Source organism: Schistocerca americana, chromosome 3 (genome assembly GCF_021461395.2).
Source record: "Schistocerca americana isolate TAMUIC-IGC-003095 chromosome 3, iqSchAmer2.1, whole genome shotgun sequence".
Classification (NCBI taxonomy): domain Eukaryota; kingdom Metazoa; phylum Arthropoda; class Insecta; order Orthoptera; family Acrididae; genus Schistocerca; species Schistocerca americana.
The window spans coordinates 404464788-404536876 of NC_060121.1; positions in this window are offsets into that span (position 1 = coordinate 404464788).

The window sequence follows — 72089 nt, forward strand, 5'->3', positions numbered from 1 at the left end:
GTTCATAATCAGTCTTTTTGCGAAGGCTTACCGATATACTGAAATGTAACCGTTACAAATCAGGATATTTAGAGTATCACCCATGACAGTTTTAAAACCTGCTGAGTTCTGTTTTATATTGGCTTCTTCGTCGTGTACATTACGTGAAGCAATTTCGTTCGTTTATTGGTTCAAAATGGCTCTGAGCACTATGGGACTCAACTTCTGAGGTCATCAGTCCCCTAGAACTTAGAACTTCTTAAACCTAATTAACCTAAGGACATCACATACACCCATGCCCGAGGCAGGATTCGAACCTGCGACCAGAGCGGTCGCGCAGTTCCAGACTGTAGCGCCTAGGACCGTTCGGCCACCGCGGCCGTCGTTCGTTTAATGTGCATGTTGTAAACAACACGTATGTTTCAATCATTTCTCTAGGATTATCATTATTGTAATTTTTAGTATCATTATAATGATTACTTTTTGTTTTAAATTAACAAAATACACACGCGAAACGGCAAACTAAATTATAAATAAAGATAAATGTGAAAGTAAAATAACAACTTAAAACATAAAACAAAAGTAAGTAAAATAAACAGTTACAATAATAATGAATGTTTAAATATTTTAATTAGGTATGTTGAAAACACTACGACGCAGAATTCCGTAAAACTTATTGTCCAAAAATGATATTTCAGAAACCATCTTTATTACACACGGAAGTATGTGGCTTGAAAGCATCTGTAATTTGTTTTGTAACAAAAGATTTAATTTTTCAAAATTAATTAATATTGGTGGGGATAGCTTGCAAAATTTGAAATTATCACAAAAGTTGATTATAAAGGTATCAAGAACTTTAACATATCATCCTTTATGTGAAAAACCTTTTTATGTATTATTGTTTCAAAGATGTTTTTTGTAAATCTAGTATGTCAAAGCACCTTTCAGGGTGTGCTTTACCCCTTAAACGTAAAACTGGGGCCATACAAAATGTACATATAGCATTTTCCCCCCTCTATACACTAACCAAGTTACAACAAGATCATTTATTGACACTCGGGAATGTTCCCTTGTAAGTCAAGACTCCTAGAGAGGCGTAATGGGCAATTCACGTAACGAGAACACATCTAATGTATCATGTTCACGTGAAGACGTCGAAACGAGGGTTTCCGCAAGTGCGAGTACGTTAAGGAGCGAATATTTTTCTGCATCTCTTAATGCTGGTCAGCTTTGTTATCCGTCGAGATCCTGAAGAAAGCGCGACTTTTTTCATGGAACCGTGTGCTTTCACTAACTGTAATCAACAGCTCAGGGAAAGAAGAGAACAATGACACAGAGCTCACTAATATATACGGTTAAACGCTAGTATACTATACTACCGACTTGACAGAAAATCCTAGGAAGTTCTGGTCTTACGTTAAATCAGTAAGTGGCTCGAAACAGCATATCCAGACACTACGGGATGATGATGGCATTGAAACAGAGGATGACACGCGTAAAGCTGAAATACTAAACACCTTTTTCCAAAGCTGTTTCACAGAGGAAGACCGCACTGCAGTTCCTTCTCTAAATCCTCGCACAAACGAAAAAATGGCTGACGTCGAAATAAGTGTCCAAGGAATAGAAAAGCAACTGGAATCACTCAATAGAGGAAAGTCCACTGGACCTGACGGGATTCCAATTCGATTCTACACAGAGTACGCGAAAGAACTTGCCCCCCTTCTAACAGCCGTGTACCGCAAGTCTCTAGAGGAACGGAGGGTTCCAAATGATTGGAAAAGAGCACAGATAGTCCCAGTCTTCAAGAAGGATCGTCGAGCAGATGCGCAAAACTATAGACCTATATCTCTTACGTCGATCTCTTGTAGAATTTTAGAACATGTTTTTTGCTCGCGTATCATGTCATTTCTGGAAACCCAGAATCTGCTATGTAGGAATCAACATGGATTCCGGAAACAGCGATCGTGTGAGACCCAACTCGCCTTATTTGTTCATGAGACCCAGAAAATATTAGATACAGGCTCCCAGGTAGATGCTATTTTTCTTGACTTCCGGAAGGCGTTCGATACAGTTCCGCACTGTCGCCTGAAAAACAAAGTAAGAGCCTACGGAATATCAGACCAGCTGTGTGGCTGGATTGAAGAGTTTTTAGCAAACAGAGCACAGCATGTTATTATCAATGGAGAGACGTCTACAGACGTTAAAGTAACCTCTGGCGTGCCACAGGGGAGTGTTATGGGACCATTGCTTTTCACAATATATATAAATGACTTAGTAGATAGTGTCGGAAGTTCCATGCGGCTTTTCGCGGATGATGCTGTAGTATACAGAGAAGTTGCTGCATTAGAAAATTGTAGCGAAATACAGGAAGATCTGCAGCGGATAGGCACTTAGTGCAGGGAGTGGCAACTGACCCTTAACATAGACAAATGTAATGTATTGCGAATACATAGAAAGAAGGATCCTTTATTGTATGATTATATGATAGCGGAACAAACACTGGTAGCAGTTACTTCTGTAAAATATCTGGGAGTATGCGTACGGAACGATTTGAAGTGGAATGATCATACAAAACTAATTGTTGGTATGGCGGGTACCAGGTTGAGATTCATTGGGAGAGTGCTTAGAAAATGTAGTCCATCAACAAAGGAGGTGGCTTACAAAACACTCGTTCGACCTATACTTGAGTATTGCTCATCAGTGTGGGATCCGTACCAGGTCGGGTTGACGGAGGAGATAGAGAAGATCCAAAGAAGAGCGGCGCGTTTCGTCACTGGGTTATTTGGTAACCGTGATAGCGTTACGGAGATGTTTAATAAACTCAAGTGGCAGACTCTGCAAGAGAGGCGCTCTGCATCGCGGTGTAGCTTGCTCGCCAGGTTTCGAGAGGGTGCGTTTCTGGATGAGGTATCGAATATATTGCTTCCCCCTACTTATACTTCCCGAGGAGATCACGAATGTAAAATTAGAGAGATTAGAGCGCGCACGGAGGCTTTCAGACAGTCGTTCTTCCCGCGAACCATACGCGACTGGAACAGGAAAGGGAGGTAATGACAGTGGCACGTAAAGTGCCCTCCGCCACACACCGTTGGGTGGCTTGCGGAGTATCAATGTAGATGTAGATGTAGATGTAGCGTAATGCGGGGAAATTTGCAGTGGTTCGACAATCGGTGAACGTCTGGTGCTTGAACAACTGAGTAAATAAATGTAGCGCCTCGCAGGTAAATAGGTGGAGACGTCAGTTACAGTTCGATGACGCTGTTGGTGACAAGTCAGAATGGAAACAAAAAATTGGAAATGGCATCAATCATAAAATACCAAAGATCAACCATACAGAGCGACCTAAGTAGAATACCCTGAACACGAGCTGTGGGAAAAACAGCCTGAGATTTTCTGGACGACTCTTACAGAAATGTAATTAATACAGGGAATAAATGGTGTAAAAAGCACTCGTTTGGCCGATTTTTAGGAATGCCCTTTATCAGGAATGGTTAATAAAAGAGACATAGAAGGTTCAAAGGAGAACGGCGGGTTTCGGGACAGAATGGTTTGGTGTTCCAAAGATGTTTATCGAATTCCAGTGGTAGTAGACGCTACAAGAGAGGCATTGTTCGTCAGAAAGACGTCTACTGCTAAACTTCCGAGAACATACGTTACAAAAAGAATCGGGGAATATATTAATTCCTTGCACATACGCCTAGCGAAATGAGCACGACGAGAAATTCAGAGGAATTCGCACTCCCATGCAGGATTATCAACAATCATTCTTCTCAATCGCGACTTACGAACGTAACATGTATGGGGAGGGAGTGTAAACAGTTGTACCAACAATACCCTCTGCCACGCACTGTAGGTATCTTTTCAAGTAAAGGTGTAGATGCGGGTGTAAATGAGTTTCAACTTATTAGTGACTCATCTGCATCCTCTAAAATCCAGCAGATAGTCTCGCAGCACGTTGCTGTGGGACTAGCATCTCCGTGAGAATGTGTGCAGCTGAGTCTTAAGGGAATTACATCTTAGGAACGAAGATAGTTGCTGTGACAGTCACATGATTACGACTTCAGTTATTAATTAAACATGTTACGCATTTTAGGGAAGACTTCGACGTTCAGAATCACTGAATATTTTCGAGTTGGTATTACGTTGCAATGAATCACAATAACAGACCGAGGATGTAATATTTCAAACGCTGCCTTGGCATTTCCCTGGCAAAGATAATTATTCTCACGCACTTCGTGACGTAATGTTTCAGGCGCCAGACCTCAGATGTTTTATGCAAACGAGCAGAACAGTGTACTTGAAGCAGTCGACCTCTTTGTGCAGCTGCTGTTTGCTTTCCAAATCACGTTTATTTCGTCTGAAATTTAGGCTGCGCTTAGCAATATCAGTGGTCAACGGTTTGTATTTTTTTTTAATTTCATGAGCATTTATAGATCCCTTGAGGTGTTTTCCCCTTGCTTTTAACTGAATACAAATCTCCTTACTACTTTAGAGATGTGACTACAATGATTCCATTGTTGGTACACTGCACGCTGAATTTTATTTGAACTTGTTTGAGACAGTGAACAGCATTCCACAAGTAATGTAGGCTAACCTATTTCTTTTATTTAAATAACCTTTAGTTAAAATTAGAAAATCACTCGTAGAATATTAACCAAATGAATGAGAGTGCTTCCAATGGCATGTTAATCCAACCAATTATAGAATGTAACAGATGTTGTTTCAGATATCATTCTCATGTATTTTTACTCGTCTTGAATGGAAATTGAAGCCGAAATGGCACCAAAGATATAAGCGCCCAAATGAACTATTAACCGATTATAGAAACGTGCAAGGACGAACAAAAATATCACTGCCGTGGATTGCGTTAGGTCGAAATCTGGGAAGTTGTAATAGTTTCTCTAACTTTAGAATCATGATGTAACAAATAGGCTCTCTAGTCTCCAATGAAACGAATACTGGAACTGTACCGGTCTCTGTAAATATGCGATTTCGTCTGTGATCTGGGATTACACGAGAAGGCCTGAGTAATGTGTCAGTTCATACGAAGAATAACACACTGAAAATTAGATATGAGTGAAAACTGTTGTTGACAGAATATACGGGCTTCCTAAAGCACTTAAAAGCGCTTAGTAGGACTTTACAGAAACAAATGATTAAGAATATATTCTCTCTTATTGGAAAACGCTTGCTTATTGGTGAAAAGTGGACGAGGTTACCAATTAGTTGTACTCATCGAATGGAATAAATCTCCAGGTCATATGACCGTCAAGTAGTCATACATTGGTACGGCTCAATAGACCGTCATTATTACTTTGTTTCATGTTGGTATGAAAGAAAGCAAGGACTTAGCTCTCCGTCAATATAAATATTAACGCAGAATTATGATTTGATCAGCTTAACACTGATGGGAACAGCTATGGTTCGTGGTTTTTTTAAGGAATCATTTTGGTTGATTTCATCGGAAGTCATAAGGGAAATCACAGAACCTCATTCCTCCAATGTCAAGTGGCGCTATTACATGCACAGGGACAGAAAACATGGCATTAAAATGGAATACCGGAAAACCTCTAACCCTGTATCGTTTTAAATTAAAGGGCATAAAACTGTTGCTAGTCTGTAAGGGCACACTCTGTTCTCAACGAATGTTATCGGCGTACGTTTTATTCACTTAAAGGATGATGCTACACATTTGGGTACAGAAAACCGATTTTCCAAATTTTTTATTTCAACTTATAGTATGCATTCTATGTTTGTATAAATTTTGTCTTGATATCAGCATTAGAAATTACGTTAAAATATTAAACTGTTGAACTCTCCACTCGCAGCCACTCCCACCGTTTTAGATATTTGGAAAACGGTGATGGAAATTCTTCCTCTTTAAAAGCTGTAATAGATAATGCACCATACAATACGCCAATAGAAAAGTCGGAATATGTTGGGCACATCCAAACGAGGCCTGGTGCTAGGCTTCGTCGCTTGCTAAAGGAGAAGAAATGCGAAGCACTTGAGTGTGGAAAACAACTAGGAGAAAAAGGCAGGCTTACTCTTAAGTAAATTGATTCTCTTCAGTTATATTATGAGGGAGCTATTGGGAAAAATACAAACGCTTTAGAGGCAATGAGGCGTGCTGTGTGGACAGCTTACTTTCACAAGTTAGCCACTGACCTCAGACCAACACATAATTCGTATCTGAAAGATGACTGGCGTACGTATAACAAAACAAATTAAACCTGTTAACACAAGTGCTCTCCACCAGAAACTGTTATGAATGCAATTAAGCCCATATTTGGGTGTCTAGCAAATCTTGACTCATTGAGGAAGTGTGTTCATGGGTAAGCACAACCTGTGAATGAAAGCCTAATTAAATTAATTTCTGTTAGATATTCAAAAAGGTGTTTTGCAGATAGGTGTCCATGATGCAGCTGTATCTTTCTATGACGGAAATAATGTCAGATTTGAAGTGCTGAAGAGAGTTAGCGTAAATACAGATGCGTTTACTGCCAAAGCATTTTACACTATCGATCAGCGCATCGTCAACAAAGCTGACAGAGCATTGTCTAATTTACAAATTCAGGCCAGACAGTTTAGAAATGGAAAGAACGGAAGCCAGAAGGATGCGGAATATCAATATGGAGCAGAGCATTTTAAAATGCTATCCTATTGGATGTTGAAATATATGAACTCAACATTTAAACTGCTTTTCGTCAGTTCTACATTTTTCACATAATTAGAAACCTATACTCAAAAAATGTATGAAGTGAAGCTATGAAATTTTTAGGAGCTATCCAAAACATGCTGCTGTCCCGTTGGAACAGAGGAAGTATAATACCTTAAATTAAATTCTGATTTGTGTTAACAAAAAATAATTAGTTTTGATTGTACAAAATTCTAAACTTTATAAATAATAAAATTTCAAACGCAAATTAATGAATGGAGTTCAGTGGTCTTGTGATCTCTTCGCATCTTCCAATAAAATTTTCAGACTGATTGTATGATTAGATTGCCAGTTAGTTCTTTTTAAAATATGACAAGTAATTTTTAAAAAATTTATATTTCTGGAAAAACACGAATCCTGGATCTTTTACGATATTTTCATATTAAAATACAGTTCTTAAGCTTCGCACATGTAAACTTTCGGATCTCTACCTTTCTACCTGTGACTGCAAAGATTTTTTAAGGAAATGTCTACAGTTTGCTTAGCATCCCCCCCCCCCCCCCCCCTCTTACATAAAGGAATGTGGCCCGAAATACGATAAGCAATATTCAACCCACACTGGAACTTCACTATTTGGTAATACGGTTTAAAATAATTGAGATTTATAATCAATTCCGATCATTATGCAAAAATATCTCGTCTATGAATGAAAAATAGTCGTGACATTTTGGTAAAATGGATTGGATTATGCCGCTTCATATTAATTTATACCTCGTTGCACACTTTAATTATGATTATTCAGCAATGATGCTAATCTGTATCATGAACTTTATCTACCATGAATTCACTAATAATTTTTCTTATGTAATAACAAACACAGAAACACCACTACAGAGACACACCACAGTAAAGTACGCGAATATGGACGCACGCTACTAATCAACAGATACTCACCAACAAGAAATTAATTATATTTTTCGAAAGATCATGAAACGAAAATATACTTCGCAAACTGTATTAATGACGTCTGTAGAAGCTTCGAATTGAAATTTCATATGTTAGTCAATGTAGCGATGCAATATCGATAGCGCAGTGGTTAGCACACTGGACTCGCATTTGGGAGGACGACGGTTCAAACCCGTCTCCGGCCATCCTGATTTATGTTTTCTATGATTTCCCTAAATCGTTCCAGGTAAATGCCGGGATGGTTCCTTTGAAAGGGCACGGCCGATTTCCTTCCCCATCCTTCCCTAATCCGAGCTTGTGCTCCGTCTCTAATGGACTCGTTGGCGACGGGACGTTAAACGCTAATCTCCTCCTCCTCCAATATCGATGCTTTATAAACCAGATGCAATACTCTAATGAATGGATATTGGACCTAGGTAAATAATCGTCCTAGAATTCACTTTTGAACATATGTAACTACAATTAATGGTTTCATTGGTCCATGTTCGCATAGAATTGCACTGGAAGCATATCACGATGATAATTTTTCTTATGTAATAACAAACACTGAAACACCACTACAGAGACACACCACAGTATATGGCTCAATATTCCCGGTGCTACTGAATCCATTGTGGCATTTCTTTCCCGATTACAAATGCAACTAGCCCTTCATTAGACTTCATTGTAAGTCTAGCTGAGGGCAGAGTTTTCGCTTATAGGCTACATGGTCTGCCACCAGTCTCTACTATTGCATGTGAAACGTTCCCTTTAAACAATTATACAGGACTGTGCTTAAACTGACACACAATATTTTTTTAGCGCAACGCAATCTGACTTTCAACAATCCCTACAAAAAAATGGCCCTGACTAACATTAACCTATACCTTTCACAAATCACTTACCTCACAAAAATCTTCGTTACTCGAACTACTGCAATAAAGCGAGCGCCACTACTGCCAGCTAAATAAAAGATTCAAACTGTGGAAGGCACTAACTACTGATAGGCATAGTTAGCAAATGAAAGATTTTAATAGAGAACAAACAATGTATTTACCTTAATAGTCATAATATATATAGCAGTTCATGACATCTAGTCTTACAAATTTCAAAACTCCGCCATCTCTCTCCCCACATCCACCACTGCTGGCGGCTCACCTCCAACTGCGCAACACTACGTGCTGTTAACAACCAGTTGCCCAACACTACAATGGCAGACAACAATGCAAACTAGCCACAGATTACACACAGCACAGCCAGTGATTTTCATACAGAGCGCTACGTGGCGTTACCAATATAAGAACCTAAACAGCTTACTTACATAGCCCCCATGCTCCCCACAAAAAATTTTCCAAATTGTTTTGGACAGTGGTCAATAATGATTTGATAAAATTTTTCATAATTACAATAACAAAGAAATCAAACGCAGACACTTATTGATACAATGTTGGTCAAAAGCTAAAATTTTCTTACAGTCCATAAAGACAGTCCTGATCGTTCATCACAGTAAAATAGTAGTGTTTTTCTCAAAGTCTGAGCAGTAGAAGAAAATGCACATGGAAGTAGTGGATTTCCATGCAGTCTTGAAGAAGTAGTGTTCTCCTTCCAACAGAAAGACAGTGCTGACTCTTGACATGCAGACAGGTAATGGGCCACAACAGAGCAAACCCACCGCAGAGTCAGTCGCAGTTTTGAAGAATATTGTTAGGTAGGTCATCGCAGAGTAGACCCACTGTAGTCGTGGTAGAGATTACGATGTTGGTGGGCAACCAGAGGTGCAGACCCACTGCAGTCCTTGTAGAGATAATGGTACTGGTGAGTCAGCAAAAGTGTAGACCCACTGTAGTCCTTGTAGAAATAATGGTATTGGTGGGTCATCAAAGATGCAGACCCACTGTAGTCCTTGTAGAGATGGCCAGCAGCCATCTGTTATGACTGTGCAGGTGAACAATCACCATTGAAGAGTCTTGTGGATAATATAGCAAGTCCATAACCACCACTTGTGCACTCACAAAGTTTTTGGAATTGTCCTTAGAACCAGCAATGCTGTTATCCAGTCCCTTGATGAATTATTTGCAAACACTAACAGTCCCTACTTCTCACATATTGTCCATATACTATGACCAACAGTAACGTGTGCAGCGAAATGTAACTTACAGGTTACTTAATTTGATGAACTGGTGTCAATTACAATTTTATAACATAAGAATACAATTACAAAGGTACAAAATACATCATTAAAGAACATAACAATACAGATAAGATTTGTAGTAACACAAACTTTACAAAAGAATAGAAATAAACATATATATCAGTGTTACAGGAATTATGAAAAAATATCAGAATAACTTTTGAAATATCAACTTCACACATGAGCATTAAAACAAAACAGAATAAATAATGTCTAAACATCTTTACAAAGTAAATAACATATTATTAGAAAAAATCTACAACATAACTCTTAGCAGCTAAACACATAAAGACAGGAAAAACGAAAATATACAAGAGTACACAAACACATAGGGGGATAACAGAATGGAAAGGACAGGGTTCGTTTTCAGTGTAACATTTGGTACTGCAGTCCAACCCAAAACTTCATTCCATAGATCTTTCGTCTTATTTCAACATTTGTTTTCACCAAAACATCCTATTCAAGCATGCTTTCTGTATTTATATGTTCACATATTTGTTACCTCATTATTTATTTTCCATTATCTTACATCATTTATTTCCAAGAAAATCCTACCTAAACTTTTTGTCTCTAAACCCTACTTTTTTTGTTCATATCCTCTTTCAAAATACTTTTTTCTTGGCCAAACCATATTATTATAGCTTCTCAATGCATTTCTTCCAATTCATCACAACTCGTTCTCTTATATAGCCTACCCCATTTTAAGCTAACTTAAATCTACTGAGCTCAGATATATATACTAAGGAACGAGGCAATGCAGCAGCACAAAAAATTAACACAAACAGCAATGATAAAAAATACAAAAGGCAAAGCAAGCAGCATAAATTAGAAAAGTAAATGAAATATTACAACTAATATAAGGCAATGTGCAGCAAACAAGAAAAATAAATTTGTAGTAAAACTGGCTTAACAGAGTAATACAAAGTGAAATTTAGTAGCACTATGCCTGGCAAACAGCAGCAGCAAATGCAATGACTTATATCTAAACATGACAAAGCTCCAGCAGAAAAAATAGTACACTAAAGCCAACAATGCAGATAAGGGAACTGTATATTCACATTTTAATATCTATGTCATTAAAGTGGTTCACCACAACTTATTCTACAAAATAAGTTACCAAGTACTTGAAAAGAAAATTATGAATGCAGTTCCTGTGAAGGTAAATGTCTTTTTGTGCTCCCTCATTTTTTTGAAAACAAATTATTATTTACTAGATCTGTAGACAGAAAGTATTTATATTAGTACATCTATAAAATTTTATTTTAACCAACGCTGAAGTGCAGCTAGAAACTAGATATTAAACAAAATGAGTTAATAAATACATAAAGCAAGCCAATTGGCATTTCTCTCAACTAGCAAGACAATAGCCGTGAAATGTTTGTCATCGTTTCATTAGGCATTTTAGTAAATATCATAAATTAAGAGCTCCACAGTATAATCATATGTTTTCAAGTTTGAGCGTGTCGTACTTGCGATGCTTTCTACAAAGGAATGTCAATAGCGAGGATAATGGCTTTCCTTTTTTTTTCTCCACCTGTGCCTCTGAAAGGCACGCACTAATGGCTTTTTTCCAGGCAACTGTCGCCCAGCTGGGTGCCCACGACACATTACGTGCAGGTGGTCACTTAACTTCCTTACCGAAATATTTACAACACCAGTTTCCACTACAGTGGCAGTCTCATATACAAAATTTCACTGGTCGAGAATTTGCGTTGCAAATGTGTAGATACAAAATCTTATGAATATAACAGTGTCCAAAAAATTTTCGCCGGCATTGTGATACATTCACGCATTTATACGCATTTCATAACTCTTAAAGTACGATTCTTGGTTTCCAACATCCTTTTTCACAAGTCCCTAACCACTATTCATTACTCCTTACCTTATTACGCATATACATATTCGTCGACACATCAATCTTGCGACGACACATCAATATTCCATCATAATAAATACATATCATAATAAACACATATCATAATAAACATTCCTCAACAGCATACTACACATTGTCATCGTAAAAATAACATCAAAACACCTCAGTCAACTCTCAAAAACGTCGTAGCTTTCTGCAATAACTTCAAAACCTAAAAAAATTCTCTGCTCATTTAAATAGTGTCATCCACCTCAAATGTACTTTAAATATCATGACCCATACCAAATACATCTTTCAAAGCTCTCATAGTATCACAATGACTCTGACAAATGCAACTAGCCCTTCATTAGACTTCATTGTAAGTCTAGCTGAGGGCAGAGTTTTCGCTTATAGGCTACATGGTCTGCCACCAGTCTCTACTATTGCATGTGAAACGTTCCCTTTAAACAATTATACAGGACTTTGCTTAAACTGACACACAATATTTTTTTAGCGCAACGCAATCTGACTTTCAACAATCCCTACAAAAGAATGGCCCTGACTAACATTAACCTATACCTTTCACAAATCACTTACCTCACAAAAATCTTCGTTACTCGAACTACTGCAATAAAGCGAGCGCCACTACTGCCAGCTAAATAAAAGATTCAAACTATGGAAGGCACTAACTACTGATAGGCATAGTTAGCAAATGAAAGATTTTAATAGAGAACAAACAATGTATTTACCTTAATAGTCATAATATATACAGCAGTTCATGACATCTAGTCTTACAAATTTCAAAACTCCACCATTTCTCTCCCCACATCCACCACTGCTGGCGGCTCACCTCCAACAGCGCAATGCTACGCGCTGTTAAGTTGCCCAACACTACAATGGCAGACAACAACGCAAACTAGCCACAGATTGCACACAGCACAGCCAGTGATTTTCATACAGAGCGCTACGTGGCGTTACCAATATAAGAACCTAAACAGCCTACTTACACATGGTCCAGCTCAGTGACCAAGGGAAAGTGCACAAAGTGAATTGAATGAATATTTTTGGCATCATACTCCTGTTATTCAGAAAATTATCTTTAGTCTGATACGCATCTCCAGTTGATAAAACTGTTATTTCAAAAGTCGTCATAATTAATCTTTAACTATTCGCTATAATACTAAATATCCCCGACGGTCTGAGATCACCTCCGGCTTGCCTAACCAGAGGACTAAGCGCTCGTGGGGACAGGCGAATCTTTGTAGATCCTAATTCGATTAATTCTGCAGTAACTGAAGATGGCGAATACTGGCAGAGGCTAGTGAGCTGTTAGTTTCCAATTCAGGCCACGTCTACTTGAGACGAAGGGGCACGAGAGAACCCACCGTTTTCGCTGAAGTTGCCGTCTCTTCAGCAGTCCCAACCCATGGGCCGTGGCTTCTTACCGTTGCACAGGGGAGCTAACGGTAAGCGCAGTGATGGTTAGGTTGGCTATGCGGCCCTCTTCTTGTCGGCGAAAGCTTACTGTGTCGAGGGTTTTTGACCCGTGTAGTGTACCGTCAGATTTTGCCATCCTGATTCTCAGTAAATTGCACTGTGATTCGAACCCTTCACTCGCATTCTGACAATGCTATGTTCAAATAATGTAAAGGAATGATTTTTTGCCTAGTCATCACGGCAGTGGGTCTGTTTCTGAACTGATTAACTTCTGTCACATCGTTATTTATAAGCTAGTGCCCGAGTAAGTTAACAATTCCATATGTTAAGTTCTGGTTGTGATCAATATAAATGTGTTCAAGTTTCCATAATGACCATTTACATGCATTTCGACTGGCGCTTAACTTGTTTAAGTCTTTGATGCGTGGCTTATTTATCTTGATATGGTACTGTTTGCCACCTCAGGTATTGGTCACACTGACGCAGTTTCAGAGCTTTAGTATGTTAAAATTATATCTCGTTGTGATGTTAAATTAGTTCCATTCAATTTATCTATTAAGTATTGCTCTTGTCTTTGGTGTGTTGCAGGCAAGTTTGTTACATTGTACATTATAATAGCTAAAAAAAAAAATGGCTCTGAGCACTATGGGACTCAATATCTTAGGTCATAAGTCCCCTAGAACTTAGAACTACTTAAACCTAACTAACCTAAAGACATCACACACACCCATGCCCGAGGCAGGATTCGAACCTGCGACCGTAGCAGTCCCGCGGTTCCGGACTGCAGCGCCAGAACCGCTAGACCACCGCGGCCGGCTATAATAGCTAAAATTAAAAGTGGTTGCACGAAGGCTGTTGCTTTTAAAAGTTGCTGCATGTAAGCAGTTGGCTGTTTCTGCATTCAAATCTGGCCTTCACGTTTTGAAATCTGACTTGCCTAAGAGACTGGAGTTTTAATACGAGTTACTTGTAACTGTTGTAATTTATTTTGCCGATTTGGAGGCGTTTTTTTTGTTATATGTTCTGTTAATTCATCTACGTTCGTTTTCTGTGTTCTAAGTTTTTTGTATTCCTGAACTCAAATTTTAGGAGAATTTTAAAAGTTTCTATTTAAATCTAACATTCAACTTTCAATGATCTCTAATCAAAATTTTAAGTCACTTTATTCGTTATTTGCGGATGTTCTGTTAAAGCCACTAAACGGACTTTCATGTTATTGTTTATTTATGGTAAATAAACTGACGTTGAAGGTACATTTCTATTTAAATTATGTCCAGCATCTTACAATTCCACCATCTACCGTAACAGGAACATTATTGTCATTGTTATTACTAATAGAGTTAAGAAATATAGAATAAATTGTTTTTATCTTTAAGAAGCACCCAAACGTTTTAAATTATTCTGTGTGTTAAAATGTCTAGGATTTATTTTTAATATGTAATCACAAATTACCGAGGTTTATGATTTTCAGCTTGTCACAAAGCAAGCAGTTATTTCTCTTTGAGAAATCTAAGCACGTTGGCGTGATTCATTTTTCTATCAGCTGAATATTAATTTCTGAAGTGGTATGATAGACACTTCACTGAGAGACATTCTACTGTTTGAGGTACTATGCACTACAGAGTTATTGATTGGCGACTCCATGGAGTGTCCTGTGCACCACGACCAGATAATGGATATACTTGGAAGGAGAGACAGCACTGGTCGTATATTTTTGTTTTATTAACCGCAAAATCGATTTTCGGTCACTTAGTGACCATCCAACAAGCTTAGAGCGATCACAAACTGTGATCGCTATAAGCTTCTTGACACCAGTGCCTACCAATTTAAATTGTATGTTACAGCACTGCGGATGGTCACTAAGTGACCGAAAATCGATTTTGCGGTTAATAAAACAAAAAAATACGACCAATGCTGTCTCTCCTTCCAAGTATATCCACTTCAGAGTTGCTCCTTCCTCTTCATATTATTTCCTTTTTTTTGTTTTTCACAATAGCTCATAATACTCTACTCTATGCTTCCCTATTTTTATTAATTTTATTTTATTAATTTGCCAGATATCAAGGAGTCTGAAAAGAGTATTTTGTATGTTGTACATATTTCTCTTCTACCCTCAGTTTTTATCTTGTGTGGTATGGAATTTCTCCATTATATTGTAAGCCACTCGAAAAATTTTAGGACTAATGTGTGATATGCGGCACTGTATGTGAACAATTTCCAGTCTAAACAAAAGGTTATCAAGCACTTGTAGTTATGTAAGGAGATTTTCGTGGTAGCAATTGAAGAAAAGAAATGGAGCACGAGTTTTCGCATCGAATCTCCAACATGTTGTTGGAAATAAGTGGTACTAGTCGATTAATTCCCATGAGTATTTCTTTTTTTAAAACGTATTCATTTCATTTTGTGTGAACATTAATTAAACATTGGTTACCTTTCGTTGTTTTAAATACAGTGCTATTCAATTTTTTTCGTTAACCTGCCGTTAATTTAGTAGCTAAAAGTTGTTGGTGATATTGGGTACCTTCTACTTTCGTTCCAGGGTAATGATCCGAGAAAATTTGGTAACCATTGTTTTACACCTTACCTGCTGTCAAATCCCATATTAGACGTTTCAATACCTAGGCAACTGCCGGGAGATTGTGTAGAAGTAACTAAACTGCTGGCCAATAAAATGCAACATCAGAAAATATAGAAAATAACAAAATTTTACTTATTGTATTAACAGAATAGAAGGAATAGAACACGAAATTTTGAAGGGATTCGAGAATAACAGGCTTTGAAGTTCAGGCCACAGAGATGCCACGTTTGGCACCAAAAATAGATGTTACCTGGTAGGGTACCAAGTCGAACTGGACTTGCATTACAAACTGCCACTCCGAAAAGATGTCTGTGCTCTCGTGCGCTAGTTGCATGGGGACACAGAAATCCCGTCAAATCTATATTCGCAAGACAGTTGTGGGGTCCTGAACAATGTGAGCAGCAGTATTGCGGGATGATAAACCACATTCTTGATAGGCCACGATGCTGCCATTTTCGAATGCTGATTCCATGCTGATTCCATGCTGATTCAGCTCTATCAGAGTTCATCTCCAGTAATAGCTAGTGATTAGGGGTGTGCAACTCTGTCAGCAAGTCATGACCAGGTGTTTTCAGTGGGTGAGGGATCTGGACAAGGTTGCAGTCGAATAGTCTTTGTATCGAGGTAGGTCATAACAGTAGGGGCAGTTTGATATCTTGCATTATGCTGTTGAAAGATAACAAGCCAATAGCCTTAACACTTCGGATATGTTACGCCTGCTGTCAAAATTATCGGCTGTGTGGAACAGGTGATGGTGCTGTGTATCCAATGACACCCCACTCCATCACGCCAAGTGCTGGGCCTTTATGATGATCAGTGTTGCAACGTTTATTCTCCAAAAAAATGGTTCAAATGGCTCTAAGCACTATGGGGCTTAACATCTGACGTCATCAGTCCCCAAGACTTAGAACTTCTTAAACCTAACTAACCTAAGGACATCACACACATCCATGCCCGAGGCAGGATTCGAACCTGCGACTGTAGCATCAGCATGATTCCGGACTGAAGCACCTAGAACCACTCGGCTACAGTGGCCGACTGTTCATTCTCCTATGGGCCTCTGCAGATGGATGTGACTACCGAATTGCTGTACACGGAACCAGGACTGGTGTGATAAGATGATGTGGTGCGGCTGCTGTGTCTAGTGTTGTCTTTGAGCTGCACTCCTCACTCTGCTACCGCATCAAGTGAAGCAGCAACAACAGGGGCTTTACTGACAGTCCGCGGTGCTCCAGACATCGTCGCACTGTCCCTGCGTGTACTTGTCTCGCTGAAAGTAAGCCCATTACCTGACTCGTAGTTGATGATGCTATAGAATGCTGCACGGCCACGCGAATACTACGTGTGTCCTCTCGTGCGCTAGTCACGTGGGGCGGTAGAAATACTGCATTGCGATGCTATATTCCCAAGATAATATTGGGATCAAGAACACCACAAGTAGCAGTATCGCTGAACGATACACCCCATTATTGATAGGCAACGTTGCAACCACTGTCGAATTCCGACAACGTTTCTCGTTCGTACATGAGTTATAACATAATCTGCTCACAAACAAACAGCGTTAAAATGTGATTTCTGAGTAAAATACACGGTGTGTAATCTTTCTTTATACAGGGTGAACATTAATAAAACCGAAAAACTGCAGGGACAGATACCTGACTGGAAATGGAGGAAAAACGGTCCCATGAACATGTGTGCGGAAATGGACGGTGTGCGCGCAATGACAAAAAATCGTCCCGGAGCACAGCTCAGAGCTGCGTCGCACCCACGTCACAACAGATGTTCAAAGTGGCCTCCATGGGATTGCAGATGATAGGGATAGTTGGGGTTGTCATGCAGGGTACACATAATTGTTCTTTGGCTTACACCATGTTGGTGGGCTTCTTGCTGGAGCTCGTACTAGGGTTCGTCTCAATATCCTGTAGAACCCCGTCCTCCAAATCTGGTACACGCACGGGCTGCCGCCTACCTGCACGTTAGTCTGTCTGAAAGGATCCATGATCACACTAACTCCCAAAAAGGGCTTGAAATGTTGTGTAATGTTGTTGGTGTCTGTGAGGGTACTTGTTTCAGTACAGCTGTGCTGCCTCTCGACCGTTTCCATTTGGTTGGCCGTACACAGACACCATCTCGCCTTGTTCCCGACATGAATACCGGACCATTTGGCTCCTTGCAGTAGGGTACTCTGTAGGAGTCAGCATGGGTTTCGAAAAAGACGATCGTGTGAAACCCAGCTCGCGCTATTCGTCCACGAGACTCAGAGGGCCATAGACACGGGTTCCCAGGAAGATGCCGACTTTCTTCACTTCCGCAAGGCGTTTCATACAGTTCCCCACAGTCGTTTAATGAACAAAGTAAGAGCATATGGACCATCAGACCAATTGTGTGATTGGATTGAGGAGTTCCTAGATAACAGAACGCAGCATGTGATTCTCAATGGAGAGAAGTCTTCCGAAGTAAGAGTGATTTCAGGTGTGGCGCAGGGGAGTGTCGTAGGACCGTTGCTATTCACAATATACACAAATTACCTTGTGGATAACATCGGAAGTTCACTGAGGCGTTTGCGGATGATGCTGTAGTATAGCGAGAAGTTGTAACAACGGAAAATTGTACTAAAGTGCAGGAGGATCTGCAACGAATTGACGCATGGTACAGGGAATGGCAATTGAATTTCAATGTAGAGAAGTGTAATGTGCTACGAATATATAGAAAGAAAGATCCTTTATCATTTAGCTACAATATAGCAGGTCAGCAACTGGAAGCAGTTAATTCCATAAATTATCTGGGAGTAGGCATTAGGAGTGATTTAAAATGGAGTGACCATATAAAATTAATCATCGGTAAAGCAGATGCCAGACTGAGATTCATTGGAAGAATCCTATGGAAATGCAATCCGAAAACAAAGAAAGTAGGTTACAGTACACTTATTCGCCCACTGCTTGAATACTGCTCACCAGCGTGGGATCCGTACCAGATAGGGTTGATAGAAGAGAGAGAGAAGATCCAACGGAGATCAGCGCGCTTCATTACAGAATCATTTAGTAATCGCGAAAGCGTTACGGAGATGATAGATAAATCCCAGTGGAAGACTGTGCAAGAGAGACGCTCAGTAGCTTGGTACGGGCTTTTGTTGAAGTTTCGAGAACATACCTTCACCGAGGAGTCGAGCAGTATACTGCTCGCTCCTACGTATATCTCGCGAAGAGACCATGAGGATAAAATCAAAGAGATTAGAGCCCACACAGAGGCATACCAACAATCTTTCTTTCCACGAACAATGCGAGACTAGAATAGAAGGGAGAACCGATAGAGGTACTCAAGGTACCCTCCGCCACACACCGTCAGATGGCTTGTTGAGTATGAATGTAGATGTAGATACGTCACTTACACAGCCTGCAGCACACAAGGTACACACGGCACGTGGTCAGAGGAACAGTCATTCGTCAGCGCCATCTACCGTGGCAACGATGCGTTTCAGGACACTTGTTCATATGACCTGTTTTCCCTCGATTTCAAGGCAGGAATCCGTCCCTGTACGTTGTCGGTTTTATGTAAATGTTCATCCTGTGTAATAAATGTAGATAGCGTTACTCCTAAATACTTTAAGACGGTTGGGGTGTAATGCTAATAAATTGTATTTTATACTGTCTCCCTAAATAAAGGCCGGCCGCGGTGGTCTAGCGGTTCTGGCGCTGCAGTCCGGAACCGCGGGACTGCTACGGTCGCAGGTTCGAGTCCTGCCTCGGGCATGGGTGTGTGTGATGTCCTTAGGTTAGTTAGGTTTAAGTAGTTCTAAGTTCTAGGGGACTTATGACCTAAGATGTTGAGTCCCATAGTGCTCAGAGCCATTTGAACCAACCTAAATAAAGAAACTTATTCCTGTCACGGTCGCCACTTTATAATATATTAAAATAATGGAGTAGATGATAATAAAATGTTGAAATGCGTGGCTTTTTAAAATGTATTAAATTAATGAGATTAATTTTTCAGCATGAATGACAAGCACAATAAGCTGAGCTATGCCTGGAAATATTATTCTGCAGGGCGAAGTAGTTTCTTTCTCCGCTGTAGATTTGTGCTTACCATTCTTTACAATGCTACGTTTGGTCGCCGTGTTCACCTTTGAAGTCTTGACCGTGTTCCCATAAAGCTTATCGGATCTTCGTCGTTTTCCATACTACACAGGTGGCCTTCAGCTCTTGTAATTATCGTACTATTTGAAATAACAACTCACACGACCTTTCTGTTAATAAAACAATACTGTATTTTTCTTAACGGTGCACATATGAAATAGATACTCCTCACTTATTCATAGTGACCCCAAAATGGCGGTCTACAATTACTTGCTTAAAATGGCGTGCTTCTCACTCGTTGACTAGCTGAGCGCGAATCCTTCCTTCCTCCTGCTGGTACAAGAAAAACTCCTCTCTTTTTTGACAACTGAAAATCAAAAATACCTGACGGTAGGCATAGGTTCTATGATGGGCTACCGCTTCATCTTTTCTCTTTATCTTTAAAGAAGACGAAAACATAAAAGAAATGCGAAAGGTTTGTCACAATTTCCAAGCACGTGGTGCGCTTAATGCCAGTCTGAGGTTTGTTGCCTGCCGTGTTTGTGGTCTTGCAATGCTAGTGGCCAGCAGAGTAGTTTTGCCGCGGCAGTAGCAGAGCGTGGACGCAGAGCTGGTGAGCTATGGAGTGAGGACGGCCCCGCGCCCCGGCGCTATTCTGTGCCGAGGCGTGGCATCGGCAGCGCGGGGCGGCGCGGCGCGGCGCGGCAATCGCATTCGGCTCGCCGCCTCATTAGGGCGCTCTAATTGCGACGAGGCGCGTGTGTCTGGCCGAGAGCGCGTAATCGCCCTGTCACACATCTGCACGCCGCCCCTCCTCCTCTCTCTACACACGTAATCGCTCCACTGCTCTCGCCAGACCTGCTTAGCCAGGAAGTACGGAATAAGCTCCACACGTAGGCACTGTGTGGTCCACGCTTCTTACCAATGCTCTGGCGATTGATACTTCATTTAGGTTAATGTGGAACCCCTTTACATGTTAAGGATTAAAACACGTTGTAAGTAGGCTGTTTGGGTTTTAATGTTGGTAACGCCACGTAGCGCTCTGTATGAAAATCACTGACTGTGCTGTGGGCAGTCTGTGGCTGGTTGGCGTTGTTGGAATATTCACTATTGTAGTGTTGGGCTGTTGGATGTGTACAGCGCGTAGCGTTGTGCAGTTGGAGGTGATACTAAAATGTAGACTTTCACGGCCGGAAATATCATGTCCATTATAATTATCCGGGCTGTTATGCCGTGGTCGGTTGATGAATTCTGTGTCGATTCCCAACGTTTCGTCTCCGACTGCGGGAGACATCTTCAAGGGGGTCCGTAGCTCGATGGAAGGTCCAACACACCCACTGGCTCGCTACTGACTGCCGCTAAATTCGACATTTCAGAACTGTTTAAGTGTTGTTTGACGACCACATATTTCAAGTGGAATGAACAGTTTTATGAGCAAACGGATGGCGTGGCTATGGGAAGCCCCCTAAGTCCCGTAATTGCAAACATCTTTATGGAGAAATTCGAAGAACAGGCCTTAGGTACTGCCAGCAAAAAACTAAATGTATGGTTCCGATACGTGGATGACACGTTTGTGCTGTGGAGACATGGTAAGGAGGAACTAAGCCGGTTCCACGAACATCTGAACAACATAAACACGAGAATTCAGTTTACAATGGAGGAGGAGGTAGACGGCTAATTACATATCCTCGATGTGCTTGCTTTTAGAAACCAAAATGGTAGTTTGGGCCACTCAGTATACCGCAAACCCATGCACACGAACCGTTATTTGCACCGGGATTCGAACCACCACCCACAACAGAAGCGGGGTGTTATCAAGACGTTAGCGGACAGAGCTAGAAATATTTGTGAACCTGAGTTGCTCGACGCTGAGATGGAACATCTCACAATGCACTAATGAAGAACGGATATTCGTCCGCCGAAATAAAACGTGCGTTGAGGCAGCCACGCAGAAATCATACTGACGTACAGGCTACTGCAAAATCTAAGGTTTTCCTGCCGTTTGTTAAAAATGTAACAGAAAGAATAGGGAGGATCTTGACGAAGCGGAATATTACCGTAATTTACAAGCCCACCAGGAAGATACAGGAATACCTTAAGCCTGCCAAGGACGCTCGCAAACCATTGCAAAAAGCTGGAGTGTATAGGATCCCATGCAGCTGTGGTGATGTTTATGTGGGTACCTCTAAAAGAACTGTTTCTAAACGTTTGGAAGAGCACAAGGGAAATTGTAGAAGAGGAGAAACGGAACGATCAGCTGTTGCGGAGCATGCTTTCCAGCCAGGGAACCACAATATTTGTTTCGAGGAGTCGCAAGTACTAGCGGCCACAAGCGGATATTACGAAAGGCTCTACAGGGAGGCAATCGAAATCGCTAAACACCCAAATAATTTCAACCGAAAGGAGGAGGGCGTGAAATTAAACGGTATATGGATGCCGGTGCTAAAGAAGATGTGTACCACCCTTCCACTACTGGGTGATGGCAACGGCGATCGACGGCGACGGACAGCGGCCAATTGCACTGACGTTTTCAAAACACGTGACGTCACGCCGCGGCGTGGGAGCGCGCGGACACAGAATTTAGCGGCAGTCAGTAGCGAGCCAATGGGTGTGTTGGACCTTCCATCGAGCTACGGACCCCCTTGAAGATGTCTCCCGCAGGCGGAGACGAAACGTTGGGAATCGACAAAGAATTTATCAACCGACCACTGCATAACAGCCCGTATAATTATAATGGACAGTTGGAGGTGAGCCGCCAGCAGTGGTGGATGTGGAGAGAGAGATGCTAGAATTTCGAGAGGTTGCTATAAGCGGACGACCTGGACGTGTGTCCTCCAGAGAAAGGAAATTTGTAATATCCAGGGTGTTACAAAAAGGTACGGCCAAACTTTCAGGAAACATTCCTCACACACAAATAAAGAAAAGATGTTATGGCTCAAATGGCTCTGAGCACTATGGGACTCAACTGCTGTGGTCATAAGTCCCCTAGAACTTAGAACTACTTAAACCTAACTAACCTAAGCACATCACACACATCCATGCCCGAGGCAGGATTCGAACCTGCGACCGTAGCGGTCGTGCGGTTCCAGACTGTAGCGCCTTTAACCGCTCGGCCACTCCGGCCGGCAAAAGATGTTATGTGGGCATGTATCCGGAAACGCTTAATTTCCATGTTAGAGCTCATTTTAGTTTCATCAGTATGTACTGTACTTCCTCGATTCACCGCCAACATGTGTGGGCTGATGAGAATCCGCACGCAATTGTGCAATCACGTCATCAACACAGATTTTCTGTGAACGTTTGGGCAGGCATTGTTGGTGATGTCTTGATTGGGCCCCATGTTCTTCCACCTACGCTCAGTGGAGCACGTTATCATGATTTCATACGGGATACTCTACCTGTGCTGCTAGAGCATGTGCCTTTACAAGTACGACACAACATGTGGTTAATGCACGATGGAGCTCCTGCACATTTCAGTCGAAGTGTTCTTACGCTTCTCAACAACAGATTCGGTGGCCGATGGATTGGTAGAGGCGGACCAATTCCATGGCCTCCACGCTCTCCTGACCTCAACCCTCTTGACTTTCATTTATGCGGGCATTTGAAAGCTCCTGTCTACGCAACCCCGGTACCAAATGTAGAGACTCTTCGTGCTCGTATTGAGGACGGCTGTGATACAATACGCCATTCTCCAGGGTTGCATCAGCGCATCAGGGATTCCATACGACGGAGGGTGGACGCATGTATCCTCGCTAACGGAGGACATTTTGAACATTTCTTGTAACAAAGTGTCACGCTGGTACGTTCTGTTGCTGTGTGTTTCCATTCCATGATTAATGTGATTTGAAGAGAACAAACAATTTATTTACTTTAACAAAAGTCATATATATATATATATATATATATATATATATATGACTTTTGAGCATTGTTAAAGTAAATAAATTGTTTGTTCTCTATCAAAATCTTTCATTTGCTAACTATGCCTATCAGTAGTTAGAGCCTTCAGTAGATAGAATCTTCTATTTAGCTGGCAGTATTGGCGCTCGCTGTATTACAGTATTTCGAGTAACGTAAATTTTTGTGAGGTAAGTGATTCATGAAAAGTATAGGTTACTGTTCGTCAGGGCCACTCTTTTGTGGCGATTGTTGAAAGTCAGATTGCGTTGCTCTAAACGTATTGTGTGTCAGTTTAGTGATGATCAGAATAAGTAAAGAGAGAAATGTCTGAGTACGTTCAGTTTTGCTCAACTGTTTGAAAATCAAATAACATACAAGTTTACCAGCACAGTCATCGTGGAACTACTAAAAGCGGTTGTAATATACTCAGAAGTGCCAAAGAAACTGGTGCAGGCATGCGAATTCAAATACAGAGATATGTAAACAGGCAGAACCGGTGCTGCGGTCGGCAACCCTTATATAAGACAAGAAGTGTCTGGCGCAGTTGCTAGATCGGTTACTGCCGCTACAGTGGCAGGTTATCAAGATTTAAGTGAGTTTGAACGTGGTGTTATAGTTGGCGCACGAGCGGTGGGACACAGCATCTCAGAGGCAGCGATGATGTGGGGATTTTCACGTACGACCAAAATGGTTCAAATGGCTCTGAGCACTATGGGACTTAACTTCTGAGGTCATCAGTCCTCTAGAACTTAGAACTACTTAAACCTAACTAACCTAAGGACGTCACACACATCCATGCCCGAGGCAGGATTCGAACCTGCGACCGTAACGGTCGCGCGGTTCCAGACTGTAGCGCCTAGAACCGCTCGGCCACACCGGCCGGCTACGTACGACCATTTCACGAGTGATTTGTGAATATCAAGAGTCCGGTAAAATATCAAATCTCCAACATCGCTGCGGCCGGAAAAAGATCATGCAAGAACGAGACCGACAACGACTGGACAGAATCGTTCAACGTCTCAATCATTCCGCAGATTGCTGCAGATTTCAAGTGTTAGCGTGCAATCCATTCAACGAAACATCATCGATATGGGCTTTCGTAGCCGAAGTACGACTCGTGTATCATTGATGACTGCACGACACAAAGCTTTACGCGTCGCCTGGACCCGCCAACACCGACATTGGACTGTTGATGACTGTAAATATGTTGCCTGTTCGGACGATTTTTGTTTCGAATTGTATCGAGGGCATGGACGTGTAGGGGTATGGAGACAATCCCATGAATCCATGGACGCTGAATGTCAACAGGGGACTCTTCAGGCTGGTTAAAATGGCTCTGAGCACTATGGGACTTAACATCTGAGGTCATCAGTCCCCTAGAACTGAGAAATACGTAAACCTAACTAACCTAAGGACATCACACACATGCATGCCCGAGGCAGTATTCGAACTAGCGACCGTAGCGGTCGTGCGGTTCCTGACTGAAGCCGGCCGAAGTGGCCGTGCGGTTCTAGTCGCTACAGTGTGCAGCCGCGTGACCGCTACGGTCGCAGGTTCGAATCCTGCCTCGGGCATGGATGTGTGTGTTGTCCTTAGGTTAGTTAGGTTTAAGTAGTTCTAAGTTCTAGGGGACTTATGACCTCAGCAGTTAAGTCCCATAGTGCTCAGAGCTATTTGAACCAACCTGACTGAAGCGCCTACAACCGCTCGGCCACTCCGGCCGGCTTCTTGAACCTGGTGGAGGCTCTGTGATTGTTTGGCGCGTGTGCAGTTGGAGTGATACGGGACCTCTGATACGTCTAGATACCACTTTGACAGTTAACGCGTACGTAAGCATCCTGATTGAACACCTGCATCCATTGTGCATTCTGACGGACTTGGGAATTCAAGCAGGGCAATGCGTCATCCCACACGTCCAGAATTGCTACAGAGTGGCTCCAGGAACACTCTTCTGAATTTAAACACTTCCGATGGCCACCAAAGCCCCCAGACATGAACATTGCTAACGGGGGCCCTACACAATATTAGGCAGGTATACCCGTTTCTTTGGCTCTTCAGTGTATATTTACTCAGAGACAACCAGTATCATTCAAGCGAACATCATCGAGTGACGGGTTTCTTGCCGTCAAATACGTAATAGTTTTCACTTCCAGCACGTATACATTATCTGATAAGAAGAATCCAGACACCCCGATGTAATGCGGACTTGACCACTGAGTGGCTGAGCGCTTCTAGGCGCTACAGTCTAGAACCGCGTGACCGCTACGATCGCAGGTTCGAATCCTGCCTCGGGCATGGATGTGTGTGATGTCCTTAGGTTAGTCAGGTTTAAGTAGTTCTAAGTTCTAGGGGACTGGTGACCTCAGAAGTTAAGTCCCATAGTGCTCAGAGCCATTTGACTTGACCACTAGATATCAAGAGAGAATAACAAACGGACAGTGGGAGAACCGTGTTGTCAGTACAGAAGCAGTAACAGTAGAATTAATATGTCAGGAGAGTTCAGTGATTTCGATCGTGGGCTGCTCACAGAACGTCACCTGAGTAACAGGGATATTAAGCCCCTCCTAAGGATGCTTAAGTCGACTGTTAGGGCCTTACTGTACTGGGATGGCACCGCAGATCTGCTGGCAGAGACACTAGACAGTAGCACGGGACACAGTACAGCCTGGGTCACTGTTTGATCGCTTCCCTCAAATCAACCAACCAACCAGTGAAGCCTGCTGCACCTGAAACCTACCTGAGCGTGGCGGCTATGTTGGCAGGCCTAGCAGCTTGGCGGCGCTGCCTGTAGCATACACTGCGGCCTATGGTCGCTCTCGCACCAGGACGCCAGCAGGCCTGCCAAGGGCTACTGCCGTTCATCCGTACATAATTTTTTCTGCCCACGTGAGTCGTATGGATATTTCTGAGACCGTATGCTTTATCTGCGAAATCGAGATGAGACACTCAATCTCAGAAATGTGCAAAAACCCGAACCGGAAAAAGAGCGTTGGAAATTACGAGAGTCATAAATGAAGCTCAGTTGGAAAAATAAGCCTCTCCACATTACAGTCACGTTGAAACTACATACAATAACGCATTTTCTGGATTCTGGCTAGCTGCAGAACGTGGAAATTATCTGTCCTCAATTTCCTCAGAGCCTCTTACTGATGCTCCACTCCAACCACAACAGCTTTACACCACAGACAAAGCACGTTTACTATCCGGGCTACGTAAGCTTTTCTCGAAATCTACTTCCAGACAGAAATAGCACAGCTACATCTCCTGCTGCAGCAAGTGATTCTAATGGGCCGGATACATCAGAGGTGCTATATTTATTTTAATAAGAAAGAATTGTAAACTTCTCTAAAACATTTCTAGACTGGATTTCAGTTTATAATAACGTACTTGTCATGTAAAAAGTTAAATGCACTTCTGTGTATACTTTGACGGCCGCGGTGGCCGAGCGGTTCTTGGCGCTTCAGTCCGGAACCGCGTGACTGCTACGGTCGCAGGTTCGAATCCTGCCTCGGGCATGGATATGTGTGATATCCTTAGGTTAGTTAGGTTTAAGTAGTTCTAAGTTCTAGGGGACAGATGACCTCAGACGTTAAGTCCCATAGTGCTCAGAGCCATTTTTATGTGTATACAGCTACAACTAAAATTGTAAATATCATTGTAGACAACAAATAATTAGCTACCGAGTTCACAAGTCACGAAAAACTTTCCTTCTGGTGAGATTAATTCCCTTAAAAAAGGGTCCTCTTTCGTCAGCTCATATTGGCAGATCTCCAATACCTCGTAGAATGAACGGAATGACCTTATCAGGATACTTGAAAATTTAGCAGTGTAATTTCTTAAATCATTATAAACCGTGTCAAATAACCCATTAATGTCACGATCAGCAATGAAAGCCTGTGCACAGAACTTCTTTTTCTGCCAACCCTTTTTATTTCGAACTTGCACGCAATATTTGTAGCTGGTCTACTACGCACGAACTGAAAGCATTCCTCTGGCGTCTTATACTGCCAGACCTGAGCGGTGCCAGCAGACCGGTCAGCAGACCTGTCGTAGCGTCCCTTGCGTCATAGGGCCCTTAGTGACGTGGTTGTGAAGTTGAAACGCGAAGGACCAACCACATCCAAAGCAAGCCTAGTCATACCTCATGACATGACGAACAGGGTCCTTCGAACATTCTGGAGAGTGTCACAAATCTCACGAAATCGGCAACGGGAATCACCCGTGAGCTCCAGAGTGCTAACAGCAGTCCACTTAGCACAATGACTGTGAGTAGCGAGTTAAAAACACTGGGGTACAATAGTCTTCGCAATCCATTCTAAGGCTAACGCTAAGCAGAACTCGAGGTGATGTGAAGAGCAACACTACTGGAGTGTCGATGACTGGAAAATAGTGATTTGCAGTGATTTCCCTGGGGCAATCCGATGGAAGATTTTGACTTTGTCGAATGCCTGGAGGACTTCACCTGTCGCCATGTGTCGTGGCAACAGTAAAGCACAAAGTAAATGGTGTTACGATAAAAGTGGTGTTTTTGCGGTTAGGATGTGGCAGACTTACTGCGCTCAACGCCACCAGGTGATATTCTAAAGAACGGTAGGTTGTGGTCCTAATGTTGTGGCTCACATCAGTATATTGCGAACTGGAGATGAGCTGGCGTCTAAAACCGAATGTGGTGATGTAACTGCTCCCTATATTTTTCGTTTCATTTCTGAAGAAGTAGTTAACTTTTAAGGTAACAAATATATTGATGGTGACTTGTTGAGTGTGAAGCGGGAGTCTACTCATATGAAACCAAATGTCCACACAGTATACATGATGAATGTTATGTGCAGACAAAGCATACAAAGCTTTTCAGTAGCCTGCACACAATTCTCTATCATTTTCATCACAAAAAAATAGAACCATAATTAACAAGAACAAACACGTATGTCACTCTGGTTGTAAAATTCATGCCATGCTGCACTATTTTAACTAGAAGATACTATCTTGGAATTCATCCACAATAACAGGGCAAAACGTGTTTCAGTAATTAATTTACGTCTATGTAAGTGTGTACGACTAACTGTCTATGAGGTTTTGGGTTAGGAATTTATTATTCACGAATCTCATTCTCCCAAATAATACGAACATACCAGTTAGGTATTTAACTGTCTAGAAAGGAAGATGTAACGGGATATCCTCTCCCAGCGTTACTTTTCCTCGACAGTAGTTGTCGATACCAGTATTATTTTTCGAATTTTGGACAGGTCAATATTATCTCAGCTGCTTTTCTGAAAACATTCATATAATTTTATACACAATATGTTATATTTCAAGCTAAAATTTATGAAAAGGAATTACTTTATTTGCGATGTTACAATTGATAAGTAGAAGCTCTGAATGTACAGTTAAAATTATTTTTTAGAAACATTTGAAATTACGAATTATTTGCCACACATGAAAATCCTATTATTAATTACGCAATCTAGCACTGTTTACTATATTTATTTCTGGATTTAGTTATGAAATGATAATCGAAATTAATAGAAATTCATTTGTCAAGAAAAATTGTAAGCCCTTTGGAATATGTTTATTACCGCAGAGTGAGGTAGTAGTCTTGATGTGATTGAACGTATTTTTGTATTTTTTGCGAACATTGTAATTTCGGATTTTTTAATGTGAAAAATCAAAAGACTGTATGATATACTAAAATTTGACCAAATATATTAAAGTAACAACAAAAATTCTGCAACAACAAACTTCAAATTTATTTACATCAGTTCAGTCAGGAGGACATAAAATGCGAAAATTTCAGCTTCAAGAATCAGACCCCTAGACAAAAAGAACTGGAGCCAACTCTACGTGACAAGATAAGTAAACTAGAAAGTTATTATAATCTTCGCTCCTCTCAAATTTTTCATAAAATACGTTGCTTATTTTGGACAAGTAGGAAGGAAGGGGAAGATTAAAGGACAGAGGATGAACATCAACAAAAGCAGAACAATGATAACTGCATGTAGTTAGCTTAAACCACGTGATTCTGACAGAATTACATTAGGGAAAGTGAGACTTAAAAAGTAGATAAGGTTTGCTATTTGGACAGCACTATAACTGATGATGGTCAACGTAGAGAGGTTATAAAATGTAGACTGGCAATGGCAAGAAAATCGTTTCTGAAGAAGAGAAATTTCTTAACATCGAATATAGATGTTACGAAGTCTTTTCTGGAAGTAATTGAAGGTGTGTAGCCACAAATGGAAGTGGGACATGGACGATAAATAGTTTAGACAAGAAGAGAATAGAAGCTTTCGAAATGTGGTCTACAGAAGAATGCTGAGAATGAGATGGGTAGATCACGTAACTAATAAGAAAGTACTGAGTAGTATTTATGAAAAAAGTAATGTGTGGCACGACTTGACTAGAAGAAGGGATTGGCTAATGGAGTAAATTCTGAGACATCAAGGGGTCACCAATTTAGTATTGGAGGGAAGTGTGGGGAGTAAAATTCGCAGACGGAGACCAAGAGATAAATACAATAAACAGATTCAGAAGAATGTAAGTTGCCGTAGTTATCTGGAGGTGAAGAGGACTACACAGGATAGAGTAGCATGGAGAGCTGCATCAGTTCAGACTTCGGATCGAAAACCATAACAACAACAACAACTTGTTAGGTATCTACATTTCTGAAGAATGGTCATTTTAGTGTTTATTACTCAGCTGAAGCTGTTGAATTACCAATCACATACCGATTGCTCTCTTGGTTTTTGTCTGCCTTTATGCTCTTAACGTTTGTGAGAATGTGCTGTTTCCTTTTCTTTCGTGTACGCGGCGTTCCCTTCACATTTAAACCGAAATGTTTTATTGCCGTTGCTCAAAGCGAAAAGTAGTTTCAACAACTTACTGAATGAAATTTTGGCATTACATTCCTCCAGCTTTCTCGTAATATGGGCCTGAAACAGAGTATGAAATTCTGCTACATTGTGGTATTCCTTGTGAGTATCGTTGAACTCCATTTTCGATTACACTTTTAACTACTTAACCTTTTATGCACCCGACCCACAAATGGAACGTGATTCTTAAAAATTACTCGATGAGGCTGTGTGTATTCTTAGAACTATATTAAATGATGTTCTACTCTTAGAATGTTTATGATCGTTGCCGAAGAGAACTATTAATGTGCCGATTCATTTTTCATAAGATTGGAGACCCGTAGAAGAAGAAAGTAGATGCATTTGGAATTGAGTGCTGTCAAATAATGTTAAAAATTAAGATGAAGCGAGGAATGAAGGAAAAAAAGTGACTAAAGGTCTAAGAAGGACCCTTACTAGAAGAAAGGACAGGTCTGTGGGGCTCTGTTACGGCCGCCTGGAATGGTTAACCGGCGACTGAAGTAAAGGAGCCAAATGGTACAGACAGACGGAGACTGTAATATTCAAAGCAGGTTATAGTACGTGTTGGGTATAACACTTACATAGATATGAAAACATTACAAAATAGCAAAAGTCACAGCAAACATCAAACGAGTTCAAAGACTGATGACTGATCGATATGTATACAACATTGCAAAATACATTACACATGAAGAGGTGCAAAGACAGAGTAAGTGTTACCTTTGGCGCTGTAATTGTACGTAATTCGAAATGTTAAACAGTAAATAAATATAAAAGGAACAAGCCAGAAAAATATTAATACGTTAACACTAACCACCGAAAAAACAATATATGACAAAACGGAGTTAAGTGCTTCCCTTCTAAAATTCTCTTAATTCTCACACTTCTTCAATTCTTCCAACACTGTCTCTCTTTCATGGTTTTCCTCCATTTTTTGATGTATTTTTTTATTTTTCTCCATTGCCTATATACTCTGCATATTCTGCAGCTTTATTATATGTGCTTGTCCCCTACAGTAAGAGAATTCTTCATACTACTGATATACACGTATAATTTAGCTTTCGTGCTACCTGTTACAATTGTCAAATCTATCATTTACTGTGTTTCTGCGTCACTTTCCATATGTAATACATCTTCCAAATAATGTTCAGTACTCTTGTCTTGCATTAATTTTATTTTATTATGACTATTAAATTGGTTTAAATTGTTAAATACGCTATTAGATTGTTTTGCTGGATTTACATTTACTCCACTGTTGAACATCTCTGTACACACACTCACACACACACACACACACACACACACACTGTTTTTTATGTTTAGTGTTAATAGTTCTGACTGTTTCCTTCATACACTGTTCAATCATATTAATGTGACCTCCAATCAAAAGCCTGAATAATCACCTTTCGCAGTGTGGACTACTGCATGACTTGCAGGAAAATAGTCAATGAGGTTCTAGAATGTACAGAAATGGATATGGAGGCTTGCCAACTCTACTGCTGCAGCCATCTGCGCCAAGTTTCTCGGCTGAGGATCCAGGGCGCAGATAGCCCGGTTGAGGTGGTCCCACAGATTCTCGATTGAGTTTAAATTCGGTGAGCTCGATGGCCAGGATAGTACAGTAATTCACCATTGTGGTACCGAGCGACGTGGCGCAATGGTTAGCACACTGTACTCTCTTTCGGGAGGAAGACGGTTCAATCCCGCTTCCGTCCATCCTGATTTATTTTTCCGTGATTTCCCTAAATCGCTCCAGGCAAATGACGGGATGGCTCCTCTGAAAGGGCACGGCCGACTTCCTGCCCCGTCCTTCCCTAATCCGATGAGAGCGATGACCTCGCTGTTTGATCTCTTCCCACCAAACAAGCCAACCCAACCCAACCCATCTTCGTGCTCTTCGAACCGCGCACGTACCAAGCAAGCTGTGTGACACGTTGCATTGTACTGCTTGTGGATCCCAAAGTGCCGAAGAAAAACTAACTGCATGTAGGAACGGACATTGTCCCCAGGGATAGATGCATATTTGTGTTGATCCATTGTGCCTTCCAGAATGACGACATCACCCAGGGAATGCCCTCCAGATGGACTCTTCCAACGATTGTTGCAGGATGTTTCCTTCCAGGCGCTCCACCCTGTAATCAGCAACGTGCCTCTATCTGACGGAGCACAAAATGTTATTCAACTGAAAAGACCACCTGTCACCAATCAATGGAAGTCCAGCAGCGGTACTGGCGTGCAAATTCCAGCCTTAGTTGCCGGTGAACAGCTGTCAGCATGAGTGCATAAACGGGCGCCTGCTGCAAAGGCCCATCGTACGAGGCAACGTTCGCTGAACGGACACTTCTGGTAGCCCCTCGGTTCACCTGAGCGATCAGTTGTTCAACAGCTGCACTTCTATTCGCCTGTACACATCGCTGCAGCCGTCCTTCACCCCTGTCATCTATGGGCCGTGGAGCGCCACAGTTGCCGCGGCACCGGTTTTGATTACCGCCGTTTTGCCATACAAAATATACTTCAACCACGTAGGCACCCAGGTTGCAGACTTAGCCGTTTCGGAAATGATTCCACCCTTGGCCAAAAAAACTAATGATCATGCCCTTTTAGGCGTCAGATTAATCGTTCCATTTCCACATTATGAGAAGGACTGCACTGTGGCAGCGCGGTCTAAGGCGCTGCAGTCATCGACTGTGCGGCTGGTCCCAACGGAGGTTCGAGTCCTCCCTTGGGAATGGGTGTGTGTGTTGGTTCAAATGGTTCAAATGGCTCTGAGCACTATGGGACAACATCTCAGGTCATCAGCCCCTAGAACTTAGAACTACTTAAACCTAACTAACCTAAGGCTATCACACGCATCCATGCCCGAGGCAGGATTCGAACCTGCGACCGTAGCGGTCGCACGGTTCCAGACTGAAGCGCCTAGAACCGCTCGGCCACCAGCAGCCGGCGTGTGTGTTGGTCCTTAGGATAATTTAGGTTAAGTAGTGTGCAAGCTTAGGGACTGATGTCCTTAGCAGTTAAGTCCCATAAGATTTCACACACATGAGCACATTTTTTTTCCGCAGTCATATACTTTCCAATAACACTGCTGCTACCAAGGGTCTGTGTGTGGTTATTACACGCTGACGTCAAACATAAGTGGTGGTGAAAATAATGTGACTGGTAAGCATATGTAATCACTGTTTACATTGAAATTTTGAACTACGTTACAATCACACTGTCGAGTATGGCCCTTTATGTTTGCATCTCTCTATGCGTAATATATGTTGCTTTATTATTCATCACTATTGTATCCTCTCTAATGATGTTAGTTCAAGCCTGATGGTGGCCTTGAAAGCCGTAAACTGTTTAATGACTGGATTTAATATTGTAGAACATCCACACTCTTGTGGTTTTCGCTTGAAACATATTGTAGGGCACACTGTTGGTATTTTGTTTGACAAATGTGAAATTGACCAAACAATCTTTAACGGAAGAGTAGCTTAACATAAAAATTAAAAAGAAATCTTATGCAATCTTAGCTTCCAATTAAGTCGACAGATCTGTAGAACGGATGAATACGGAAGACATTACAGGCGTGAAATCATAGTTAGACGCGTTTCACAAGGATTTGCTTGCTGAAAGACGTAGAGAGTGCACTCTTCCACGGAGAAACAACGACGCTTTTTAATAAAATTATAAACAGCCGACCAGTTGCAATGGATAAAGAAATTCTTTACCTAGGTTTCGACAAATATAAATTTGTCTTCTTCAGAAGGTAACAATTGCAACTGGTCGGCTGTTTATAATTTTATTACGTGAAACCGTTGCTGTTGTGCAGCTATGTTTAAAATATTGAACGACGCTTCTATTGATATTGGAAACAGTATTCACAAAGCGTGTGAAGGAACCGTGAGAAATCAGCTGGGAGCCACATCCTCATGTGCGGACTATACAGAGAAAAACAAACGGGATAACCTCTTAAATAAATGCTATTTTTCTATGTGACTACAGAAAGAGGTACCTCAAGTTTGCATCAATATATAAGGCTGTCAGAACGTAATCACGGAAAGTTTTTAAGTTTAACGTACTTGTCAAGACGTTGCAACGCTGTCTTTGCGAACTTTGATACATCATGCCTTTGCTAAATGGAGGACCTCAATTCAGTGTAGCCAGGATTTTATGCAGGATTGTGCAAAAAAATTTCGAAAAGACAAGGTAAGAATGAAGATGTACACAGCTGAGAAGCCATAGTTTTAAATTGTGCATCGATTTGTACAGTAACTTAATGAGTGCTCTTTATTGACACAGGTAAAGTGTAAATCACTGTTAACTGTAGATATAGAATTACTATATAGCCTAAACGACAGCTATATCTTCGTGTTGGGAGTCATCTTAATGTACTAAATTTGTCACATTGTAGACTTTTTTTTGCTGTCTTTCTGCAAACCAAACTTCTCTTTAAATCAATTCATGACATATTTGGGCCAGAAACTACTTCATAGTTCACGTTTACCAGAAACTAGCTTCAAGCAGGATTTTAAGTTAATTATCGATCTGGCGCAAACATGAACATGCATCAGGTTATTATCGTCGCATTATCATTTTGAAGTCGTGTATATAATAGAAAATAGATATGTTTCTGACACACTATAGTGCCGGTAAACGAATTTCAGTGCAGTAGGCCTAATTATGGGTAGCAAAAAAAGCTGAAAGGATTGCGGCAAATAACCCTCTTAAGCTTCTAAGTGACAACTACGTGTTCTTTTTCCATTGCTGCATACGTTACCTGGAGTGATCGATTTGTCCACTGCTTCCATTTTTAACTGTCTCTCGTCTGTAGCTTCATTCTCGTTGCATTCCACTGCTGATCCCATTCCATCTCATCTCTACTGCCCAGTTTGGCAGCACCAAGCACCGACATGAGGTTTACTTTCTGCTTCTGTATTTCCAAAAATGTTTGTTAATAATTTAATTTCCTGCCGAAGAGCGAAAAAACTGAAACTAATTGTGTTACTTTAGAAACATAACAGTACTCTATCCTGGAACAGTTGCATTCTATTTTAGGTGTCATTCTGAGATATTTCGCCCTCAAGGTCACAGTTTCAAATATTTTTTTTTTTCTGCGCTGCCAAACGGAGTAGATTCAGCTGACTATCCCGTCCCTCCCTCCTTCCACCCCCCCCCCCCCCGCATTGTCATTAGAATTAACGTGTATCAATCAGAAAATGTCACCGAAACTTAGAATTTAATACCACAAAAGATTTTAACGTGTAAGAAACCATTACGATTTAAATTAACACTTACTTTTCACGAAGTGCAGAAGCTGTTGCCAAGCTTGTTTGAACTCTTGTGTATATCAGTGCCATCCGCAAACTAATGCTTCTTGTTACTATTCAGGGAAACTATAACAGATACAGAAAGCACAATATACAGCTACATACAATAAAATTTCAGCTACATACAGTCAACGCCATTCGTATTCATTTTTGCCAAAGAAGAAAAAGATCCTGCATGCCACGATTGTAAAAACCTGAATCATCTGAGGCTATCCGCCATCTTACAGCTTTGACGGGAGCGTATGAATCTAGAAAATTTTGGTCACGTAGTCTACCTCCCATAGACCCAAGGATACGAAAATCTGAGGGATCTAAATGTGGACTGCATGGCGGATGTCGTAGAACAGCCCAGAGAGATCTGGCAATTTTCACTCTCGCTTAACTGTTGGAGAGGGGTGTCTTGGATTATAGTGTTGGAAATGGAAGTTTGTCTTACCCTCTGGCCTCACACTGGAAACTGGAGTTTCCGGGCTAGTCAGTGTCGTCCGTGGGCTACTGACAGTTGCTTTAGGTCTCAAGACATTCGAAACAACATAGACCATACGTATATCACTAGAATGTACACATCATTTTGCCTGCAAATGGCTGTGTCCTGAGCTACTTTTCTGTTGGAAAACTCTGAAGTTATCATTCCATGGACTGCTTTGAGGCTTCCGGTTTGTGGTGGTAATACCACGTCTCATCTCCGGTGTTACTGTTGTTCAGAAAATTTACATCGTCAGCCACGTATCGGTCCACCAGGTCACGAAAAATTTCAGTTCAATGATTTTTCTGGTCTTGTGTGTCTCACACACTCTTTGCGGCATCCAGAGCCGCATCACATCTTGTACAAGACATAGCAGCCAGCGCTTGACTGTGCACACAATTCATTTTTCGTAATCCGCCAATCTTCTCGGATGAGTTGATCGTCACGCTGTCCATTATGAAGCATGACGGTATCGACGGTGACTTTCTGGTCGTGCATATTCTTCGTACCACTACTCAAGTGTGGTATCCATCCCAAGTGAAGATTCCAATGACGCTTCTATTTTGGACGCATCTGGATGTTAGAGATCTGCTGTGTTCTTCGAAGACTGGAATGCAGCCATGTATACGGTATCACAGGAGAAATGTTCAATATTCAAGGATGTGACAGGAAAGATCGCTGCAGCGGTAAAGAAGTCTGGTAGACACGTGTTCTAAAATGCATACCTTAAGAGCTATGCGCACGTCTTCATCTACGATGCTGTGAAAGACATCTCTTCTGCCGCAAGCTCTTTGGTTTCTATATTTCTGGAGGAGATCGGACCAAAACAAGAAAACAAAAATCCAGTAAATATGGGCTTTAAAGTACATACCTTGAGAGGTATCATCATCTGTTCATCTTCATGCGTTTTGGATGTCATGTTTCCCAGACAATTTTATTTTAAATTTTTGTCCATACTGCCTCCTCCCAAAATATGGAAAGCAGAGAGCTTGTAGCACAAGAGGTTTGTTTCACAGTATTGAAGACGAAGAAGTGCTCGTAGCTGTTAAGATACGAATTTTAGAGATCATGTTTATTAGGCACTCTGCTTCGAATGATCGTTTCTGTGATATCCCAAAATACTGACCATTCTTCTGAGACACCCTATACAGTAGAGGGCGAGCTTCCTGCAACTCAAGCATCACTGAGCAAAAGCTAGCGTCCACAGAGCACTCCACACGGCAAGTTCTATTTTAAGCTTCCACCGTATGTCATTCAAATTATCCCCAACTGAACGTCAACACACCGAAGCCTACACACGACTCCAGTCAGTCAAAATTAACCACAGCATCAGCTTCAGTAACAACAGTACCAACAGTGACTCAAGACAAAACTAGGATCGTGTGTACAGTCGCCAGGAAGAAGAGCCAAACTGGCGATCTAGAAGTGATTGCATTTAGGGATCACTGAGTTCAAGAGTAGACCAGAGTTAAAGTCGGATCAGTGCATGTGAACTTTAAACTATTCCCACGCACTATTTTCATACTAACGTTAATATCTTTAATATTTCTATCAATAAATTACCGTATACTGTTGCTAATGTGTGTTGCCAACTATGTTTGCCATAGCTGTTCCCTAGCCCTATTTGGTCCTATGACAAAGCTGTATAGTTTCTACGTGCAAGCAGGCCATCTCATAACAGCAATCTGAGGGAGGTGGCGGAGTGGTTGGTTACTGGACTCACATTCGGGAAGACGACGGTTCAAATCCGTGTTTCCGTGATTTCCCTAAATCGCTCCTGGAAAATGCCGGGATGGTTCCATTGAAAGGGCACGTCCGATTTTCTTCCCCATCTTTGACACCATCCGAGCTTATTCTAATGACCTCGATGTCGACGGGATGTTAAACCCTATCTTCCTTCCTTTTTTCTCATAACAGGGGTCCTCTCCCTGACACATATTTATGTTGACACCAAGAGCATTCGGCGAAAACAACAAAACCAATTTGAAACGCTCCCCTGTCACTTCTCCATGTCGCAGGTCAACAAAAATATATTACTACACCAACATAATCTAGCTCTAACACGCAAAGTCACCACACGAAAAATATGGGCCATTAGTTTGGGTTCAAATGGCTCTGGCACTATGGGACTTAACATCTGAGGTCATCAGTCCCCTAGTACTTAGAACTACACTACTGGCCATTAAAATTGCTACACCACGAAGATGACGTGCTACAGACGCGAAGTTTAACCGATGGGAAGAAGATGCTGTGATATGCAAATGATTAGCTTTTCAGAGTATTCACACAAGGTTCGCGCCGGTGGCGACACCTACAACGTGCTGACATGAGGAAAGTTTCCAACCGATTTCTCATACACAAACACCAGTTGACCGGCGTTGCCTGGTGAAACGTTGTTGTGATGCCTCGTGTAAAGAGGAGAAATGCGTACCATCGCGTTTCCGACTTTGATAAAGGTCAGATTGTAGCCTATCGCAGTTGCGGTTTATCGTATCGCGACATTGCTGCTCGCCTTGGTCGAGATCCAATGACTGTTAGCAGAATATGGAATCGGTGGGTTCAGGAGGGTAATACGGTACGCCGTGGTGGAACCCAACGGCCTCGTATCACTAGCAGTCGAGATGACAGGCATCTTATCCTCATGGCTGTAACGGATCGTGCAGCCAGATCTCGATCCCTGAGTCAACAGATGGGGACGTTTGCAAGACAACAACCATCTGCGCGAACAGTTCGACGACGTTTGCAGCAGCATGGACTATCAGCTCGGAGACCATGGCTGCGGTTACCCTTGATGCTGCATCACAGAAAGGAGTGCCTGCGATGGCGTACTCAACGACGAACCTGGGTGCAGGAATTTTTTCGGATGAATCCAGGTACTGTTTACAGCATCGTGATGGTCGCATTCGTGTTTGGCGACATCGCGGTGAACGCACATTGGAAGCGTGTATTCGTCATCACCACACTGGCGGAGCACCCGGCGCGATGGTACGGGGTGCCATTGGTTACACGTCTATGTCACCTCTTGTTCACATTAACGTCGCTTTGAACAGTGGACGTTACATTTCAAATGTGTTACGACCCGTGGCTCTACCCTTCATTCGATCCCTGCGATACACTACATTTCAGCAGGATAATGCACGAGTCCACGTTGCAGATCCAGTACGGGCCTTTCTGGATACAGAAAATGTTCGAATGCTGCCGTGGCCAGCACGGTCTCCAGATCTCTCACCAATTGAAGACGTCTGGTCAATGGTGGCTGAGCAACTGGCTCGTCACAATACGCCAGTCACTACTCTTGATGAACTGTGGTATCGTGTTGAAGCAGCGCTGTACACGCCATCCAAGCTCTGTTTGACGCAATGCCCAGGCGTATCAAGGCCGTTATTACGGCCAGAGGTGGTTGTTCTGGGTACTGATTTCTCAGGATCTATGCACCCAAGTTGCGTGAAAATGTAATCACATGTCAGTTCTAGTATAATATATCTGTCCAATGAATACCCGTTTATCATCTACATTTCTTCTTGGTGTAGCAATTTTAATGGCCAGTAGTGTACTTAAACCTAACTAATCCAAGGACATCATACACATGAGTTTTGGACCGACCCTCTTACACCCCTGTAGTGTGGCAAGGCGCAGGGCGTGCGACACCTTTCACCCACCGCTGCCAGTCCTACCGCAATCACAATTTCACCCCGGAAGTCTCGTGAAAGTTACCATTTGGCGGCGCGTTTCACAGTGCTTAGCCACAGTCACAACGATTTTCTGTAAATTTCACCCTCTGAGGCGCATTTATAATCGATATTTCCGCCTATCCCGCTGATATCGGCGCGCCGCGCTCGCCGGGAAATCTGTTGACACTTTCCTCGCGGGCGGCTCGCACCTGAGGCGGCGAAAAACGTGGCCGCCGCGGGATGAGCTCTGCCGACGCCAATCTGCCTAACGCGGCGTGGCGTGCCCTGCGGCTGCGGCGCCGAGCCAGCCACAAGAAGACGCCGGGCCGCCTCTCTCATTCACGGTGACACCGCCGCGGCTGCTCTCTGCTGGCGTCTCTTCTGCGCCCATTACGCCCCGGCCGTGCCCAATGCGCGCTAAACGCGTTCCACTTTCAGACCGATTGGCCTGGCATATTTTCTTAAGAAAACAGTTGTTGTCCTCAGATTGGCATTTAAGGCGCCTCCAATGGCAAGTGCGTTGGACTCAACTTTTTGCCTCACTTCTTACCAGATCAGTACTTTAATGGTTAGTGCCCATGGCTACTGCAGGTCTACATCTACATCTACATCTACATGCTACGCAAGCCGCAGTGATACTCTGTATCACTACTAGACTCCTTCTTTCCTGTTCCACTCGCAGGTGGAGCGAAGGAAAGGCGACTGTTTACGTGCCTCCGTATAACCCCTAATTTTTCGTACCTTACCTTTGAGGTCCTCACACGAAATTTGCATTGGCGGTAGTAGAATCGTTCTGCAGTCAGTTTGAAATACCGATTTCCTAAATGTTCTCAATAGTGTTCCTCGAAAAGAAAGTTGCCTTCTCTGCAGGGATTCCCATTTGAGTTCCCGAACCATCTCCCTAAAACTTACGTGTTATTCAAAAAAATGTTCAAAAGTGTGTGATATCTTATGGGACTTAATTGCTAAGGTCATGCGCCCATAAGCTTATACACTACTTAACCTAAATCATCCTAAGGACAAACACACACAACCATGCCCGAGGGAGGACTCGAACCTCCGCCGGGATCAGCCGATTAGTCCATAAATACAGCCCCCTAGACTGATCGGCTAATCCCGCGCGGCTACGTGTTATTCCAACCTACCAGTAGCAAATGTAGCAGCCCGCCTTTGAACTGATTCGATGTTCTGCTTCAATCCGACCTGATCGTGATGCCAAACACTCGAGCAGTATTCAGGAACAGATCGCACCAGCGTTCTATATGTGGTCTCATTTGCAGATAAGCCACAATTCCTCAGAATTATCCCAATAAAGTCGACCATCCGCCTTCCGTACCACAATCCTCACAGGCTTGTTTCATTTCAGATCGTTTTGCAACGTTACGCGCAGATATTTAAACGGCGTGATTGTGTAAATCACTATACTAGTAATACTGTATACAGATATTACGTGTTTGTTTTTCGTGCTCATCCACATTAACTTACATTTTTCTACATCTAGAACTAGCTGCCAGTCATCACACCAACTATAAATTATGTCTAAGTCATCTTTTATCATGCTACAATCAATCATCTTCGACACCATTCCGTACACCACAGAAACATCAGCAAACAAGCGCAGATTGCTGTTCACTCTATCTGTCACGTCATTTATGTATACAGAGTGTTAGAAAAAGGTACGGCCAAACTTTCAGCAAACATTCCTCACACACAAAGAAAGAAAATATGTTATGTGGACAAGTGTACGGAAACGCTTACTTTCCATGTTAGAGCTCATTTTATTACTTCTCTTCAAATCACATTAATCATGGAATGGAAACACACAGCAACAGAACGTACCAGCGTGACAGCGTGACACTTTGTTACAAGAAATGTTCAAAATGTCCACCCTCCGTCGCATGGAATCCCTGATGCGCTGATGCAACCCTGGAGAATGGCGTATTGTATCACAGCCGTCCACAATACGAGCACGAAGAGTCTCTACATTTGGTACCGGGGTTGCGTAGACAGGAGCTTTCAAATGCCCGCATAAATGAAAGTCAAGAGGGTTGAGGTCAGGAGAACGTGGAGGCCATGGAATTGGTCCGCCTCTACCAATCCATCGGTCACCGAATCTGTTGTTGAGAAGCGTACGAACACTTCGACTGAAATGTGCAGGAGCTCCATCGTGCATGAACCACATGTTGTGTCGTACTTGTAAAGGCACATGTTCTAGCAGCTCAGGTAGAGTATCCCGAATGAAATTATGATAACGTGCTCCATTGGGCGTAGGTGGAAGAACATGGAGCCCAATCAAGACATCACCAACAATGCCTGCCCAAACGTTCACAGAAAATCTGTATTGATGACGTGATTGCACAATTGCGTGCGGATTCTCGTCAGCCCACACATGTTGATTGTGAAAATTTACAATTTGATCACGTTGGAATGAAGCCTCATCCGTAAAGAGAACATTTACTCTGAAATGAGGATTGACATATTGTTGGATGAACCATTCGCAGAAGTGTACCCGTGGAGGCCAATCAGCTGCTGATAGTGCCTGCACTCGCTGTACATGGTACGGAAACAACTGGTTCTCCCGTAGCACTTTCCATACAGTGACGTGGTCAACGTTACCTTGTACAGCAGCAACTTCTCTGACGCTGACATTAGGGTCATCATCAACTACACGAAGAATTGCCTCGTCCATTGCAGGTATCCTCGTCGTTCTAGGTCTTCCCCAGTCGCGAGTCATAGGCTGGAATGTTCCGTGCTCCCTAAGACGCCGATCAATTGCTTCGAACGTCTTCCTGTCGGGACACCTTCGATCTGGAAATGTGTCTCGATACAAACGTACTGCGCCACGGCTATTGCCCCGTGGAACCGCGTGACCGCTACGGTCGCAGGTTCGAATCCTGCCTCGGGCATGGATGTGTGTGATGTCCTTAGGTTAGCTAGGTTTAAGTAGTTCTAAGTTCTCGGGGACTGATGACCTCAGTAGTTAAGTCCCATAGTGCTCAGAGCCATTTTATTGCCCCGTGCTAATCCATACATCAAATGGGCATCTGCCAACTCCGCATTTGTAAACATTGCACTGACTGCAAAACCACGTTCGTGATGAACACTAACCTGTTGATGCTACGTACTGATGTGCTTGATGCTAGTACTGTAGAGCAATGAGTCGCATGTCAACACAAGCACTGAAGTCAACATTAACTTCCTTCAGTTGGGCCAACTGGCGGTGAATCGAGGAAGTAGGCATATAGTACATACTGACGAAACTAAAATGAGCTCTAACATGGAAATTAAGCGTTTCCAGACACATGTCCACATAACATCTTTTCTTTATTTGTGTGAGGAATGTTTCCTGAAAGTTTGGCCGTACCTTTTTGTAACACCCTGTATAGAAAGTAATACGGTCCTATCACACTTCCCTGCCGCGCTCCTGACAATACTCGCCGTTGAGGACAAGGCACTGTGTTTTATTACTTAAGAACCATTAGAGCCATTCACATATCTGAGAACCTATTCCTGATGCTCCTCCCTTCGTTAAGTCTGCAGTGGCGTAATGGGTCCCAGATTAGGTTCCTAATAAGCAACTTAGGTTCTTCTTGGTTGGAGAGATGTGAAACACGATACAGTTGGACTAGTGAAGCCATATGAACAGCAAATTCGTGATCCCGAAACGGTCTCTGTTGCATTAACCATTGCAATTTAAAAAGGCCACATTCAGGGCTTTACTACACAGGATACATACGGTCCCATTATCTCAAGAAGCCAGGGATCGGGAATTTAAAGTAATACAGTTTATCTCCTTTTCGAATGGATACGTCGTGGATTTTGTTGGAAAGATTAATAGGAGTGTATTACGGAAGATAAACATGAAACATAACACTGCTCGCACCCCACTCACACCCGGAACATTCACTTCCCCACAACCAGCAAAAAGCGGTTTAGCTATTGGGCGTAAATTCCGCAGGATATCTTTCTATGGTAACATTTCAAGCAGAATCGCAAATGCTTAAGTTCTAAGGGAATAAATACGGCTTTTTATATTCCTAAAAACAATGGACAGCAGTTCAGGCACAAGGAGGTTGCAACATGGGATAGTGTCAAGTCGTCGGGGGTATATAGTATCGCCTGTGATGACTGTGATGCGTAGTACATAGACCAGACAGGAAGAAGTTTTGAGACCCTCTTTAAGGAGCACATCAGCGACCCAGGCTCAAAATCGGCCGTGGGTGCGCATTTGTGGGAAACGGGTCACCATATGACCGGTTTGCAGAACAATATGCGGGTGTTACACTTGCAAAGTAAGGGCAACACCCATAATGTTTTGGAAGAGGTTGGAATCTTCAGAGTTCTGAAGAAATCCCCTCGCTCCTCGCTTAATGCCTAGGCACAAGGGTCTTTTAGAAAATTTTGATTACTTAAACAGGTGGCCCTACCCCTATAGCTTACTTGTTAGTAGGTGCTGTCCGATATATTTTTATGCGTACTCCGGGCCTTAAGCATTCAGAAGCACTACATTTATTATTCTTATGGTTTTAAATAACTGCCCATTTTTTATATTAGCCGCCTAGTATGGTATTAGACCTTTTTTAAAAAAAATAAACATATGGAATTGTTTTCAAATGTTCAGCGCCCCCCACTCTTCACACCTTGCACACGTCAACCGGTTGTAAGGTATCAGGCAAATACAACACATTCCATGAAAACCCTGACATGATAAGCAAATCCAGTAGTGTGTCACATAGCTCCGAATAAATCGTTACATTAAATTAACCAAAGTAATACGAGTAACGAGTGAGCAAATAGAATACCACAGACTAACACAAGAATGCCTAAATGCATGTCATACCTTCCCACCGTGAGACAAAATTTTCAAATGGCTCTGAGCACTATGGGACTCAACTGCTGTGGTCATAAGTCCCCTAGAACTTAGAACTACTTAAACCTAACTAACCTAAGGACATCACACACATCCATGCCCGAGGCAGGATTCGAACCTGCGACCGTAGCAGTCGCACGGTTCCGGACTGCGCGCCTAGAACCGCGAGACCACCGCGGCCGGCACCGTGAGACAGACGCAGTTTCGAGGGGAGAAACGAGAACAGAAGCCGAGAGCAGAACCGTGTTAAGCGAGAAGGCCCTACGATAAGGGACGGACACCCACGTCGCCAGCTAACCGCTGCGACCACACCACCCGCAAATTTTTAGCATGAGACTCTTTCGCGTCTCTGTTACATTAGTCCCACCCCCCAGCCCATGTTAAAAGATAGAGCCCTCCAGAAGAACAGTATAGATCTTACGAAAACGCTAAAAGGACCACACCAGCTGCAAGTTTTAGCGTGAGACTTTTGCTTCTCTGTTACATTGCAAACTTTAAAAACATTGCCCCACCACGAAAAGTATAACGTTTCTCATTGGATAGACAGAATTTTTGTAGGCGGAGCTTAAGGTTAACATTGAGACCCTGATTGGTCAGTTGAAAACACAGCCAGATAGTTTTTTTTAAACCAACTTCGGTAAATTGTAGTAAGGAGAAGTTAGGAGAGAGTTGCTTCCGAGAGGGCGAGCTGGACGGAGCTGCGCCGGCCGCCGCCCCCTGACGAACACCGACAAGGTAATGAACGCACACGATGCCGGATTTTTGAGCGCATAAGGCTTCACTCAGAACTGCAGAAGTCTCATCTGGTACATCCCCTTTTTGCGTAATACTAGTGTCGATCGTCAGTTAAAGCTCATGGTGTTCACATTTTCCACTTGAAGTAAAAATCTGAAACGCGATGATTTTTCTGTTATATAGTTATTGAGAAGCCACATCAGCCACTGTAATTTACGACAAGTTAGATAAGTAATTAAAGATAATTGAGGGTCACTGTAGACCATTTTGATAGTTTTCTCTTTTGTGAAACTTAATTTAAACCTAGATTATAGATGTGATATGGCACAGGTCATCCTTCGATCCATTGTAGAACTTGGAAACCCATTCAGGGAATATTCGTTCACATTTTTGTTGAACGCAGTTGGTTTTTACCATACTGTATTAAAATATTTCCTTTTATCAATAGTGCAATTTATAAACGATGTTTTGTGAGTAGAATAAAATTTCCAATGGTAAACTGCTTTTTCGACGTTATTTTACCAGCTAACTAAAAATAGGAAAGCCTTGAACCCCTTCCACTAAATTTAGTTAGTATTAAGATTCCTTTACAGGGAGTGCAGTGGAGCTAACGCTGAAATCATTAAGTATTTGGTTATATCATCGCTAGTCTCACTGAACTCTTCTGAATTCTACATGTCATGTGTGGCCTGACGTCTCCTTACCAGCAACAGGTCCCAGGTTCAAACTAGTCAATTCCCTAAAAAACACGCTCAGAGCGTCGTTGCGCGAAAGTGGTAGGGAGACACAATATAGAACAAACAGACACCACGCAGAATGTTTAGACGGTCTCTGGCGATTCTCGCGCCACTGCGTGAGCGCTTTCCGGGTTCCTGCCAGTCAGTCCGTGTCCGCTGCCGCGCGGCTCCTCTCAACTTGCACAGTGTGTTCTGATATGTTTACATGGCCATAATTCCGCTGTTTGTTCAAGCTAATGCTCCGCTCTTCGTCGTTCGTGTTTAGGGGAGTTTCATCAGCATCGTATTGTAAGAGGTATGCGCATATGTGCTGCCTGCAATAGGCAAGGCATAGGAGAGTCTCTGACCAGAGAGCAGTATGTAGTTAGTTGTCGCTTGTCGCTAGTCGGCATTAGTCGACAGTAGTCTTGAGCAGTCTGCAGTAGTCGGCGCGTGTCTGCGCTTGTCTGCAGTCTGCCCTGGTCGGGACTCTGGAGGATGAGTATTATTGTAGAAGGTAAAGAAGCAGCCTTGCGCATATCTAGTAATGTATGTTAACTGTCATCCAATTTCTTTAAAAAAAATGCCCCAATAATAATTTTTATAATATAAAGTAATTTTTTTTTTAAAAAAAGCAATCAGTTCAATTTAAAGAATATATCCAATGCATGATCATTCCTTTCAAGAATCACAAAAATATAGTCCAGCATTGCACGAAGCTGTGCCGAAGATATATTCGCAGTTTTTATTGAGGTAAGAATTTTTGCTTTTTTTATTCAGAGTACAGGGCCGTGGCGCAGCGCTGCTGTCGTCATAAAATTTACCAGGTTACTGAATTTTTTTATTATTTTGGTGTTTAGGAATTTTTTCTGTTTCGAACTTAACATTAAATGAGAAAAAAATTTTGAGGCTACATCAAATGTGAATGCATTTCTGCACGGAGATAATAAATGGGAACCAATTTTGTTCAGAGGTTACATTCAATAAAAAATATTTAAAATTCATTTTAATTAATATTTCCGTGGGGAGGTTACACTTGGTTCATTGAATTAATATTTTTGTGAGGAGGTTACACTTGGCGACATCAGGACAGGTTCGTATTTCTTTGTGAATCTTCTGATAAGTAGTCATATATCTGCTCTTATTTACTTAAACGTAGTTTGCATCTGGCGCAATGCATTTACTAATTTGTTACTCTTTCTTTCACAGATCATCGGCAATTTGTTGCTCTTTGTTGTAATTGTGTTTGTTGCATTTTTGCATTGTCCTTGTTTCATTTTTGTGCTTAATTTTGATTTGTGTAAAAATGCCGCGAAAAACTGTTAACAGTACATCGCGATGTACAACGAGTGAAATAGCCGACTCTAATAATTTGACCGATAATATTTGCGACACTCAATGTCTTATTGATAATCCTCCATTTACTGACAATCAGTGCGTACTGATCACTAGTAATGATTTTAATGCTACTGATGAGAAAACGAATTCAATTGTGTCGTCTGTTAATTTAACGACAATTGATGACGCGGCACGTTCCAGTACAATGAACGCTGCCCAGTTTGACACACCCGGTTTGCAAAATTTACGTAACGAACAGACAAATTTTTCTAACAAAAATGAACAGTGTAATCAGAATACGTCAGATTTATTTAATTCCGGTGTAGTGACCAACAGTGCACATTCGATTAACAAACATTTTCAAAAGTCACAGAATAACCAAATGGTTACACAAAGCGTGAGACATGCAAATACACCATCACACAGTACAGAGAATAGAGTAGATAATATTGGCTTGGATCAAATTATGGCAGTATTGCTACAGTTTAAGAAAGAACAAAACGACCATTTCAAACAACTTAATGAACTAATTAATGAAAGTTTCAAACAGCGGAATGAAAAATTCGACAACCATTACAAACAACTTAATGAACTAATTAATGAGAGTTTCAAACAGTGGAATGAAAAACTAGACAGCAATTCCAAACAGTTGAATGAAAGTTTCAAACTGTCGAATGAAAAACACGACAACCTTGACGAACAGAACAAACAACTTAGTGAACAGATTACAGCCGTTACCATGCAACGTTATGATACTAAAGAACAATTACGTGAAGATACTAAACCTTGTACTACGAACAGTAGTGAAGAAATTAGATCTGTTGCACAAGAATTAGGTAATAGACATCCAGGCACAACAGAATCACTTAGAGATGAAATTAATGCAGTCACTGAACAATGTTCAGAAAACGCAACACAGATACGCGACGAGTTTAATTTAAAGTCACCAGAAGTTTCACGCACTCTGGATACGGAAGTCGATAAGAAATTTGAACAACAGATCACCCAAATTGACGAACGTATTAAAGTGATAGAAATGAAAAATGTTTCAGTCAATAACACGTCACAGCATACGGCACATTCCGAACATTTCTCACACTCACACAGCCAGTATAATTTAGGTAATTTTCAGAGAGTACGTGACTTAGATTCCGACAATCACAGACAAATAGATTCTCATGCAATCCTGAACCTGTTCACAAATTCAGAGACGATAACGTTAATTTCAAGCAAATTTTATCCGTAAAAAAATCTAAGGTATTTAAAAATGACAGAGCACAGGTATACGCATTGAACTGGATACGTCGATTTATTTTTGCACTTTCATCGCCAATGCGTGTAATGTAGAAACTAGAATTAGCATGGATACAGCAATTTGCTTTTGAATTTTCACCGGCATTGCCTGTAACACAGAAAGTAAAACTTATTTGTAGTGCGTAATAGACCTCAGGGGATTTGTTACGCTTTAATGAATATGTGCCGTAGCGTGCACAGGGCCCCGAGCCGTAGTAGTGCTGTTTCATCTTTAGTTTTCTGTACTGCTGCCTTCTCTTCTACTATCCTTTATATCTATTAAAACAGCTCTTTAACTATCGATCTATCTAGGATTAAGAAACGTGTAAAGAAAACCTGATACGACAAGTGACAGTTTTCATTAGACGCTCCAGAAATGACAACCACGAGAACTTTAATAACAGACAAAAATTTAATCATCAGTATGTGTAAGATTATCAGCAATAGGAACCACGTTTTGGTAACAATAGAGGTTTTTCACAATAACAGCATGAAAGCCAACCGGTTAGCATACCTAACCAACAATGTAATGTACAAGGTCAACCAAGCTTTAATGTTTCACCGCCTGCACATATAGCGTCAGCTTCAACAAATAGTAACGCACAGCAACAACGAAATAACTACGTAGAGAAAACACACTATTTCAGCTCCTATCGCAATGCACCATATAGCAATGACTATCATGACAGACGTAAAAATAATGAGCACAATTTTCAGCGTACGTTTAATAACAGTCGGTCTTATCAGCAGCAGAATCATCCACAACAACAGATTATCATGAATGAACCAGACAGTAGATATCATCCCGAACGTAATACGTCAGGAAGAAATAACAGAACAGTTCAAATAGTGGAAATGCCACAGCATCCTCCCGAAAATAATAGCACGTCAGACAGAATTTGACTAGATACAGTACAGGTTGCATCTTCCAGCAACGCAAGCAATACTTTTGACACGCAGAATCTTGTTCACGAAAATGTTATTATTTTTGACGACATCCGACACACACTTTTGCATGAAAGACAGAATCACAAAGTATGTAGACGACATTCTTATTGCAGAAGCTAACTGGTCTGAACACAATCTCATTCTTGAACAACTGTTACGAACTTTTCGTGCACAAGGACTCACAGTTAATCTCAGTAAATCGCACATTGGCGAAACTTCTATAAAATTTCTTGGACATGTAATTTCAGCAGAAGGCATTGCGCCTGACCCGGAAAAACTTCAAGCTTTACGTGACATTACTGTTCCTACGACGAAGAAACAACTACGCAGCTTTTTGGGTTTAATTAACTTTTTTCGTAAATTTATTCATTACTCTGCTTTAGACACCCCTAGATTGTGTCAATTGACAGGTAAAAACACTATTTGGTCCTGGGATAGGCAAGCACATTCTGAATTTGTGAACCTGTAACAAGCTTTGTTGAATGCACCACTTTTATCACATCCAGATCTTACTAGAATTTTTTCCATTGCCACCGACAGTTCTAACACCGCTTTAGGCGTACATATTTTTCAGGAAATTGAAGAAGATGGCACTACAGTAATTAAAAATATAGCCTTTGCGAGTCGCATTCTGTCACCTGCTGAACGCAATTATTCTGTTACAGAACCTGAAACATTATGTGTTGTATGGGCATTTACGAGATTTCAGCATTTTCTTTATGGAAGACATACGACCGTTTACACAGATCATAGAGCTATACAATTTTTACTTTCCGCAAAATTTACACACGATAGATTAAGCAGATGGAAACTTTATTTACGGAATTTAATTTTACAATTGTTCACATTCCCCGTACACAAAGTATTGTAGCAGATGCACTATCCCGTTCTCTCAGCAACAATCAGCAAGACATCGCAACCAACTTCTGCAAAGCAAATTTCAGCGTCATGTACATTCAACAAGTTGCATTTAAAAATTTCATTTCGTCGTCATTACAAGACATAGCACAAGAGCAGAGTAAAGACAACGTGTGGAAAGAAATTAAACACCTTTGGCAAGATAGGAATAATGTTACCATTAGAAACCATTACACTGTACGCAATAACATTGTTTCGTCGCTCTCACCCTGACAGCAACAATTGGTTACTATGCATTCCTGACGAACTTAACAAATTAATCTGGTATACTCATTTAAGTTACGAACATTACGGAGCCAGAAAATGTTTTCTTATACTGAGACAGAACTGTTATTTTACCAACATGGAGAAACGTATTCGACGAGTTTTAGCGTCATGTAAAATCTGCCAGAAAGCTAAGTCAGATACGACTTCACATATTCCTCCATTACATCCCATTGTACCTGTTAAATTGAAACACATGGCCGCTGTAGACATTTTTGGTCCGATTCCCAGAACTAATAGAGGTTTTTTGCTACATTTTTGTCGCTGTTGAGCTCACTTCAAAATTTGTTACCTTCACTCCGTTACGCAAAGCTACTGCTAAAACTGTTTCGAAAGCATTTGTAAAACATTTTTTATTTCATGTAGGGTATGTATTGAAAATAGTTTCCGACAATGGATCACAGTTTCGATCTGCTATATGAACACGTATGTTACGAGCTAGAAACATTTCTCCGATCTATATATCCAGGTACCATGCTTCTTCGAACCCTTGAGAACGACTAATGAAAGAAGTTGGTAAACTGTGTAGAATATACTGCCATAAAAAACATATTGATTGGGACACACACATACTCTCATTCCAGGATGTAATTAATTCCATTCCAAATGAATCTACTATGCTATCTCCGTCTGTTATACTGAAAAATGTTGAACCACCTAACAAAATTAAAGAATTAATAACCTTTCCTACATCTCGTCGACTAAGACACCATGAAATAATTGACATTGCGCTGAACAACATCAAACGTGCCGCAGAGCGCCGGAGAAGACAGCAAAAACAGGTTTGTACACGCCGTGACTTTCACATTGGACAGAAGATATTAGTACGCACACATTATTTATCTAATAGAGGAAAAAGTAGATGTAGTAAATTTGAGCTTCTATATGCAGGTCCATATCGAATTTGCAGCATTCCTCACCCCAATGTAGTACACGTCGAAACTCTGAGAACCAGAAAAACCAAAGGCAATCACCATGTCTCCAACATCAAACCCTTTATTGAATGAACATACTTTATGATTTATCACACTGTAATGCCATTTCCTGATTTTTTTTATGACCACTTATGCAATTATATTCACATGAACACTTACTGATGATTATCGTATTTTTTCTTGGCAAATGCCCGGCAAGGTAAGGTTAGCAGGTCGCTCTTCTTGTCATTACACATCAGACTGTGTACATTTTTCCAGATGAACTTAACATTTTATGACCACTTATGCAATTATATTTATGTGATTACTTACTGATGATTATCGTATTTTTATTGGCAAGTGCCCGGCGAGGTAAGGTTAGCAGGTCGCTCTTCTTGTCGTTACACATCAGACGGTGCACATTTTTCATTTTTCGTGTATGTATGAATGTTTTCCTGTTTGGTTTGTATGCATTATGAAATATTTAAGATGTAACAAACACCAGTTGACTTTGACATTTTGCCTTATGATATCTCAACATCGTGACTATTTTACATTTTTTTTGCTGCTACATTGTGATACTCTGTGTACAATTTTGCATCTGAACACTGTCTATGTTTTTGACATATTACGTTTTCTGTCATGCTATGCTGTATGCTCAATTATGTCACTAGAAACCAGCTTTTATTTAATGGGTATATGATTTAAACGCAAGACATTAATCATTGTTCATCATTTTCAGAAAGAAATAACGTGTAAAAGAAATAAATTATCGGAATTTCACCTTCGAAATGAACGAAAGGAGATGCAATACCTCGTCACGAAGAGTAAATGGATCAGAATTAACAAGCATTAACAAGAATATATTATACACTTCGTATGATAGCAGTCTTAACTAATTTTTTCTTTCAGAATACGAAGCGATTGATGCAGGCTGTCAGACAGAACTACACATCTTAGTTTTAGTGATGAAATATGCTAGAAATAAGGAACTCTATACTATGAATAGTTGTATAATGAAGTGACTTTTTTGCAGATGATAATGAATGATGATGAATAGTGGTGAAGAATATGCTAATATGGAAGTTTTTCTTTATAGGTGATGATAATAATGGAATTATAGTGATATGGATAATGAAGTTTTTCTTTGTAGGTGATGATAGTAATGATAATGAAGTTTTTCTTTGCAGATGAAGTTTATACATTTACTGTTAGTTAAGAAATGCTATGTAGTTATTTAAGTATTTGTTGCAGTTGGTTTTGACAGTATGTCTTATGTCGCATGGTATGATGACTGAAGGTTTTGGAAAGGACAGCTAGAGAACATATATATTTAATACACATTTCATTACCTGTTAATTCGAAGTTCACTACTTTTCAGCATAATATGCGTTCCTTCTTTCAGCTTAATAGTCCATTTTGTACCCATTTGTGTGTGTCATTCATGAATGTGATCACATATACTCTATTTGTTTCATAACCTTGCTACAGCTGACTCATGATGAGTGACGTTACCCATCTTCATTTGCAGCAATAAGTCAAAAGCAAATATTGTTATGCCCAAGCAATTAATTATCGATCCCAACGCAATGCATTGCTAGCACAAAAAAAATGTATTACCAGTCCCAAATAATGCTAACAATTTAAATGAGTTATGAGTAATACTGAATGATGTTTTCCAACCACAGACTTTGAGTAATAGTTACCGAGTGTTACATTTTTTAATATGTCTTATGTCACTTGAATGATGAGTTCTGAGTAATAGTGAATGATATTTTGTAATAATGCATGCATGCTATACACTCTTTAACTCCTGTTTTGAAGGATGACTTCTGATGTTTTGTAACTGGCCAATGACTGCCAATAATTATTTTTAAATATGTCAGATCTCACTTGAATGATGAAAAATGTTTTGTAATATTCAATACTTATTGCCCAACAAATGCCACTGTTTCTTATATCCTAAATTTATACTATGTCACTTTCATGCTATATATATGAATACCAGTAGCTTGATGCTACACTCATTAGCTCCTGTTTTGACTGATGATTTCTGATGTTTTGTAACTGGCCAAGGAGTGCCAATAATTATTTTAAATATGTCATATGTCACTTGAATGATGAATAATGTTTTGTAATATTCAATACTTGCTGGCCAACGAATGCCACTGTTTCTTATATTTTAAATTTGTATTATGTCACTTTTATGCTATATATATGACTACCAGTAGCTTGATGCTACACTCATTAGCTCCTGTTTTGATTGATGACTTCTGATGGTTTGTAACTGGTCAATGAGTGCCAATGTTCTCTGTAAACAGTTGACTTATGAACATTATTCTGTAATACTTCATACATGGTACAGAAATGTTCAATAACTGGGCGATGAGTGCCACGAGTTACTCAAATCAGTTGTTAGACTAGTGTAATTCTCAATGAAGACTAGCATGTGACTTAATGTCCTTCACCTTCTGACCTAATTACCAGAAATTACTGCAATATCCGTTTGTCCTGTCTATCCTCATGATCATGGAGCACTATATTTGGTTTTTGCACTAATTCTACGTTGGTGTACTTTACAAGAACGTGGTGTTGACACGACATGCTGTCCACCACCTTGAGCGATGGAGATGTTATTATGGTCCCACTGTTTGGTGTACCTAATGTACTACCAAAATGATAACATGGAATATTAATACGACATTTCAGTGTCTTGGCTACACTGATTAATACTTCAGGGAAAAGAACTTCAGATTGTCTCACTTGGTGTTTTGCTTCTGTAGAAAGATATGGACTTTCAGTGTAGCTGCGTGCAACCTAATGTGCTACAACCATGATGCAGTCCTTCCCTTTCCTATCCTAGTTCTTGTAAAATAGTAAAATAACTACAGTGCGTGTGCACTTTGTGTCATTTGTTACTATGATTTGTACTCATTGCCTATACATTTTTTGATTTGCTGATATGTTCTGTACTACAGTGCGTGTGCACTTTGTCATTTGTTAATATGTTTTGTACTCATTGCGTACACATTTTGTCATTGCTTGATATGTTCTGTACTCAGTGCATGTGCACTATATTTTATTTCATGTTCTGCACTTATATATATGTATATATTCTGTGATTGTAAACTTAGTTAAGTAAGAAAAATTTGTTGCTCATGGCAAGTCCAATTGACTCACCATCGCTGCCAAATTTTTGCCACCCCAGTGGAGGGTTGTGTAAGAGGTATGCGCTATATGTGCTGCCTGCAATAGGCAAGGCATAGGAGAGTCTCTGACAAGAGAGCAGTATGTAGTTAGTTGTCGCTTGTCGCTAGTCGGCATTAGTCGACAGTAGTCTTGAGCAGTCTGCAGTAGTCGGCGCGTGTCTGCGCTTGTCTGCAGTCTGCTCTGGTAGGGGCTCTGGAGGATGAGTATTATTGTAGAAGGTAAAGAAGCAGCCTTGCGCATATCTAGTAATGTATGTTAACTGTCATCCAATTTCTTTTTAAAAAAATGCCCCAATAATAATTTTTATAATATAAAGTAATTTAAAAAAAGCATTCAGTTCAATTTAAAGAATATATCCAATGCATGATCATTCCTTTCAAGAATCACAAAAATATAGGCCAGCATTGCACGAAGCTGTGCCGAAATTTTTTTTAGGTAAGAGCAGATATATTCGCAGTTTTTATTGAGGTAAGAATTTTTGCTTTTTTTATTCAGAATATAGGGCCATGGCGCAGCGCTGCTGTCGTCATAAAATTTGCCAGGTTACTGAATTTTTTTTATTATTTTTGGGTTTAGGAATTTTTCTGTTTCGAGCTTACATTCAATGAGAAAAGAATTTTGTGGGTACAGTAAATGTGAATGCATTTCTGCACAGAGATCATAAATGGGAACCAATTTTTTCAGAGGTTACAATACTTTAAAAATCATTTAATTATTATTTCCATGGGCAGGTTACACTTGGTTCATTTTCACTTAATTAATATTTTTTGTGGGGAGGTTACAGTATTTTATTTTTATTTTTCAGGTCATTGCCGCTCCCATCATTTAAAACTTTGTTGGAAAAGATTTTTAAATCTACCGCTTTCACCAGATGACGACTTATTGGACGTCAATGGTGGGGAGTGGCTGCAAGGCAATGTTCAACGTTACTATGTTATAAATAGCGTATGTGAGTACTTTCTTGTTTCATTAAAAAAACTGGCTATTTAAAAGTTTAATTTACACATCATAATTGGGGGATCGAATAGTTTATATGAGCTCTTATTATATTATTCCTTTTATACAGATTGCCTGAGGATACATCGATAGTGCGGAATTTTCTTTAAAAAATTAACCAAATAAGTTTGGTATCCAACGTAAAAGTAGCAGCAGGCAAACCCCGTACTACAGGATGTAGTTGCTTACACACAACAACTGCCTTATCACAGCGCAAAATCAGACTTAAGCAAAAATAATGTTGCGAACAAAGTTAGTACAACTAACAATAACTTGTTAAAATCGTATGTTCATAAAAATACAAACTTTCATGTTGACGATGATGTGACAGCGTGACGCTTTCTGAACATTGGTCTGGATCTAACTCAGTGAACGATGATAGATTAATCTAATAGCAGTTCCAGTCAGTGAGTATTTAAGTAACGGCTCTCTTAATAACGCACTTTGCAACGTTCGGCGTTTGTTGTTTCACTGTGCGATGACTACTGCGTAGCGCCAATTGTTCGTAGGCTGCAGGTGCGATGACAACGGCGAGAAGTGAAGGCAAGATGTGCGTCCGCTTAAATCCGCGGTCGTCGGATGAACGTTCGTGTAAAAGTAATGTACACATAATCCAGCCATTAGGCCTTAGGCCTGTTCGACTGGTTGACTGCTGTCCACAAGCCAGCACGAGGAGCGATCTATGGTCATAGGACAATTGATCAGCATGACGCCAGTAAACGAACCCGGATGCTGCCGCTGCTTCTTTATCCAAGAAGCTCCTTATTTGGCCTCGGAGGGCCGAGTAGTCATCGAACCAGACGTCCCTACTCCAGAAAAAAATTGAGGACGTACTGGGAATCAAAACCGACATTTACCTTTTTTAAAAAAATTCTTTTTGTCTATTTGTTTCTTCGTCATCTTGTCTTCATCAGTTCTGAGCAGTTTTCGCATGAAAATCCTCAAATTTTACCGATGAGAATTTCACTCAGTATTTTTTTTTTAATGTAAAAGTTTGGTGGCCAGTCACTGACCGAATACATTGACCTACCGTGCGAGCATCCATCCGCCTATGAAGCGCTACCCAAAAGCCGGCCGGTGTGGCCGAGCGGTTCTAGGCGCTTCAGTCTGGAACCGCGCGACTGCTACGGTCGCAGGTTCGGATCCTGCCTCGGGCATGAATGTGTGTGATGTCCTTAGGTTAGTTAGGTTTAAGTAGTTCTAAGTTCTAGGGGACTGATGACCTCAGATGTTAAGTCCCATAGTGATCAGAGGCATTTGAACCATTTGAATAACCCCAAAACCATTGCTGAGCTGAAAACAGCCTTTCAGGTCATTGACAGCATCGATGTTCCGCCACTTCAGTGGGTCATGCAAAATTTTCGCTATTCGTTTGCGGCACTTCATCGCCAATTATGGCAGGCATATCGAACATGTCATGACCTAACTCCGAATATCTGTAGCCACGTTTGCATGTTGAAATGTTGAATAATGTGTGTGCACGCCATAGTTTGTGTCTAATTTACGTTTTTTCATATAGTTCAATAATTGTCACCCTATATATATATATACACGAAGGGCGTTCAGAAAGTAAGCTCCGATCGGTCGCGAAATGGAAACGACTATGAAAATCCGATAAAGCTTTGCACAGATGTGTTGGGTAGTGTCTCTAGTATAACCCCAGTTAGCATCACGTCGCTCTTCTCATTTCTGAGCTCGCAGTGAGTGCGTAAAGATGTCTAGAAAATAGTGTCTGCCGCCGAGTACGAGGGCCTGGTGAGAAATTTCGCCTGAAGCTATGCAGCTAACATTACATAACTGTCGTGCTGTTTCGTCTTCACGACAATTCTCAGCCGCATTCTGCAGGGGCAATGAAGATGCTCCTGCATCGTTTTCAAATGGAAATGTTAGATTACCCACAATACAGTCCTCAATTGTCTCCCCCTGAGTTTCATCTCTGGTCACATGAACCGCTGTCTTTGAAGACAACATTTTGACACAGACAACGAGGTGTAGGCCAGCGTGGAGAATTGGCGGAAAGCACTGGCGGCTGCCTTCTATGATGAGGCTATTGAAAAGTTGGTACAACGCTATGACAAAAGTCTAAGTCAGAACGGCGACTACGTAGAGAAGTAGCTGAAAGGTGTAGCTAATTGTCACAAGTAAAACATTTCTGATGTTCACTGTGGTTTCAATTTGGCAATCAATCGGAGCTTACTTTCTGAACAGGCCTCGTATATATATATATATATATATATATATATATATATATATATATATATATATGTGTGTGTGTGTGTGTGTGTGTGTGTGTGTGTGTGTGTGTGTGTGTGTGTGTGTGTGTGTGTGTGTGGGTGTGGACAATTATTGTACTGTATGGAAAAAACCTAGTCACAAACTATGGCATGCACAAACTTTATTCAACTTTTCAAAATTTAAACGTCGCTACAGATATTTGGATTTGTGTTATGACATACGATGTGCCTGCCATAATTTGCGATCAAGTGCCGCACACGAATAGCAAAAATTCTGCGTGACCCGCTTAAGTTCGTAATATCCATGCGGTAGATGTCCTCCTGAAAGTCTGTTTTCAGATCAGTAATGGTTTTTGGTTATTGCTGTACACCTTGTCTTTAATACAGCCCAAAATAAAAGAGTCGCACATGTTCAGATCTGGAGAATATGGCGGCCAATCGAGGCCCATGTCAGTAACCTCTAGGTCCGCAAAGTGCACCACCATGACGTCAAACACTTTCCTGATTCTATGGGATCGAGCTACTTCTTGCATGAACCACTTCTTGTAGAAATCAGGGTCACTTTGGCTAACGGGCATGGTTCAAATGGTTCAAATGGCTCTGAGCACTATGGGACTTAACATCTACGGTCATAAGTCCCCTACAACTTAGAACTACTTAAACCTAACTGACCTAAGGACATCACACAACACCCAGTCATCACGAGGCAGAGAAAATAACGGGTATGAAATCATCTTCCGAAACGTTCACGTACCGTTCGGCATCACTGTGCCATCAAGGAATATAGCACCTATTATTCCATGACTGGACATCGCACACCACATTCACCCGTTGATGGTTAAGACACTTCTCGATCACCAAATGCAGATTCTCTGTCCCCAAAATGCGCCAATTTTGCTTATTGGTGAACCCATCCACATGAAAGTGGGCACAACAACAAGGCGCGTGCGCAAATGCACACTAATCCCCATCATGCCACGTGGCCAACCTTGCAGTTTGAACGTCCTAAGCAAGCCTTTCAGAAGTGACGAGGATTTTATTTCATATAGTTCAATAACTGTCACACTATATAATGGTATGTGTGCCAAGAGTTCAATAATTGTCACCATATACACTGAAGAGCCAAAGAACTGCTAGATCTGCCTAATATCACGTAGGGCCCCACCGAGCACTCAGAAGTGCCGCAAAACGACGTGGCATGGACTCGACTAATGTCTGAAGTAGTGCTGGAGGGAACTGACGCCATGAATCCAGCAGGGCTGGCCATAAACCCGTAAGAGTACGAGGGGGGTGGAGATCTCTTCTGAACAGCACGTTGCAAGGCATCCCAGATTTGCTCAATAATATTCATGTCTGAGTAGTTTGGTGGCCAGCGGATGTGTTTAAACTCAGAAGAGTGTTCTTGCAGCCACTCTGTAGCAGTTCTGGACGTTTGGGATTCCGCATTGTCGTGTCAGAATTGCCCAAGTCCGTCGGAATCCACTATGGACATGAACGGATGCAGGTGATCAGATAGGATGCTTACGTATGTAAGCTTGTCAGAGTCGTATCTAGAGGTATCAGGATCCCATATCGCTCCAGATGCACACACTCCACACCATTTCACAGCCTCCACCAACTTGAACAGTCCAATACTGAGATGCAGGATCCATAGATCCATGAGGTTGTCTCCGTACCCGTACATGTCCATCCGCTCGATACAATTTGAAACGAGACTCTTCCGACCAGGGAACATGTTTCCAGTCATCAACAGTCCAATGTCGGTATTGAGACTTAAAACGTAGTGTCTTGCAGTCAACAAGGGTACACGACAGGGCCTTCGGCTCCGAAAGACCAAGTCGATGATGTTTCGTAGAATGGTTCACACGCTGACACTTGCTACACTTGTTGATGGCCCAGCATTGAAATCTGCAGCAGTCTGCGGAAGGGTTGCAGTTCTGTCACGTTGAACGATTCTCTTCGTTGGTCCCGTTCTTACGGGAGATTTTTCCGGCCGTAGTTATGTCGGAGATTTGATGTTTTACCGGATTCCTGATGTTCACGGTACACTCGTGAAATGTCGTACAGGAAAATCCTCCCTTTATCGCTACCTCGAAGATGCTGTGTCCCACTGCTCGTGCACCGACTATAACACCACGATCAAACTCACATAAATGTTGATAACCTGCCACTGTAGCAGCAGTAACCGATCTAACAACTGCTCCAGACACTTGTTGTCTTATAGAGGCGGCGCTTGATGGCTGCGCCGTATTCTGCCTGTTCACATAGCTCTGTATTTGATTGCGCATGCCTATACGAGTTTCTTTGGCGCTTCAGTGTAGCTGTGTACCGCACCTGAGGGTGAAACCACCAGTCACATCTGAAAAGACTCACGCCATACTTGCATCAAGTTTCCACTGGGCTTAAAACTGTACGACTTGTAGCTTTCCTCGTCAACTTCGTTAATTGGTTGTTTATTCATCAACAGATAATTGTGCAGTGATACTGAAGATGTCAGCCAAATAGAACAATGAAACATGGCTCTGAGCACTATGGGACTTAACATCTATGGTCATCAGTCTCCTAGAACTTAGAACTACTTAAACCTAACTAACCTAAGGACATCACACAACACCCAGTCATCACGAGGCAGAGAAAATCCCTGACCCCGCCGGGAATCGAACCCGGGAACCCGCACGACCACGAGCTGCGGACAACAATGAAACATAACTGATAATTAATAGACAGGGAGGAATATACGAAGGGTCTCAAGATGAAAGTTGTACATGTCGTCCGATGCTAAGACCGTTGCACAACGAGAGCAGCGCATTCTTAGAAGAGAGTACATGATATGGGTTTCCTGAATACACATCTCTGTTGGCTACGGATAATAGGTGCGTCACAGTGTAGTGCGGCAACTAGAAACGTACTCTAAAGCTGAAGTACGAAGTTACATACAGATGTAATGTGAAATTCTGGTGACACATATACCCCATGCAATGTCTCATCCGGCCGTAGTGAAATGGTGCCAACAATCTGAGCAAGGCCGCACTGTGTTCGATGACGTTGATCGTGGTGGAAGGCCTCGACATCGATCACAATATCCAGGCAAAAGAGGAACTAGAATGAAATTTTCACTCTACAGCGGAGTGTGCGCTGATATGAAACTTCCTGGCAGATTAAAACTGTGTGCCGGAACGAGACTCGAACTCGGGATCTTTGCCTTTCGCGGAGACGAGGTACTGGCGGAATTAAAGCTGTGAGGACGGGGCGTGAGTCGTGCTTGGGTAGCTCAGGCGGTAGAGCACTTGCCCGCGAAAGGCAAAGGTCCCGAGTTCGAGTCTTGGTCCGGCACACAGTTTTAATCTGCCAGGAAGTTTCAAAAGAGGAACTGATTCGCACCAGTCAGAGATCTTCCACCGATGAGGACGGTCACGCAGTGTTTCTCGAATGGCTCTGTAACACAGGTGCGGATTTCTAACGTCGATGAATCAAAGATTCGTAGAACTTTCCAATCGTTATTTACGGAGACTTGGTGGCTACGTTGAGAATTGGTATCACGCATCTATGGCACTTTGCAGAGTGGTTCAAAGAGTCGGTTTATGGTCGAAGCGACACAAGTGACCGCTTGGTGCGCAGAACTGAGACGGTCGCCAGAGGCGTCCTAGTGCAAAAAATATATTAAATACAGTGTGTTTCGAAGTTAGTGACGAAGTTGATACGAACCACCAGCTGCTTTAATGTAAAATACGAGTATTGTCCTAGTTAGTAAAAATGTATTCAAAACGTAAGATTTTAGGTTAAATCTCCATGTAATTGGACTCAAATTTCATCAAACGACAAAGTTTTCATCTTAGCGTCAATCTTGCGTGTTAGAAGTTCTGTACAATGCTCATTATCTTTCAAAAAGAAACTAAATTGTTATTTTTCTCCCCAATAATATGGTAAGCTTATGAATCCTCCCGACTTTGGTCATATCTGTAAATATGGGCTGAAAAGAGTTTTCCGAAACTAAAGTTCATAAAGACTTGCCGTAAGTCAACACTTTCTCAATAATGATAATTGGACTATCAACTGTGGTCAGTAGTTTTAGATTCTATTGAAAGATTTTGCTCGGTTGAAAGATAGAAAATTTTCAATATAATGTTTACATCGAAGGAATATTTGTTAGCGCACAGCTATTGGTCTTACACATGATTTTATTAATATAATATTTTTCTTGCGAATCAAATACACACATTTTTGTTTTCCTGTTTGTTGAATGCATAGAAATTTTCACCATGTTTATCAGTTTTCAAGTACTTCTATTGCAAATTTTCTAAAATTTAACTACTTCAAATGGTTCAAATGGCTCTGAGCACTATGGGACTCAACTGCTGTGGTCATAAGTCCCCTAGAACTTAGAACTACTTAAACCTAACTAACCTAAGGACAGCACACAACACCCAGCCATCACGAGGTAGAGAAAATCCCTGACCCCGCCGGGAATCGAACCCGGGAACCCGGTCGTGGGAAGCGAGAACGCTACCGCACGACCACGAGATGCGGGCATTTAACTACTTACTTACTGGTGAGTTTTCTTCACACATAATATACAACTTACACAGTTAGTGTCTTATGTTTAACACGTCAGTGTATTATTAGATGTCTTCATGGGGTTGGCATGTTAATCTGCATTTGAAAATGTCGTTGGTGTAGGGTGGCTCATGTCTCCATCCCTCCCATCCCCACTCTCACCCCCGGGACGCAGTTTGTGTACCCCATTTGTGTCAGTCTATTGTCATTCCACCTGAAAGTGTGGGGAAGTTTTCCAAATGTTTGAGAATCAAGAAACTGAGGCTTAACTTGGGTCCCAGCCGGATATGGAACTAACTGCATGTGGCGAACCACCTAAAAACCACATACAGCTCGCCAACACACCGACCCTCGCTGTTAATCCGCGGAAATATTCGTTCCGGGCAGGCACACTTTCTCGACACCCGCAAGAAGGGTGCTGACGCGCACTGCTGTACGGGCGGGTCTCTAAAATTAGACGATATTTTGTGTATTTCTGTCCCTCTTTTCCGACGGAAAGTGAAATAATTTGTAAATTATAGAATTACAAAATTCGATTACTGAACTAAAAAATAACAGAAATTTTATATTTACATTCTAACCACCCAATTTAACAGGTAGCAAATTTTTATTAAAGGTAGAACAATACTGAAAGTTTTTAAGATCTGTGTAATTAATGTAAATTGAAATGAATTGTTTCCTCTTTTTTAATAGTCAGCACTGTAAATAAATTTATATATTTATTAATGTTACAGAGGAACGCCAATGTATCACGTATTTTAAAAGAAAAATAAAGCTAGTTCGACGATCACTAGATTTAGATCTATGGTCTTATAAAAGACCAAGGGGGGGAAGGGAAGGGGGAAGAGAGGGGAAGGGGCGCCAAATGGTTTTACGCTTATGTGGAAAAATGTTCTAGAACCGGCCCTGGTAATGTAGTAGTCGATAGGAGTTACCTGGCCTGTGTTACTGACTTTCTGAAGTACCCTAATCGTTACTGGTAAGGTCTAGTTAATTCTATAACTATTATAACTACTTATTCGCATCTCATAAGCAGTGATTGCGTACATGGCATACACTACATTCATACAACCTTCCGTCGGAAATTAAGACTATAATTACACCCCTACCTCTCCTTTATATTCTTCGTACAATCGACCCATTTGTCTTTCTGGTAGCGTTCTCGCTTCCCGCGCATGGGTTCCCGGGTTCGATTCCAGGCGGGGTCAGGGATTTTCTCTGCCTCGTGATGACTTGGTGTTGTGTGATGTCCTTAGGTTAGTTAGGTTTAAGTAGTTCTAAGTTCTAGGGGCTGATGACCATAGCTGTTAAGTCCCATAGTGCTCAGAGCTATTTTTGTCTTTCTGGAAAAAGAAAAAATAGTCAGCAACATTCCAGAATAAATATGATGTATTCCGGACGATAATCGGAGGATAGTCGAGGAGTTGCACTCACTTTTCTCTTATTGCTCGATCACTGCTGTGACACTTTGAGGCAGAACAGGCGAACCCATGACGAACTGTGCAGTCTTTCTCCCAGTCTGATCTGTCCCTGCCTAAATTCAGCACGATAACAGTTTCTGGGTCAGACTGTAATCGCCACGCCACAGTACCGTAGCACACTGCTAGAGATACAAAAAACCAAAATGGTACAGCCCATCTCCACTCCATCAACTGGTTGCACCTTTGTCTGGGCCCCACCTTGCGGCGTGCTACGATAAATCACAGTGCAGCAGCACTATAGACATATACCTACAAACAAACCAAACATTCATGAAGTAAATTAATTTTCTCCAGATGATAAATGGCGAATACATTTAAATATCCCTCGTAGTGGCAATAACTAAACCTCACCTCGTTTAGAGTGTCCTGATAATGTAGTGTCAGTGAACATGAGGCAGGTGTAGCAAACATAATTACCAAACTATTTACGTGGTGAGGGAAAGACTGGCACAGTATAGGAAGTGAAGCAGGTCAAGAACACTGTCAACTGATTAATGGATAAAAAAATTATTTGCAAGAATACTGATATCAGTTACAATGTAGATAACAACAGAGATTCTGTGAAAGAATATTTGTTTTGGATCACGAATGCTAACCACGAGAAAATCGCGTGTGTGTATTAATTTTTTTCACCCTGATTCCGATCGGAAACTGGCAGAATGACGTATTGCGCCGAATTACGATAGATGTTGTCATTCCACTTTTCTGGACCCACAGAAAAAAGCGAGAGACAGTGTTAGCGCACCTGGTGCCTGAACAGCGAGCGCTTATAAATAAATCAGCGCAGTATCTTTGGCGAGCTCTGCCTCCTCTTCCACGTGGAGTCGCTGGCGCCAGTCTGAGTCTGGCACGTCTTCGTAGATACTCAACTCGCTTAACGGCGAGGCAATGCAGGCCCCTACAACCGCACGAGTGAGTGGTCGACTGTGGAGAGCGGACAGATTGAATAGCTGGCCGGCGGCCATTAGAGTGGTAAAGTGACGCGCTGAGTTCGAATGATTATACATCGCTTTTGGTTATAAAATGCCTTCCCATGAGTTAGGTCACAAACATAATGCCTCATTTAAATACGTTACTACAATATACTTTTTAATTTATGAACCAACAGCAAATAGTCACTGTTTATGAATTTATCTTATGTACTACATGGAATCTGCCGTAGCTAAAAGTTATGTACTGGACCCCTAGCATTTTTCGTAGTTCATTTATGATAGATGTACGCAAAATGCATCAAAATACTCGACGATCTGCCCACTATGTTAATAGATATTTTCTGACTCTACCTTGCTTTAGATTTTATGACGAGAAGTGCGTTATATATGGCATAGTGCTTTGGCAACTCACGACCAAATTATCAAGTTTCAGCCTAACCTAGACCATGAAAACACTATCGATCAGCCACCTACTACAAACAAGTCTTCAGGCAGGCATCCAGTATCGCACTAGTCACAATATTTGCTTTCGAAGATGTACACTTCAGTTTATATGTGTGGGTTTTTCATCAGCTTCTGAGCAACTTCATAGCCCCACAGAATGAAACATGTGAAATAAACAAACATTTGCACAAGTACTGTCAAAAATAACAGCTACTGTTCAAAAATGTAAAGGCAGCAACGTTCCATCGAGAGAAGTTGTAAAATCAGATTGCAATTGCATTTTATAACGATAAAAAGCCTGCTAACTCAAATTTCGTGTTGCTTGCAACTCAACCTCTTTAAAACTTTTATAGTTACAATAAAATATGGTTCACAAAGAAAAAATTACCTTCTGCTGTATATGGTCTGGAAAACTAAAGATGGATGGAACAGCATCATCTTTCAGTTTTCTGCAATTTACGTAATTTGCAAGGGAACAACTCTCTTCAAAATGATCGGAACATATAAAATGGTATTCTGTCGGTCGGAAATCTTGCCTCCTGACAGCGTGTAACCATTTTTGTAACAGTTGTGGTTTTGAGAAAGGAAACCTGCAAATAGATGCATAGACATTATGCTAATACCGTGTTACAAAGACATTTATTAAGCAAGTGCACTGACATACAGAACAACTTAAAATATCCACATACCTGTGAATTGTAATATTCGTTCCTTTCTCGAATTTATTTGTACAATTAATCTCTGCACAACTCTTCATCATTGTACTTCTTTTGTTTGGAACGTACAGACAGTAGAATTACGAGTAACAAATACTGTATGTACGCTCCAACAAATATACAACGTTGAATCAGGGTCTTCACAAACAACAATACTGCACAACACATCAGACTACAACCAATATAATGGCGTCCATCCGAAGGTTCAAATTATCCCGCGACTGCCGCGCCATCAGTGAGTCTAATTATTTTTTACAAGGTCTTTGGGCACTGCCAACGCTTGGCAGAAAGGAAGTAATTTTTAAACAAAGTCACTTTTATATAAGCCCATGAGCTATTATAATCAGATTTTTATTTGCTGCAAGTCTCAATGTATTTTACATTCGTCAAGCAATATTAACGTTGCTATTGTACCCTATGTAACATTATTATTCCTGTGATATCAACTAACAAAAACTGCATTATAACAAACCTCGATGCGTCATTGTCGTCAAAACGGTGAAAGAACGTTTATATACTCATACGATCTAACTACACTGATGTCAAAAATCAAAGCAACAAACCCTTATTTCCCCGTCCTGTGTCTAATATATATCGTACAAACTGTCAACAGATGTCCATACGATTCTATTACGCACGGAAAATTGCATTTCCGTCAAGGAACAACCACGCCAACGATGATGTGAGGGCTCCTATCAAACGAGGCAGTGTTATCCGGGTAGTCTCACATCCATAATCTCTGTGTACACAGTCACAGTCGGTGCCGTGTGGCACAAAGAAGACGCCTACCAGACTCCCTGCATGTAGGGACGTAGGAAGAATGGAAGCAGCACAGTCGCAAATTGATGTGGCCCCACGGCTTAACGTGAATTGTTCTGTTGTTTTACGGATGTGGTGACAGTCCATAGAGACCGGAAGTGCACCCCAAAGACCAGAGCAGGGTCGATCACGTGTGATATCAGAAAGAGAGGACCGTTATTCGGCTGTAAGGAGACGACGGTACCGCCTTAATACTGTTCCCCAACTGCCATCTGACTTCGCAGCATCCACTGTACGTGTTGTATCGAGGCAAAAGATGTACAGAAGGCTTCTGCAGAGTGGCCTTTACTGTCGGAGACCTGCATATGTGTACTTCTGACGCGTTTTCACAGATTGGGACGTCTAGAGCGGAACTGTCAACATGCCACCTGAGCGATCGAACACTGGGCCAATGTTCTTTTCACAAATGAGCCCCGATTTGGTTTGGAGAGTGATTCTCGGCGGATTAGTATCTGGAGGGAATCTGAAACACGATTTAGGTACCCAAACTGTTATGTATGAGGCGGAACTATGGGCTTCTTGGAAAAAGGGTGACCCGGCTGAGTCATACAATTTAACTCTTAGTCTGATCACGAGGTGTGGCCATTGCACGCGTTGATCACGTAGGCTGACGTGAGGATCAATGAACTACACTTGACGGGATGTATCTGGAACATCTTAGGTGATTATAAGTTAGCGGACAGGAATATCATTAAATACTTAGCTTTAATTCAGCATCAGCGGTGAATATTGATCTTGACTTTGTACAATAATCTTTACAAGTGCAGCTATAGACTGAACTGCGAATACTTCTTTACAATACTGACTGCATCACACATATAGATCAATTGTCAATTCATAAACTGTATGTGACGCCTGGCAAGGTCGTAGCTACTGACTTAGCTGAAGGCTATGCTAACCAGCGTCTCTGCAAATGAGATCTCTGGAGCTATAACGAGTGAACCATTCCTATTAAAGTCGCCTGTAGAACTGTCCAGTGCGCTAGCTTGTCTCGTAAGACCAGCCGAGTGGCGGCGCTCGGTCTGCTAGCGTGGACAGTGGCGACTCGCGGATCCGATGTGTACTGACGGTCCGCGGCCGATTTGAACATTGTGGAAAGAGACCAATATCGAGGAGGGATTGTGTTCACCATTCGAACAGCTCTTCATGAAATTGTACGGTTTAATCGGTAAGGTTTAACTGCTATCAGGCATCATGACGAGATCTTGGGGCCTCATGTGGCGTTGTTGCGAGGTGCTGAGGGCCCAGACTTCGTACTGATTGCCGATAACGCTCGACCACATAGAACACGGATGTTTTTTTTATTACAAACGGAAGAATTTATATGCAACGCTTTGCCTGCTCGGTCTCCCGATTTGAATCCCATAGAGAAAGTCTAGGATGCACTAGGTACACGGCTAACATTCCGTTAGCTTTCGCCAAGGACTCTCCAAAACTTGCGAGAAGCTTTGCAGGACGAATGGTGATTATTGTTTCAACATGAGATTGATGTCATCATTTTGAGCATTCCCCATCGTTATCACGGCTGTTATGCTGGCAGAGGTGGTCACTCTATATATTGAGCACATTAATCAGTTTTCGGAATGTGTGTCTAAATCCGTAAAGTTTGAGAAAAAAAACGAAGAACGTTTTTGTCTACCGTTATGCATGCTGCAGTTGCGTACGTTCTGTACTAATTATATTCTTTTACTTAACTGTCACCTATTTATACTGTTTTGTGGCAAAATAAACGCAGCCGGCCAGAGTGGCCGAGCGGTTCTAGGCTCTTCAGTCTCGAACCGCGCGACTGCTACGGTCGCAGTTTCGGATCCTGCCTCGGGCATGGATGTGTGTGATGTCCTTAGGTTAGTTAGGTTCAAGTAGTTCTAAGTTCTAGGGGACTGATGACCTCAGATTTTAAGTCCCATAGTGGTCAGAGCCATTTGAACCATTTTAAAATAAACGCAACTTTGCTAAATTTTCGTTTCTTCCTGTCATTTTGGACACCAGTGTATATTGTCGAGTTTCATCTTAGCCTCTATACTGTAGACTGTACTCTGTATTCTTGGCTATTTCAGTTTGCGGTATCGTAGTATCTGAAGGAGCTCTTTCCCTGTCGGTGTTAATGCTGTATAACGGCGCATTATAATTATATTTCTGTATTTGAGAGCCCACCAGTAATGATGTCTTGCAGACTGCAGTAACGGTTATGTGTTCAAGTTTGTTCACTTTGCCAACCAGGAGCTACGCGATCTGTTGTACATTTTTTATCTGTATTATGGATTGAAAACCAATGAAGTTAATATCGCTCATGACAATGTCAAAAAACTTGATAAGCGGCAGGAGAATTTAAACAACTACGTAAGACCTGAAGCAGGTTACATTTTTAGCTGAAACTAGTAATACCTTCAAATAAAGAAGATTTCTTGTGCGATTTTGACCTCATGGGATTTCAATCCCTAACATAAATTATTGTGTTGCTTGATGATTATCAGGTAGACTGAAAGTGGTAACAATTATTTTTTCATCATCACATCACATTGTTGTATAAAAATGACTCCCTTCAAATATTTACGAGCTTGTGAAGCCCACCTGCATAAAATATAACGAGTGGCAGAAATTTCTTTGTAGCAAACAAGAGCTACATCGTGCATCAAAAGCAGCCTATGTTTCGTCACACTGATAAAGGCATGTCTGCTAGCACATAGGTAGAGCATTCCGTAATAAAGCATAGTAGGTTTCTCCGCTGGTCGTGTGTGTAACTACGAAGGACTGATGGAAATAATGAGTTCTGACATGGGAATGAAGCCTTTATGGATCCATGTCCACACAAAAAGTTTCGAGCCTCAATTAATATATACAGAGAAAATTTAAGATCGTGGTTTTAATGCTTCAGGTGTTCTATTTAGTCTGTATCCACTTGCGCACAACGCACAGAACGTATTTAGAACCGTGTCAAACTGTGAAAAGTACGTCTTTGGGATGTTGTTCAGCTCGCACGTCACGCTGACCTGAATGTCGATTTTGTCGTCAAAGCGTTGACCCTTCATGTGAATTTCGCACTCTGGCGTTTAGTGATAGCTTCTTATTGATAACAGTAAGTCTCATCACCCGTGATGATATTTGTGAGAAAAGAATGGTCCGTGTTTTGCATTTCAGTCAAGTCTCGGCAGGCTTCCACGTTTCGTTGTTTTCGTTATTGAATCAAGGCGTGCAGGACAGACTTTGCATACACTTTTCTCTTCTAAAACACGTTCTGCAGAATGTCTTGAACTATTGGTTCGGAGATGTTGCTCCATTGTGACTTCTGACACAACGCCGTTGGCACACTACGGACGCACATCAGCTACTTAACACAGCCCGCCCACAATCAACTGGTCGACTGTAGATCTGTTGTGTACAGTTGAAAGTTCAGACTGCCACCGTAGTTACTGCGCTGACGCCGTTAATACGCCAGCAATATCGTCAGTCTCATGTCGAGTACACAGGTGCGAATATGACATAGTGGCGGTGCGATATGTCCAACACGAATCGGCGGCGGAAGGGAATGAGGCGCCACTTCCTCAATCAGTGTACCATTGAGGGTCTCCTCGTCCGCAGCACGTAGGTGATGCATTGTCCGCAGAAAGAGAGCGAGTGTCCTATATTGCACATTTATCATTACAATGCCGTTTGCATGTGTGGAAAACGTCAGTGTCTCATAACAATCATGAACATCGCTGACGAAATGACAAAGGCCGCCTGGAACTTATCAACTACTGTAGCGGGCAGTGGAAGAACGTGACTGTAATGATTAAGTTTCGGGGCGAGATAGACGTTTACAAAACGTACCCCCACGATCAAGTCAAGCTCTAACATTCTGCATGGTGTCTGGTGTTCTATGTCGTGTCTCCCTACCACTTTCGCGCAACGACGCTCTGAGCGTGTTTTTTAGGGAATTGACTAGTTTGAACCTGGGACCTGTTGCTGGTAAGGAGACGCCAGACCACACACAACATGTAGAGTTCAGAAGAGTTCAGTGAGACTAGCGATAATATAACCAAATACTTAATGATTTCAGCGTCAGCTCCACTGCACTCCCTGTAAAAGAATCTTAATACTAACTAAATTTAGTGGAAGGGGTTCAAGGCTTTCCTATTTTTAGTTAGCTGGTAAAATAACGTCGAAAAAGCAGTTAAGTTTACCATTGGAAATTTTATTCTACTCACAAAACATTGTTTATAAATTGCATTATTGATAAAAGGAAATATTTTAATACAGGATGATAAAAACCAACTGCGTTCAACAAAAATGTGAATGAATATTCCCTGAATGGGTTTCCAAGTTCTACAATGGATCGAAGGATGACCTATGCCATATCACATCTATAAACTAGGTTTAAATTAAGTTTCACAAAAGAGAAAACTATCAAAATGGTCTACAGTGACCCTCAATTATCTTTAATTACTTAACTAACTTGTCGTAAATTACAGTGGCTGATGTGGCTTCTCAATAATTATATAACAGAAAAATCATCGCGTTTCAGATTTTAACTTATGTAGCAAATGTGAATACCATGAGCTTCAATTGACGATCGCCACTAGTATTGCGTAAAATGGGATGTAACAGATGAGGCTTCTGCAGTTCTGAGTGAAGCCTTATGCGCTCAAAAATGCGGCATCGCGTGCGTTCATTACCTTGTCGGTGTTCGTCAGGGGGCGGCGGCCGGCGCAGCTCCATGCATCTCGCCGTCTCGGAAGCAACTCCTCTCCTAACGTCTCCTTACTACAATTTATTGAAGTTGGTTTAAAAAAA